Below are 72089 nucleotides of genomic sequence, written 5' to 3' on the forward strand. Positions count from 1 at the left end.
ACCAAGAATATTGTTTGTGCAAACTTTGAAATGGATTGAAGCAGTGCTGGTGGGAAAATTGGTTGTTAAGATTACTATGCGACCCCAAATGGCCAATTTAACATGGGTTCAAAAAGATAAGCCAATCAAAATCTTTTTGAAAAATTGGAAACTGTTTACGGACTTTTTGAATAATAAAAAATCTAGCAATGTAATTATCTGTGGCTATGGTTATTATCTCATGCTTCCCATAGTCCATATTCCTATTATATGTGTTATGCTGCTCTGGACAGGTTTTGGGTTTTTGAGCGGAACTCCTCCTTGCCTCATCATCTTTGGGGGTTTTACGTCTTTGGCTCCTTTAACAAGTATGATTTCCTCTGTTTTTCTGTCTCTGTGTTTGTTCCCTTTCTTGCCTGTGTCTCACTTGGAATATCTCATCATAGGGTTTTCTAGGTGAGGGGGTTACACAAGGAGGGTCACCTTTACCTCCCTGTGCACAGTACTAAAGAAGTGCTAGCCATTATGTCACTGTTGTTCTCTCAACATCAGTGCTACCCAACATTATTGCTGCCGCCTAGTAGCTGTTTGCCTCTCTGTGTAATCCCTCCCCCCTTGTTTAATTTTTTCTCTCCCCCTTTCCTCCTCCCATCTGTTACCCTTCCCTTCTCATGTGCTCCCTCCCTCCTTCATATACAGTGGGCCCATGGTATCCATTGAGGATTGGTACCAGAACCCCCCCCCCCAACGTGGATACCAAAATCTGTGGATGCTCATCCCATTAAACACCATGACATAGTAAAATGGTGTCGCCTATATAAAATAGCAAAATCAATGTATGCTTTTTGGAATTTATATATTTTTTAAAAAAATTTCAAGCTGTGGATACTTTAATTCATGGTCACACTGCCATTAGGGACAGTGGGAAAAACCTCCGTTGTTCCCAATGGCAGTGTGTGCACATGGCTGTGCCACCATTATGGACAGCCATTGTTGTCCCCAGTGGCGGTGTGTGCATGTGGCTGTGCTGCCAGTAGGGAGAAGGGGACCTGACCTGAAGTCTCATTGTCTCTAATGGTGGCATGGCCACATGCATGCACCAACTTTGGGGACAACAGAGGCTCCCTTGAGGTCCCGTTGGCCCTAATGACGGTGCACCTGCATGCATGTGCTGCCATTGGGGACAATGGGATTTGAAGTCCCATGGATTGTGTTATCTGGAACGAAGGGTTTGGAATGGATACTGAGGTCCCATTGTATATGCATAGCTTCAACCATTTATTTGCAGTCTAGACTTTAAAACTGGTTTTGAGAACATATAATCTTAGTTATAGAATCCAGTAGATTAAGAGTGTGCTCAGTGGAAGCAGCCATCAGTGGGCAGAATCAGAATATGCATTAGATAAAGGCTTTAAAAAAACAGTGCAGACATTAGCAACTCCTGGCAAAATGCTATTAGTGGACATTGATGCTCCAGTTATGCTGGTAATGAGAAACTCTATTTTAATGAAAACTTTAGAAACATCTAGTTATTATTTCTTTTCAGATTCAATTCTTGTTGAATGTGTTGTTCTCATTCTTGAATACAGTGTATAGATTGGTGTACTTCTTGTTGTTGTTTTTAAAGGGAAAAAAAAACCTGAAACAGAATGAGGCAAAAATGAGGGTTTATAAGAAACATAAAGAGGTTCATTCTTCATTGTGAGTCTCCCAGGAGAGCTCTCATGCAAATAATGTGTAAAATTATGTCAGTAAGCTGCTAGGAAATTCAGGTGCTGTGAATGTAAAAGCAAAGGGAGCATCAGAAATTTAAAGCACCAGGTAGCCATAATCAGCTGACTCGACTGTAATCCCTTGAGAAGCCTGACGTTCTGTGAAGAATGTTGTTCAGATGCAAGTCTCTGCTATCCCTCCTGAGGGCAAGCAATTGTAGAGCTCTTTGAGTAGAGACTTAAAATAGTTTTTCTATACTGATGTTTGGCTAGCACTGACTAAACTTTGAGAGAGGTATTTGGATATAACAGTGCAATGACCATAGAAGGGCTTGAGCATGTATTTAAAGCCAGAAAAGGAGTACAAAGAAAAATGGTTGCCTTTAAACCCTGAAAGCACATCCCTCCACTATCTTTCTCCTCCTGAATTAACATTGTGAACATTTTCACTAGAATTCAGTTATCTCTTTATCAGCCTAGATGACTTGACTTCTTCACAGTTTTCCCAAAACGAGGATAAATGTTGTTTCCTAATGGCCTGATGAAGTAGAAAATGAGTAGACATTTTTCTTGACAGTTCATGCATCAGTCTTGCTGTCTACAAAGGATACAGGTCTAGGTGGTCTAAGGAGACACAGTGGCTTACTGGTTAAGACGCTAATTCTGACATAAGGTTGGAAGGTTTGCAGTTCGAGGCCCAAGTGAAGAGGTGAGCTCCTGTCACTAGTCCCAGCTTCTGCCAGCCTAGCAGTTTGAAAGCATGCAAATGCAAGTAGATAAATAGGGACCACTTCAGTGGGCAGGTAACAGTGTTTGGTGCAGTCATGCTGGCCAATCGGCTTAGTAACGGAGATGAACACTGCCCCCTACAGTCGCTTATGACTAGACATTCATGTCAAAGGGAAACCTTTACCTTTTTACTAGGTGGTCAAAGCAGAAGGAGATATTTTTCAGTCCTCCCAGCAGGCCACACCATTCAATTTTTACCCATAGCTCGCTCAGAATTTGAAACTGGGAGTCACTTCTAGTTGTGACTTCCCAGTTCCTTGTGCTGATCTGAGGCTTGAGAAGAAGGGCTGAGCAGGAGGTTTGATCTACTGCTGACCATTGAGGTATTTTTGTCATTTGGGGGCCATTTTTCACTTGATTCTTTGGCAGGGAGCTGCAAGGGCTTGAAGATGAAGAGCACTGGGAAGTACAAAATATGGTTGGCATTGCAATTTCCCCACTTTTCCAAAATGTTGGCATATTCTAGCTTCCTAAATCCAGGCAGGTCCACCAGACCTTTGAAACATTGCTATTTTGGATTTCATCTCCGAGAATATTGTGAACAACATAGCCCTCCTACAAGCATATGGGGTGCACAGAAAAGGCAAAGTACTTTGGTGAGTGGATGGAGGAAGGAAGGGAGAGAGGGAGATCTCTTATATGCTAGATTTCTGAGAGAGAGAAAATGATATCTTTCACATTAGCACTCTCATCCAAAAAATGCTTCCTTAGAAGTATCTCCTATTAATATTAATAGAGTTAAATTTCAAGTTAGGGCTACAGCCTTATTTTATTTTCTGGGTCATTAATCAATTGCAGCTCTTACTAGGAAGTGTCTTCCTTTCCAACTGATCATAGTGGGGCCTACTGGTTTGAGGGAGGGTGAATCATGTCTTGTTCTGGTGCTACCTGTACCTGATAATGTCCCTGGTACATCCAGAGTTCTTCTGGCTTTCAGTCAGTTAGACTTAATAGTGTTAACCTATTTCTTAAAATATCTTTAAATTCTACAAGGATGTTCTTCAGGTTGTATTTTGGAACAATTGTTGTTTTAGTGTTCTTCTTAACTTTAATCTAATTTTTGATATTAGCAGTTCATGGTCTGTGACACAATCTGTTCCTCATCTTGTTTTTGCAGAGTGAATGGAGCTCCTCCATATTAGGCTTTCAATTATGTAAACTATTTGATCTCTGTATTGATCATCAGGTGACGTTCATGTATAAAGTCACCTTTTGGGTGCTTGAAGAATGTGTTTGAGTCCAACAAACTGTTGTCCTTGCAAAATTCAATCAGTAATTTTTCTACGTCATTTCTTGATCCTAGGTCAATTTTTCTTACAATCTCAGATTTCCTACTTTCACAAACCTATCTCCTGTGATTAAGAAAGAGTCTTGTTTTAGTGTGTTACCAGTTTTCTCCTAGACTCCAATGTATAATATTTAAATTTCTTCTTCTTCTTCCTATCTAGTTGGAGCACAAATCTATGGATTATATCTAGAGATAGCTGTGTTGGCCATATAGCAAATCCAATAACATCCAGACAATAATAACTTTTTTGGGCCAACGAATAGTCACAGTGGCTTCTTCATCAGGCAAACAGGAGAAAAAAATTGAAGATATTAGTCATAGGCCTAATGAAAATTGGCCATGCAAATCCAATACAGAAAATACAAAACAGAAAATGCAGGCCCATGGCTAAAATCTCCTGTTTGCCTGATGAAGAAGCCAGTGTTACTTTGAAAGCTTGCAACATGTAAATGTGTATTTTGGTTGTTCCAATAAAGGTATCATTGGCAGTTTACAGACCGCCCCTTTGGGGTGGCCTGTACCCGTCCCTTTCCCCGACGGATCGGGGCCTCAGCTGCCACAGCGGCAGCCCTGAGGCCTCCATCCGCCGCTTTTTCAGACCACGGGGAAGCGGCAACAGCGGCGGGGAAAAGGAGAAAGGGGTCACTCGGCCCCTTTCTCCTTTGTGTCGCTGGCGCAGCCGTGTAAAGGCTGTGCCAGTGACACAAACCCAGGAAGGAGCTCCAAAATGGAGCTCCTTCTGGTGCTGTGGAAAGGGCGCCACAGGCACCCTTCCACGGTGCCAGGACGTCATGTCTGCGCTGCTCCATTTGGAGGTGGCACGGCCGTGATGTCGTAATGGTGGTGCCCATGTGGACAAGGCGCCGCCATTTTGTACGTACTCTGTATGTACTAGGGATGGGGGCATCTGAAAGAGATGCCCCCAGGCAACCTTAGTACGTACAGAGTACGTACAAAACGGCCCATTTGTAAAGGGCCATTGTTTGAATGTTATTGGGTTTGCTATATGGCCAACACAGCTACCTCTAGATGTTTTTTGGATTTCAAGATACCACATTTTAGTCATCACAGGGGAATCTTAAACAGAGAGCCAGTGCACTGCAACCTTGCCATCTGAGGCTTTTGCCTCCAACAAAGGTAAAGCAATTTTTTCTAATATTGGGACTGATTGGCATGCTTTACCTTTACCCATCCTCAAGTTTTCCTGAGGCAAAACATGAAGACTTATTGAGAAATTCAGTGTTCTCTACCTACATAGGAGACTGTGACATCACAAAGGAAGGAGACATGCTGGATTCCAAGGAAATATCTTCTTTGAATTGCAAATGGACATTAAATTTCCTTCACTTTGAAAATCTACCAGTGACTACATGGTCAAAGGGGGAGGTGGCAGCCATCAGATAGGCCTTCCTACCATCTGAACTAAGACCAGAAACATGGAGACTTATGACTAACATCTTCATCCCCCCCTCCTGTTTACCTGATGAAGAAGCCCGTGTGACTTCAAAAGCTGACAAAATGTAATTGTTGTTGGCCCAATAAAGGTACTATGGATTGTGGTTATACTCATAGGTTTTTCCATGAAGTCTTATTGATATGATTCAGTCAGCCTTTGCATTACATCCCTTGACTGCTATTTCTACATCTCTTCTTATTATTAATGCTAATAATGGCATCCCAGTTCTTTTTAGCTTTTCATTTCCTGAGCAAAACGCTGTATATTTACCTGATTCAAAATGTTGCATTCCTGTTCACTTTAGTTTGCTCATCCCATGTAGCCACAGTGCTACTCATAGTTGTTGGCTGCTGTACTCCAGTAGCTTGCTGAGTGGTGTATGACCTAGGAGTCTCAACTTCTGGCACTTTCTCTTTTTTCATTTTGGATTGTCTCATCATAGGATTTTCATGGTGAAAGACATTCAGAAGGGGTTTACCATGCCTCCTTCTGTGCAGTACTAACAAGTGTTAGATATGGTGCCACCACTGATGTCTCTGAGAGATCCTCCACCAGTATCACCTGACACTACTGCTGCTGCTCAATGCAAGTTAGAGGCAATTTTCTGGGTTTGCTTGGACAAAAGAAGCCTGATAGTCACATTTCATGATCCAGGCTAGTTCTGCAGCTGCTTGCCAAGATTGTCCAATCCAGCTCACACCCTGCAGGCACATATCTTGTCCTAAAGCAAAACAAAACAACCTTTCTGGATAATTTCAACATATTTCTTTCATTCACACTTATTTTTTTTTCATGAATATAAAATTAAATCACAGCTCACAGTCCAGAGACCATCTTTACATTCTAATAAATTCACACCCAATTTAATCCCAGCATGTTCTTAGGGCATCTTTGAAAGAAATAAGGAATTTGTCACTTGTTCTTTCTTGCTTTAAGACAAAATATATTGCTTTTTTGTTATCCTTTGTCAGGAAAATACCATAGGCAGTGATGTCTGTGTGTGCGTGTTCATTTCACACAGTATTTCTTAGCCTTACATGAAATAATAGTGGGGGGGGGGGGGGGGGGAGATAGAATCTGGAAGATTGTATTTCCCAAAGAAAACAGTAAAATTTACACATGTGCAAACGCACGCACGCATGCATACACACATCTGTAAACTGATTGGTCTATAATTAATCTCTCTACTATCTCCATCAATAAGAATGTATCAGAAATTATAGAAGTATGGCTCAAGCCATTGCATTTAACAGTTGTGTTAGCAGTCCCCCAATAAATTGATATTTTTGAGATGCTAAAGCTCTGTTAGAAAAATGTTCATGAAGCTGAAACTTGTTGCACATGTACTATATATCTTGGCACAGCAGATGTTTTCTATTAATTTTAAATGAGGAAAATAGCCATTCGTACCTTTTAAATTTATAGCGTAGACAGGAAAGAACAGGTTAATTGTCTTAAGTTCCTTTGGGAATACCCAGTGTAATTAAAAACAAACAAATAAAACTCCAGAGTATTATCTGTTGGCAAACTTACCCTTTTCTAGACTTTTTAAAAAAGATCTCTTACTAAGTGCTTATTTATAGGAGGCAAAAACTTTAATATCCAGCTACCAGCTGTGCTCACTGTACTGTGTCTAAAAGCTGTTAATCAGTTTCATTGGCTACTGTCCCATATTATCAAATATTCATAGGATGACGTTTCCCCACCCATAGATTAGATTCTGGTTTTCCTCCTCTTTGTACTTCAGCATCAGTTTTTAGTTTTTTCTGCTAAGGGTCCAATTTGGTTTTGATATGCACTGAGGAGTTAAAGGGTCATTGATTATACAAGAGTCAATGTAATGTTTCATTCCAAGAGGAAATGGATTGGGTTCATTAGGTGTGCAACGCATGTAGGTAATGAACATAATAGATTGAATCATTCTGAATCACAAACCTGATCAAATAGGAGGGAATATACAGATGCAGTGCTCTGGCCATAAGTCCTTAAGGGCTTTAATGGTCCACAGCAACACTCTGAACTGGGCCTAGAAATAGATCTGAAGCAACTGTAGCTAATGGAGCACAGACACTGCAAGGTCATCAACTAGTCTCAGTGATCAACCTAAGTGTATTTATTTTGGATTAATTCAAATATAGATGCATGAAATTGTCAGCTACGCTTTTATTAATTGATTAAGGCAACTGTACCTCTGTGTCATCTGGATTGATTTACATTTTGTTGGCCTTTATTCTGACTATTACACTGTTCAGACACTGATTGAATACATCACCTGGATTAGACAAAACTTTGAGACAGAAGATGTCACCTGTGCATTGATGACACTTCAGCCCACATCTCCAGCTAACCCCCTAAATGGTTTCATGCACAGGGAACAAACATGAATGCTGAAGAAGCCAAGACATTATTTCAGTAGAAAAAAATGGCAATCCACTATCACAATCTTTTGGAAGCAGTTGCACAGGTAGGAACCATAGTGCTTATAACTTCTAACAATGCTGAGTAAAAAGACACTGAGACTGCATCCACACTGCAGTCCAGTCTGACACCACTTTAATTGCCATGGCTCAATACAATGGAATCCTGGGAATTATAGTTTGGTGAAACTCTTAGACTCTTCTGTCAGAGAGGAGTTTTGGTGCCACTACAGATCCCAGAATATTATAGCCTTGAGCTTGAGATAAAGTGGTGTCAAACTGGATTATTTCTGCAGTGTGAATGCAGTCTGAAAGATCCAAGAGAACTAACAGTCATGCTCCCCATCTCCTTACATCTAGAGATGTAAATCTTTGACTATTTCATTCGTATGCCTAGTAACCACCCCACCATCACTAAAAGTTACAAGGAACTGTAATAGAGTGTGGTATATACTAACCAACTATTGGTCACATGGAATAAGTAGTGATGTCAGATCTTTCTCTCTGAATCAGGAATGCTAGTAAAAGTGATCCCTGCTCCAGCCTTCTTTCCCCACTTCTCTTGACAACAGTGGTTTCAATCTTGCCAGAACATTTACAGGAACTTATTAGATATATCCATATATCTTATTACTTTGCATTTCCATGGAGCCTATATTGTATACTGAGACACTGTATCTGTGCAATATATTTTTTGTGAGAAGGTGACACTGACAGTACCCTTTTAGAGAAGATCATGGGATCAGAACAGTAGGAAAAATTTTCCCATACGTGCTGAAGAGACAATGCTTTGCATTCATGCAAACACGAGGAATGCTTGTCTTTCGGATTAAATGGGAGAATTTCCTACTAGTTAGACATGAATTGCAAAGTTAATCTGGCTCTTCCCATCTGATGAAGAAAACAAGTTAACTATTAGAAATACACAAGATGATTAGTTAACCATACTGACATGCTGTAGTTTTTCTACCTGTTTGTTTTCTGCCTATAAAAGAAAGAGACTTGTATGGTTCCAGGGTCAATTGAATTGGCCAGGTGTCAATTAAATTGTCCATACAAGATGGCTGGCTTTGTCTGATTTCTTTACACAGAGCAGCCACACTAGCAACAATCAGGTTTTAACCCATTCTCAGAGATGATAGAGAAGGCATGCTATTTTACCCTCTCTAAATAGGGTTGAGAATTTTTTTAAAAAATTGAAATATGGTTAAAAAAATGTTACTTAAGTGTCCAGAAATCCTGAAGAGGAAAAAACCAACCTGGACTGATGATATTTTTATTTGCAGTTTGGGACTTATTCTATGCAAAATTCACACATGGTAGTTCTGCACAGAAAAACAGCATTTTCTACTGAGGAAATGCTGTTTTCTGCCCCCAGAATGTAAATTTTGTGCAAAACAAGCCACACATTGAAGATTTTAGCAATTTTCTTCTTCTAACAGCAAGAAGAAACTTCTTAAAATTGTGTGTTGCTTCCTTCAAGGAGAAAATTAGTGAAAAATTGCATTCTAGTTAGTTTTATGGAGTCTATTGAGACAAACCTGATACCAACAACATTAATAGGTGTAAGATTAGGAAGATTATGCTTTCCTTCAACTGTGCTTTCTTCCAGGAAACCTCAATCTAACTGAACAGTCTTGTCAATTCAGTCTCTTTTCTTTAAGGTAATGCAATCTGTATGGTGGCCATTTGCAGATTACATATATTGTATTGTTAGAAAACCCAGAAGCCAGCAGCCTCATGTTTCTTGATATAGCCCAGTGTTTGTTTAATGTAAGGCTATATAGAACAGCATGACATCCAATATTTGTCAGATGAAAAGGAAAAAGAAAAACCTCATCACATCAGACTCCCAAGCAAACAGTGAGGAGTCTGGCTGACATTCTCATATTTTTGGAAAACTTAATAAGAACAATTCATTGGATTCCATCCTTCTGGGAGCACCATAAACTGCATTGTCTTTGTTATGAGGGGGGGGGGGTGAACCCCCCAAATATATGACCAAAAATGGGCTCCAATAGTGCACATAATAATTCTTAATATGTACTGGATGAGTGGAGGCACTGCATTAGTATGAACATGACCAGCTATTCCCAACCAACATCTTAGTATAGTGCCACTTTACAAATTTATTTCATTTTAAATAATTTCATACAATTACTAGATGTATTGGCTGAGATCCTTCATAAGAGGCTATGATGTGTAACTTCACAACTGTGGAGCTACAGTACTGACATTACAAGCTGTGAATTGCAATGAGGCAGATCTTGGAGTCACACAAGATGTGCTGTTCCATAGTGGGGCATGTTCTACATCAAGACACATTGTGCATTGGGATTATTGTGCATTGGGGCATGCTGTACATCAGGCCATTGTCCAACAGCCATGTTGTTGACTTTGTGCAAAGGTCCTCGTGGTGTAGCTACAGAGCATTCCAGATGTGCAAAAAGTACGTACTAGGTACGTACTAGAGTTAGGAAAGGCGATGTGCATAAGGTATATATGAAGCATAAATAAATTTCATGTTTAAACTTGGGCCCATATCCAAGATTTCTCATTATATATATATGCAAATAGTCCAGAATCCAAAAAACTCTGAAATCCAAAACACTACTGTGTCCCAAGTATTTTGGATAAGGGCAACGTAACCCGTAGTTACAAATTCAAGGCATGTGATAAGCTGGTACACATGCTGAGGCAATATATAACCATAGTAATTAAAGTAAGAACTAAAGAATAGATGTGGTGGGAGGATATGGAGATGATTAATCAGTAACCAGAACCTCGCCAGCCTGTTTACTTGGGAAGCATAAAGTCCCCACTGAGTGCTACTTATTATAAAGGCCCCTCCATTAATCTTGCAATCTATGTTCAGATACTTAAACCTCACCTTATTGCCCTGGAACTTTCCCATAAAACAGCATGGACAAATTTGCACAAAGTATGGACAGATGTGCACCCTCTCCTAAATTCTCTGCCAAGGGGGATTTATTTAGACACCTTCTTCTGTCTGTGCCAAAGGCTCTTCAGCTTCTCTTGCCACTAATCAAAATGAGCAGCTGCTGCTTTTATAGCTAATCTAATATATCAAATATGGCTTTACTGGCAGAAAGCTGACTGGATTAGGAATAACGTTATCTGTCATCTCCTCAAATTACTGTAATGGTGACTGTGTGATAAGTTTGGGAAACAGTACTTATCTAAAGGCTTATATACTCCTTAAAAAAACATGATGGTAGGCTGTTTGGATGGTGGGGGTTGTATGTGTGTAATAAAGAACTCAGATGCTTGGCTTGTAACATGGAATAAGGATTTCAGGATGTGAAATGCCCCAGTGTTCAAAGCTAGTCATACTATTTCAGTATACCTCTTTTCTCAGTCACTCTATGTCTCATAGAAGCCATGCAGCCACACTGAAAGGGGACGTGGTACCAACAGGAGATGATGCATTTATTCAACACTCTTTCTAGTGTTCTTTCCTCTTTGGAGGAAGTGTTTTATCAATGCTTAGTGTTCTTGGGTTATGTGATAATTCTAGTAGTGTCTCATCTCCTTCTCCCTCTCTTCCACAGCTTTGGAAGTCAAAAAGTGATTTGAAACAAGTATAAACAAAGTGAGATGTACGAAGATTTCAACTGAGACAGAATGGTGCTTTGATGATGGTGGGACTAGAAAACTAGGAAAGACAGAGAAAGAAAGAGAGAGCACAGTTCAGGTCAGTATGTTAAAAGTTGAACAAAGCCCTGACATAACATAGGACTTTATCGCACAGAGAAAATCAGGGGTTTAAAATGTGAAAATCATGTGAAAATTGCATAATTACGACTAACATTTTCACACAATGTCGTAATTAAAGTGCCATTATCCTGGGAATAAACAGGCAAAAGACAGCAACAAATCATTCACAGGAAAATCCCGTGAATGATTTGTTGCTGTTGGTTGTCTGTTTATTCCCGGGATAATGGTTCTTTAATGGTGATGTGTGTGAAAATGTTAACCTGGTTGCTTGATTTTTATACGATTTTAGCTGTTTAAACCTCCAATTTTTCCTGTGTGATTAAGTCCTTAGAAAGAGTCACAATACTGCAGGTTTCTGGCCTTATGACACATCATTTATGACATGGTAATGATCTCATATTACATAAGGTATCCAGGAGTTGACTTTGAGTTTCTCTGATAGGTATCTTAGGGGCTGTACAGACTGGCTTGAATGCTGGTGTGGGGGCATGGCATTTGGATGCTTACGTCCTGATGCCACCCCCATGACGGCATCATGCCACCTGCCCAACTGCACAGCGAGTAGCATCAAGGGGGTCCTTTGGCATGGCTTTTATAAGATGTATGCTGAAAGGGGTGCTGAAAAGTGCCTCCATGGCAGCAACAACGCCTTTTTGTCGGCTCTAAAAGAAGCAGCATTTTGTCATTTCTTTTAGAACTAGCATAGTGCTGGATTGGGGCTGCAGCATGTGGTTGCCATGGCCCCGATCTGGTACTCAAAGCGGTGGTGGCAAGCCACTCCTTTGGGGCCATGTGTTTTGCCCCTTAGTTTATCTTAGCAGTCCAATCTCTTCTAGTGGCATGCACACCAAGAAATACTTTCTTCTGAATTGTTGATTAGCATCCTGTATTTGCTTTAGAGTTATTCATAAAGGACCTGCAGTTATGACTGAGCAGTGAGGTGGTCAAATGTGCTGACCACACCAAATTATTTTGTTGTGTGTCTTCAAATAATTTCCAACTCATGCTGACCCTCAGGCAAATCTTTTGTGGGGTTTTCTTGACAATATTTGTTGAGTTTGCCTTTGCTTTCCTCTGAGAGAAAGTTACTCATTCAAGTTAGCCAATGGGTTTCCATGGTCTTCTGGAGTCCAGCCCTCAAACTACTACACCACGTTTGCTCTCACCCAATTATTTAGGGTAGTTAAAACATAAATAAAATCAGATTGCAAAGAGTTCTTAAAGAATATCTCCAAACTGATAGAACAAGCATTACAACGGCAAATGAAATTCACTGTAAGCAATGTAAAGTAATGTGTATTGGGGCAACCCCACCCTACACACCAAAATGTAGTTTTACATATAACCTGATGACATCTGAACTTCCAATAACTGACCAAGTATGGAATCTTCCATAGACTTTTCCATGATAATATTGAAACAATGGCTCTGATGAAACAGGCTAAAACTATGCTGGGCATAATTAGAAAAGGGGACCGAAGGTAAAACTATAACTTCTATTATATCTCTGTTATGTGACCACATTTGTGGAGAAAGTGGCTACAGAAAAGTTTTTCTCTTTCTCCATCTAAAGCTTCCACAAATGTTTTAGAATCTTCTGTGTTCTACAGAAGTTAAATGGTGGAAGAGTCAGGACAGATTAAAGAAATTACTTTTTCACACAGTACACAGTTAAATTTTGGCATTTACTGCCTACAAGGAGTAGTGACACTTGCCAACTCAGCTTTGAAAGGGACTGGATAAATTTAGAGGATGTGATTATCAGTGACTACTGGTCAGGAGTTATATATCGTACCATATAATCTCCAGTATCAGAGATAGTATTCCTCTGTGTATTGGTTGCTGGGAAGCATGGGATAGTGCTGTTACACTCATTGCTGGGATAGTGCTGTTACACTCATGTCTCATTTTGTGTGTTTCCCATAGGCAACTGGATGACTACTATGTGAACAGAATGCTGACAGATAAGCCATTGATCTAATGCAGCATGGCTCTTCTTAAATTTATGTATTTCAGCATCCATCCTTCTTATACTTCTTTTTATTCCAAAATTTCATTCATTCAAAATTGCTGTTACCACAAAAGAATCTGGAAATCTTTCCAATTTCCCCTTTGACAGTATCACTCTAACAGAAGAATAACCATGGGAACATCTGAAGATCATGGATTCTGTCAGGCTCAAAGGTCAGATTTGATAATGTTTGTCAATGATTCTGTGTCTTTCTCTCTTTCTTGCTGAAATTCTCTCTTCTGTTTAATAGTACTGGAGAAGAGAGTTTGAAAAACTCTTCCCAAGCCTGATGGAAAAGGGAGAACAGTTCATTATAAAAATCTACACTGCTGAAGTAGCGACATCTGCCAGTGTAGAGTGCTGTATTATCCATGATTACACATCTGACCCTCAGGAACCAGAAAATTAATAGTGCTGGTGAAGCTGATTCTGTGTTACCATTCTAAATTGTATCAAAACAAATAACATCCAATATGGTGTGCAAGTTGCCTTGGCTGACTGCAGCTCTTTAATTATACCAAGGTTGCTTGCGGACTTTATTTCTGGGGGTCCCAAGACCATTCAGTTTAGCAAATAATCTATCACCAGCATGCTCTAGTTAGCTCTGATTTGTTGTTATTTGAACGATCCAGGAAGAAGAAGTCCAGGCATAGATTGGCTTTCATTATAAGAGAAAAGGTACACTGGTGCCAAGGTACTCTTGGCACAAAAAAGGATATCATCTAGAAAGGTCATTAGCAGCCTGCATGTCAGATTCAAAACAATCCTACACTCTTTCAGCTGTAGACTGCTGCCTTGCACTCAAGCTTGTCATTGGTGTAAGACTTCCCCCTATGTCTTTGGATTCTTTTCTTTGTAGTCCTACTAATTTCTAGTTGCTGATTTATGTTGCTATTAACCCTATGAATAGGAATCCCACAGTGATGACATTTTTATATTCTGTGTAATTGAATGAAAATGGAGGTTTTCTCATGTTTCACTGAGACTTCATATTTGTGCTGTTCACACTCCATATAGGAATCCTAATTTGAAATGGTGTTTTATGTGCTGGATGACATCCAGAAACATTCAGAGGTAATCACAAGCTTTGATATGATGACGCTGGAGTGGATTCAAAGGAGTTAGCAAAGGCAGTCACAGGACTAATGGAGTGATTCTTGGAGAGGGAGGCTATAGGAAGTGGGTACATATAGCTCAGAAATTAAGAAGCAGGAGAAATACTGTGGCAATTTTTCACTAGTTAAAAATCTCAGAAAAGAGAGTTCAAACATGTATTTGCCCAATTATCATAGAACAGAATGAGCAATTGACAGGGATGGGGTGGACATTGCAGGATCTTGAGCAGAATGCATTTCCCAATGCCATACTCCAATCTCCAGAATTAAAGAAATGAAATAAAATAAAATAAAAGCTGTAAATAACTTTAGTACATTTTTGAACCCCAGGGCTTTTTTGGGTCCTGGACAGACATTTACCCAGTTTACTTCCTTGTTCAATGAAGGGCTTTCCTTCACCTAAATCAGCTCAGGGGGACCAAAATGTACCAAAATGGGGGAGGGCTATTTTGAGTATTTTTTTTTAATGGAGGGGGATATGGAGGAGCCTGGAGGCCCTGGGAGCTACATGTGGTCTGTAGGTTACACTTTCCCAACTTAAGACCTAAGATAAAAGAGGCCGCCCAACTCAGCTGGCCGGCCCGGTTGCTGCGTGGGGGGAGCCACGGCTTGCCGGCTGCAGTCCCTGGCTTGGGCGAGCCCCAGAATGTTGTGCGGGGGCTTCCTGAGCTGGGATTGGCTGGTGGCCGGGCGCGGGGAGGCACTTCCGCCTGGCGCATGGGGACTACATATCCAGCGGGCCCTGTGGGTTGAGGTGCCTCCCAATTGGGCGGCATCATGTGGCGAGATTGGCCAAGAGGCTGGGAGGTGGGTCCTCCACCCCTTCCTGGCTCCCCATTGGTGTACGGGCCTATTTTAGGCCTCGTGTCATGCTGGGTGGCGCCATTCTGGGCTCAGCTCGCCCCACCCACCCTCCCTCTTTTGGGAGCAGGTTGCTGTCACAACTTCAGGGGTGGTTGCATAGGTCTAGGGTCTGTTGGGCGTGGTTTCCAGGGCTGCGTAGCACTGGATCGGGAGTCCAAAGGGGACACCGGGGTGCTGAGAGCATTGTGGTGTTACCATTGCGAGGGCAACAGTGCTGCAGCGTCTCCTGGTGACAAGGGACAGAGATGAGAACAATCGCATGCGCAGTGATGCAATCGATGACATCATCGTTTACTGGTGGCTAGATGTGCGATTAACTGGAGTGTCCCTTTGTCATCCCGAAGCTTGGCCGTGACAAGGCACTTGGGATCATCCATCAACCAGGGTTGATGGATGACAGATCCAGACCTCATGCTTCATAGCCAACCCTATGTTATGGTTGTTTATAGTTGTTCTTTAATAAAGTTATGGCCTTTTCTTCCAAATTGCTGTGTCTGTGCTTATTTCCGCAGCGGCTTTCCTCCAAGGCAACCTATATAGCCTTCAGTCTCAGGTCTACTTGGCTGGAGATACATCCCAATGAGTTCAGTGGGTCTTCCTTCCCAATGAACGTATATGGTGCTGCAAGACTGACATTCTATACACACTTATTTGTGAGTAATTACAGTTGGCCCCTTGTATCCACTGATTCTTTGTCCATGGATTCAGCCATCAATGGCTTGAAAATAATTTTAAAAATTACAAATGTAAAAAAGCAAACCTTGATTTTGCCATTGTACATAAGGAACACCATTTTGCTATGGCATTGTATTTAATAGGACTTGTACATCCATAGAATTTGATATCCAGCAGGGATGAGGTGTGTTCTGGAACCCAATTTCAGTGGATATCAAGAGCCCATTATGTCATTAAACTCACTGGACTTATTTCTGAGCAGACATGCCTGTTATTAGATGTTAAGTAATGCTGCTCAATGTTAGATTTAGAACTTGTATTTACATGGGGATTCATGAATGAGCCTTATCACATGTAAAAAGTGAGACACAATGAGAGAAAAGCAGCTTTCTGCTTACCTCTACCTCAAAGCACTCCTGTTTTCATCCCGAGGGAGACGGTCATAAAAGTGTGCCTTTTGTTGTGCTGGAAAAATTCATTTGGCAAAAGATATGCTTTTATTATTGTCTCTCTCTGGAAGGAGAACAGAAGTGCTATGGCATCATGTGGAAAGGTAAACTCATTTCTCTCTCTCTGTGTCTCAGCTTGCTTTTGACAAGTGATAGGACTTGCAGGCTGCTGCCACACTGCAAAATTAATGCAGTTTGGTGCCACTTTAACCATCATAGCTCCATCCAATGGAATCCTGGGATCTGTAGTTTCTTGTGGCACCAAAGCTCTCTGACAAAGAAAGCTACATATCTCACAAAACTACAAATCCCAGAATTCCATAGCACTGAGCCATGGCAATTAAAGTAGTGTCAAACTGTGTTAATTCTGCAGTGCTGATACAGCCTCAGTGTTGGGGACACACAGTGCTAGGTAGCTCTCTAGTAGAGATATAAAGACTGTCTGCATTTTTCTCATTTTCAATGAAAAACGGAACCTTGACCTATTTTTGCATATTTTGAGCATTTGGGGATTGTCTTGTGAAAAAATCCTTTCTGCAAAATGCATTATATTCAGTATAAAATATGTTTTCAGTTATATGTGTGTCAAATGCAATATGCTTTTGTACAAAAGATTTTTTCCTAGAAAGTCCCAACATCCCAAAAGTCATGCTGAAAGAGATAACCACTCATAATCTCACTCAACAGAGAGGGGAAAATGCACATTTTCTTTTCCTGTGAGTATGCGACATACAAAAATTTACATCCTTGCATCCTATCATGGTCTCACCATCAATTATATATTCCTGGATTGCCTAGCTGGTTTGGAATTTGGTGGCACTAATCTATAACAGTCCTGTTTCTTCTTGTCTGAGTGTTCTTAGAAGATGGTGCCTCAGTATTGTTGCTCAGGCCTTCGGTCTGTGTAGTTTCTGTAGAGCTCTGTTTTGTTCTCCATGTTCATACATACATGAAGCCACTGGGGAGGTCATCCAGACTTCAATGGTAGTGTCTTATCAAGATGCTGATGATAGTCAGCCTCATGTCTTTTTTTAAAGAAATGTAATGCAAGGAATGCTATGAAAGTCATAAACTTTTCCCTAGATACATTAAGAAAATAGAAGTGGAGGAAGAGAATGAAATTTCAGTTGAGACAATATAATGGTACTGTTGACTAGTGTGCAATCTAACCTGGAACAGAGGATGCAACAGTGCTCCCTCTTAAACATCAGGGACTCAGCTTTGGGTTTTATGGTATATAGCTCATGAGTCCATGGTATATAATGATGGCTTAATCACTTAGGACAGTGTTTCTCATGGCATCTGATATGGGGAGGAAAGAGATTGCTAGGGACCAGCACCATATTTGTGTCCATGGGCTACAGCTCAACATTACTTTAGGATGTAATGGGTGTTCACTAATTTATTTCAGGATGAATACCACTTGCCTATCTAGCACAACGTGGTGGAAAGCAATAGTGAATTATTTAAACCCAGAGCTTTCTTTAAAGGGGATTGTGCCACAGTTAAAGCATGGTCCTACTGTTAGACAGAATAAAACAGCTTTTTCAGGCAACTCATTTTGGATGTTATAAAAAGTGTGAGCAAAGTGCTACTTATTTAATTTATCACAATCAAATCACTCAAATACTGCCAGAGAGAAGACTTCAGATGCCAAAAGAAACTGGCTTGGTATGAGCACCATTCACCTTGATTTGAATGGGAAATGAGGGTGCATTAGCTACTCCACTTTAAGCAGCAAAATGTCTTACTCATTACACCTTTATGTGATAGAGCTAGCTGGGAATTGGTGGCATGGAATGGGAATAGATTCAGAGCTTGAATCTCGACTTATTTCAATTCTTCACATGCACAAAATGAGCTTTGATTGTTGCAGATACAATAATTTTGTGGAATTTAATAAAAACCATGCCATGTTTTCTTGGAGGGGGGCACTTGCTGAGCATCAGAGAGAGGCAACAGTAGTCCTTTGATCCTCCAACTTCACTCACCTTTGGTTGACTTTGCTGTTAGTTTAACTTTATTTTGCTTAGGCTACTTTACAAAATGAGTTCTTCTAAGTTTTATGCATGTGCTTAGGTCCACCTCATCCCATCTTAAATTAGTTGTCACACTTTTGCTTTAAAAATTAAGTTCTGACTCCCTTTCCTTTTTCATCATTACTGTGCAATTCAGTGCATGACTAGAAACCATGGTTCAGACTAGACACACTTACTAAGACTGTATAATTCTGTATATGTAAGGTGAAGTATATGTTGGTTTAAAAATCCAATTTAATCTCTCTTTTGAGTGCTTGTGAATGTGCATTTAATTCTACTGGAAAGGATGTACTATACAATCTCTTCATCAAAGCAGTAAACACCTACTCTGTTGTTGCATATTTATGGTGAAGAAAGATAACTCTTATTTTATTGCTCACTTGATTCACATTTTTAATTGAGAAAGAAGTATATTATTGTCCTTTATAAATAGCAGCTTCATTTCCCCCTAAGTTAACTATTTATCATTATCAAGCAACTATTCCTGTTCTTTTTACCATTAGTTTAACAAAAACACGAGTTATCCCTGCAATAGTGGTTGGTGGCCAGTATCATAGCCACTGAGAGGGAGAATGTCTTTCTTTTACTCCTAATAAGACCAAAGTACACTTTGGTGGGGCTGAGCAGGCTCAGAATAATTGCAGTGAAAATGGAAGCAAACCTCTGTCCACTTCCAGTTGAATATTTGCTCTTCCTGAAGAGAGAGAGATTGGTAAATTGTCAGAGTATTCTCCCTCCTTCCCTCCCAGTCAATATCTACCACTGCTACTTGTGTGTCTGGTACCCTACTGATTTCACTCTTAGTTGGTGTAATTCTTCAAATGTAGAAGTTAGGAATCATCTTGTGCTGCAAGAAGGCATTCCAATACTAGGGAGACAGTGCCAGGACAAAAGAAGCATGAATTGCAGTCAATGACTTTTAAGAATTGTGGTTTTAGAAACAGAGAAAGCTTTACAACTGTATAGCACAAAACTATTGAAGTTACCTGTCTGAAATTTAATTGGATTAATCCCCTCCTTAGGTTTTACCAGTCCTCCAAATTTTATAGAGATGCATGAAAAAGACTTTTAAAAAAAGAGGTTACAGTCATTTTGGTTTCCTGATGTAAATCAATGAGGGCAGATGGCTGAATTGAATTTCCAAATCTTGATTTGAGGAAGGTATCACATCACACTGGGTCTGAATCAATCCAGACTGAATGAGGCCTAGAATTTAATCACAGAAACTGTCCTCAACTGAATCAGATGATCCAAACACCTAGTCTATACTGACTGACTGGAGTTTTTCAGCCAAGGGTCTTTCCCAATCCTACCTGGAAAGCTTTGTACTGAAAGCATGTCCCTTATCTCTGAGCTACTGCTTAGATCCCAGTCACTGGAATTGCAATAAGATTGCTGAGTCTAACCTGAAATTCTTGATTTATACTGATGTGGCAATGTCTATACTCAATGCTGCTTTGGTCAGTTCCCTTCTTCACTGCTTTGTTACATGTGAACTTTGCTGGATATAGGCCCCTTGGTGTTACATATGAGTAAAGTATGAACCAGGTGACAAATACTAAGGAGATGTCTGAAGTCTTGAAAAAGGAATTGGGAAGTATCCATTAATATAAATTTGACCACCTTGGTATAAATTATTAGAACATTGTGGTGTACAATTCAATTGAACATTGTTGGATGTTCTTGAGAAAAGGAGCAATTTCTTTTCTAAACATTTATTTGGGATTTTGTGTTTTTTCCTGAAAAAGTATTTCATTTCTTTAATGTGATATTCGGGGCTTTTAATTTTAATAAACATTTATTACAATTGTGTTGCATGATTTACAAGTTCCAGCAGTTTAATATCCTTTCCCCCAAATATCTACCATATTAATAAAACAAGCAGAGTTTAAATTTGTTGTAATTTTGGCAGCTATTTAAAATTCTGTGTTTTGACACCTGCTTCTAGGAAATAGCATAATGATAATCCCAACAGTGGAAAGCAGCTTTCTGTTGAAGTGATTGTGACTTAACAGATTTCAAATTAATTAAACTATGAAAACACCAGACTACATTTTATATTCTTCAATCTTCACATTGTAATTTTTGGAAAATGTTAATCGCAAAGTAGCAGAGAATCAGCCCAGTATACTTTTAAAAAATATTTTACTGTATTTCTCTTCAAACACCCTGGTAAACTCAAAAGGAGTGATTAGCTCAAAGGTGGGTTTTTCTTCAAGCTTACTGAAAGGTAATATATAATTATCAAGGGTGATTGTGAAGTATTAATATACTTAAGATTATTATAAAGCAAAAACATACGAATCAACGAAATTCCACAATACCCAAATACACTGAACTACCAAATATATGTTCAAACGAAGTGAAACATTTATTTTATAGAGCTGTCATTCATCCTTATTTGCAAATACGATAAATTTGTTGGGACAACTTTTAATACAGCAATTTTCCCCCATCTGTACATGATAGTTGGCTAAAACTTGGGGACCATTATTTACCATTCTTCAAACATTTTTCAGTAAATGTCTAGTGGTGAGTCTGGAGACGAAGCTTGCCTGCAGGTGCCTTCTTACAAAGAGAGAAGAGCCGAGAGTTCTTGCAGACGCAGATCACAGAGGATTGCCGAGAGGCAATCAGTCAACCAGCCTCAGGTGGCACGAGGGAGAGTTTCCCTTACTTAAGTGGGAGAGAGACTAATGCTGGTTGCTAGAGTTTATTGCATGATCCCTCGGCGTGATTGCTGCTAGCTCCTAGTATCTAGATTCTCTGTTACCTTGACCTCGGACCGGACTTCGTTATCTCTTGGCTGTTTTGACCCTGGACTGTTTGACTACGCTGTTTCCCGGTATCCTGACTTCGGCTTGACTTTCGGAACGTTGGAATCTCTGGAATCCTGACTTCGGCTCGTATTCTTGACCTGCCCTTGGACTGCTTCTTTGCTGGGTCTGCTTTACTTCCACTGAACTAAAGGCTCTGTAATCAGCTACGGTCAGTGTTGCTGGCAGCTTTCCCGGACACTAAATGGCTTGGGTCCAGGGTACTTGGAGGACCGTCTCTCCCCATATAATCCGCCCCGCACACTCAGAACATCTGGGACAAATTTGTTGGAGGTCCCTAAATTCCTTCTGGCGAGGACCTCACAGAGGGCTTTTACTATTGTCGCCCCCTCATTGTGGAATAAGCTTCCTGTAGAGCTCCGTTCCTCTGCATCATTAGTTTCTTTTAAGAAACAATTAAAAACGCATCTATTCCAGCTGGCTTTTTCACTTTAGTTAATACTGTTTCTTCTCTGCTCCTTGTCTCTTTGTTTTTTTTTTGACCCCAGACTAGTGCAAACATTGTTTTTTATTGCCCCTGGTGAATGCGATTTGTATAGATTCCCGTTCATACCCCTTGTAATGATGTTTTTAAATTTTTATATTGTGATGTTTTTAACTGTATTTTATTATTCATCATCTTGTAAGCCGCCTTGATCATGCATTTGGAAAGGCTGGGTAAAAATAAAAATTATTATTATTATTATTATTATTATTATTATTATTATTATATATTAGGATAAATTGCATTAAAATGCATAGAGGTATGCGTAAACATGAACAAAAATGAGTCACAAACTGATATGGAAACAGGCCAGAATGAATTTAGACTTCTTAAAATCTTACAGCTAAAGAAAGCAATGAAGATTTCTCCATTCCTATCCAACATACCCTTTTCTGCTACAGAAACCAACTTGAAACAGGGTGGGGGGGGGGATGATGTGCTTCAGAAAATAGCTAGGTGGATGAGCATCTAACTATTTACCCACTTTCAACACTTTTCCTGTTCCTATAATCATCCTCTTTTGAAATAGATTTTCCCAGCAGAAAAAAGTGTCATTTGGCTTACTTATACATGCATTTGTGTAGCGACTATAGTCAGGAGCACAGCTTGCATCAACTAATCTATAAACTTTACACAAGGCTTTTTTTTTAAAAGAAGGCATTCATTATAATTTGCAAAAACTTTTTGAATTCAGCTTCCAAATTTCTGATGCTTATAATCATAGATTATTATACACAGAGAGAGATTAATACACACTCACTCATTCACTCCCACACACAGGTGGGTCTGGTAATAACATTATAAAGGTTTCTGCTGGATATAAGTACATTGCAAATGCACCCTCTCCCAACAGGGAAGGAATGGCCCTTTATTGCTATAGAAGCCATGCTTGGAATTAAAATTCATATAAGGATACAGTGGTAAAGGAAGAGTGGCTGTAATATTCATTGTTCTGTATCTACCTAACTACTGCTAGATCACTTGTGATGAAACATAGCATTCTCATGTTAAGGAAAAAGATGACTGAAAAGATATTCAGAATTGGTTTAATTCTAGGAAACAGATGAATTCATGCAGAAATTGGAAGTAACATGTTGAAGCAGAAATTGGAAGTAACATGTTGAAGCAGTACTGAAAAATTATCCCTTAACATTTTGAAACTACTGTATTACAAACATGGCTTTGGGAAGTGGCAAACACCTTATTACTTCCAAAATTATGTTTGATGAATCATTTGGGGGTATTTTTTTTAAAAAAGGTTCATCTTTAAGGGTCATTTAAAAGGGTCATACATATTTTAAACTTGTAAAAAAAACCACTTGTGTTAACATACTCACATGTTGCTCTTTAGACATAAATGTGTTCAAAGTCTAAAACAATGTTCCAAATTTGGAACTTTGCACCATCCTGATATTGTGAAATTGCCAAAACAAAAGAATTTCTGGAATGCTAATTTTCAACCATTGCTTGGTAGTCTCTATAGGATTACTGTAATGTGTTATACATGAGCATACCTTTGAAAATGAATCAGAACTTGACCTGGACTACAAAAAGGCCACAAGCTTGTTAACAGGAGCTGATCATACCATGCCCTTACTTTGTGATTGGCATGGACTTACACTCTATTTCTGGATCCTATTCAATATCATGTTAAATGTGAAATTATCTTCTCCCTTATATTTCTCCCTGGACCCTAAAATCATTTTTAGAGACCTTATTACAATTGGCCTTGCCAAATGAGATGATTCAGGTGGCTCCTAAGCCCTTTCAGACATGGCAGTATTCATCAACCTCAGTGCAAGTTGCCATATTACACCTGAAACTCATTGCAATAAGAAATGCACATTGTTTTGAGAATTCACATATTTGTGAGGCTTAGGGACATTTTGGAGCAATAAAAGATGCATAGTCAACCTTTATTAGGCATAGAAAAACAACATGCATTTACAATAAAAATTTATATAAGGATGCATAGTGTCACATGTAAATGCCCACAATTCACAGTTGAGGAAAAAAAATATAAGCGAAGTCCTTTAAACAATGGGAGGAAATACATACATGAATCTCTCACTAATAGGTCACCATCAGTGAAAGTTCATTTGGTGGCAATTAAAAACAACAAAACTCAGGCTTCTGTGTGGTGGTGGTGTGCCTTCAAGTTGTTTCTGACTTACAGTGACTCTTAAGGCAAACCTATAATGAGGTCTTCTTTGCAAGATTTATTCACAGGAGGTTTGCCTTTGCCTTCCTCTGCGGCTGGGAGAGTGTGATTTGTCCTAGGTCACCCGGTGGGTTTCCATGGCTGAGTGGGGAATTCAGCACCTCAACCACTATGCCTTTCCAGCTCTCTTCTGTGTGTATACAGGTCTAACGTAAGATTATCAAATAAATGATTTTATTTTAGGTTGTCCAGCAATCGTATGATATAGGATGCTAGAAAAATGCTTTGAAATTAATAAATAGAATTTTAAAAAGAGGGGTGCAAGGATATTCTCCACAGATCCTTTTATGTTTTTTTCCTCCAATGTTTGCCCTCGCTGGCTTCTGCTGACCATTTGAGACCAGAGAGAAGGTTTGGAAATGCCTGCTTACTCAGCAGTATATTTTCACTTCCATGAATGACTGTTGTTTCAACTTAAATTCAAGTGAGTTGGCTTTCTGAGTCTATAACTCTTGTATATGGGTAGTTGTTCATCATCCTGTCATCTGATTATACTGGACCACTATATTTTATTATATAGTGGTTTGGTGCATGATTATTTGTTGGAATTGTTTACAACTCAAACAGCAATATTTTGCCAGTTTCTAGTATTAGAGTGCTACAGTGCTTTTTGAAAAACATGAAATAACAGCCAAAGGTCACCACAGTTACTTTTTGAGCATCCATAGTGAAAGATGATTTAGCATTCTTGTTATTATTATTACTGCATTTGAGAAGACTAGAGGTTTGTAAAATGATTACCTATAAGCATAAAATATGTCCATATAAATGAGGAAGATGGCTAGTGCTTCGTTTTTGCCAGAATGGTTTTGATTCACTTTTTTCTCTCTGAATATGTAAATCAGCTAGTCTAAAAGACATGTCTGAAGCATGGAGAGTTTTCATAGGTTATTATTAAAAGTACCAAGGAAGAGGAATACTTTTATATCTATGTATAATGCATTGCTTTAAGGAAACTATTTTAAACAAAAGACCCTTACATTAAGAAATAGAAAGAAAAACACACAGAGAGAGATAGCTGCAGGACTTACCCATGGCTTGCAGAGTGAGGGCCTGTGCCATTGCTTTCTCCTTCTCACAGGCCCCTGTGCCATTCAAGAGTGGGGCCTGGGGTGCTGGCACCCAATTGGTTGAGTACAGGCCGGATCTGATTAAAGACTACACTGGGCAGTCTTCAATCAGTATTTATTCCCCACATGGCTGTCCAACCCGGCCAGTCATTCTTAGGAGCCTTCCCTCCCATTTTTTTTCTGTGTATTTGATCGCTATTGTCATGACTGTTTGGGATGGAGCATGGGATTGGGATCCAGGTAGGGTGTCAGTATCCTGGAAAGAGTACAGATAGGGGACTCTTAGGGGGCTTGTGGTATGTGTGCCAGAGATGGCCTGCCCCCATCAAAGGGATGGATCCATTTCTGGAGCCCCCCCCCCCACTCAAGTGGAGGCACCAGGAGGGTCTCACCTGGGCAGGCATGATCTGGTGCTCCACTTCCATTCTTTGGTGCAGGGTGGAACTTTGGTTCATCGAGCAGTATGCAGGCTGCTCGATGCCTGGATCCTATTCCATGCACGTGCCAACTACTGCAGCTGTATTCAATAAATAGTTGTGGCCTTTTGCTTCCAAGGTTTATGGTTATCTGGTATTTTTTCTGGCATCACAACCTTGCCCCTGGGCAAGCAAAGAGAGAGAGAGAAGCTATAGTTTTACCTAGTTGTGATTTTGCCTTCTCAAAAAATAAAGAGAGAATTAAGGAATATAAAATTAAAATGTATTAAAAATTAATCAAAGGTTAATTAAAGATTAATCAAGGAGAGAGGCCCCAGGAAGCATTCTCATTTTCTTCCTTACTACATATAATGAGTGCCTGAAGGAAGAACGAGGAACCATAATATGGATGAATTAAAATCTCTTGATTAGAACTGTATTTCATACTTCTGGTCATGGAATTCAGCCTTTTACAAATACCTTGTGGATTAAGAAAGGCTCATGTGGTGGATAATTTATTTGTATCCTAACAGGCAAGTAATGGTTTTTGGTAATTGATATGTTGATTCGTCATCATCCAGACTTTGATTTAATAGATTGTTTATATTTCAAGTTTTCCACTATTGTGCCACAAATTCATCTTCTACCTAGAATTAAATAGTAGAGTTCTCAAGTCATCTTCCTCTTAAGCATAACATAGAATGGTAGTCACTGGACAAGCTGCTTTGTTAAACAGCTACTATGTAGTGATTACCTAAACAACCATTTTTGTGTCTTTATATGCTTTTGTGGTGTGTGACACTGGTTGATCATCTGTCCGACACTACAGTAGTGACACTATAGCTAACACATCATAGTACTATGTGGAGGAAGGCAAAGGTGAACCTCCTTGAGAAAAGTTTTTACTCAAAAGAATCCCAGGATGAGACAATCCAAAACAAAACAAGAGACAGGGACAGGACACAAATAGAGGGGCAGGGGAAAAAAATTAAATAAGACAGGAAGCCACCCAGAAGACACATTTAAAAATGAAAAGAAAGTCTGAAGATGTGCTACACGTGTTATAAGTACATATAATGCAAGAAGCCTGAGTCAAGGGAAATGTAATAAAATGTAATAAAAAAGGAAATGGAATGTATAAACACAGCAGTACTAGGAGTGAGCAAGCTAAAATGGACAGGAATGGGATATTTTGAGTCTGATAACTACACAGTGTTTTACTCAGTAAATGATAAAGGGAGAAAGAATAGAGTAGTGGCAAAAGTGAGGAAAGATAGCAAACTTAGTCAAAGAATCTAGCACAAATGTGGACTGAATCATGTCAACAAGGCTTCAGGGAAATCCAATATGCACAATCATTATCCAAGGGATAGCATGTGCTTTATTGACTACAGCAAAGCCTTTGACTCCATATACCATGAAAAGCTATGAAATGTTCTCATAGAAATGGGAGTGCCACTACATCCAATAGTCCTGATACTTAATCTGTATTCAGAACAAGACGCTGCCATCAGAACTGAATATAGAGAAAAGGAATGGTTCCAAATTGGCAAAGGAGTCAGTCAAGGCTGTATACTATCACCCTATCTATTCAGCCTATATGCAGAAAATATCGTACAGAGAGCAGTCTTAGACCTAGAGGCAGATGAGCGAAGACAGGAGGAAGGAACCTGAACAATTTGAGATATGAAGTGACACAATATTGTTAGCAGAAACCAACAAAAACCTGGAACAATTACTGAAGAAGGTCAAGAGGAAAGTGCCAAGGTTGAATTAATGCTTAACATTAAGAAAACAAGGATGATGACCACAGAAGATCTACAAAAATTAATTATAGGCCTGAAATGCCCAGGCCAAATAAGGAAGCTTTGGGGGTGTGGTGTTGAAACATTGCACACCGCCAAAATGTCTGGAAGTTGCTTTGGCACTGTGATCCATCCTTTGAACTAGATAAAATATGAATGGATTAAATCGAACTCCTGGTGGCACCCGTTTAGGACTGTGGTGGCAGCCCACTTTGGGCATGGCCCATGCAGTCCCTGATCCTGGCCCAATCATAGCCAGAGCAGCCAGAGGGCACTCCTTCCAGGTCAAGTGCTTCAGCCCCTAGAAAATACGGAAGTTGAAATAATGAAAGAATCCCTATATTTTAGCTCAAATATGGAATGAAGACTCCAATCAAGAAATTAAAAGCATTAATAAAAATTTATATTAAAAAAAGAAATTAGAAGACGATTAGGAATGGGAATGGGAATGGCAGCTATGAAAGAAATAGACAGGAGCCTAAAGTGTAAAGATATATAGTCAGCCCTTAATATCCATGGGGGTTCCACTTTGGACTCCCTGTGGATGAAAAAAAAACCACAGGACCTCTAGTCCCATGGTATTTAATGGCGACATGCGTGTGCAGGGCTGTTCTGCTGCAATGGTGCTTGCTGCCCATGGATGCTTAAATCCACAGATGGTATACCCGTGGTTGGGGATGGCAGGCTGTAAGTGAAGATTTCCAAGCTATTTCATTCCCCATTACCATGTATGGATGTGAGAACTGGACAGTGAAGAAAGCCGATAGAAGGAAACCCAATTCATTTGAGATGTAGTGCTGGAGAAGAGTGCTGAGAATACCGTGAACAGTCAAGAAAACAACCAAATGGATTCTAGACCAGATTAAGCCAAACTCTCCCTGGAAGCCAGGATGATTAAACTGAGATTGTCGTACTTGGGGCACACTGTGAGAAGGCATGAATCATTAGGAAAGACAATGAAAAGAAAGAGAGGCAGACCACATACCAGATGGTTGTACTCAACCAGAGAGGCCACAACCACAAGACTACAGGACTTGAGCAAAGCAGTGGCGGACATGGCATCTTGGAAGTGTCTCATCCACAGGGTCACCATGAGTTGAGATTAATTCGAGGGCGGTTAACAAATGACACTACACACACACACATTAAAAATATGATTTCTGAAATGGCTGCCTCAGATGTAATCCAATAAAAATTAGGAATGCAGTGCATTCAAGTATACAGTGAAACAATTTAGTAATTAGAAAGAGGGAATGTGCAAATATATATAATTATATAGATATATATATATATAATATATAATTTTTCAAACTATCTCACTTTCTTTTAAATACTTTATTGTCCATTGTATACTTATAATGCCGACAGTGCTAAGGTTTAAATTGGATTACACCCAAGGCAGCCATTTCAGAAATCATATTTTTAAATTCATTCCCTTTATCCCTAAAGATTATTCAGACCTCATGAGGTTTAACTTAATTCCTCTGAAATAAATAGAAACAATCCAGCAAAAATTGTGCCTTAAGTCCCATTGATTTCAATGAAGAGATTTAGGCTACATAAAGCTTCATTTAAATCAATGTGGCTTATTTTTAGTAGTTTGGGTGCCACAATAAACTACAATCCCCTGGATTTCCTAGCACTGAGACAGGGCAGTTAAAGCTCTCTCAAACTGGACTATTTTTGCAGTGCATTGTGGACCATTGACTAGTAAAAAATGCAGTACATAATAGAATGTTTTGCATTTCATTCTTGCAAGTTATAACAAATACAGTAATTTTCTCCAGGACTGGGGAGCAGTGATGATTTTGGGGTTACTCCATGTCCTACTGTGGAGTAAGATACTTTTCTTAATGTTACTCCTACTCCTACTCCTGTAAAAAACTTCTTACTCCTTACTCCAACTCCTCAGCCCTGGTTTTCTTGCTGTTGTGAGAGAATAGGAATGTTCCCTTGAAATATTCTAACTCATATTAGAAAGTGAATTTCTAACTAAGTTAAACAATGAAACTGAGAACATTTAAAAGCTGAGCTTAGAGTCTTCCAACTTCAATTGCAAAAACTAATATTATAACAGATGAGTGAGAAATGCTTTTTGACTGATGGGAAAAAATGAGACATATGGGAGTTTCAAAATTAGCCATCAAAATGAAAATAAGTAGTAAGCAAACAAAAATATACTGCAGGCACATGTAACACCCCATCCCATCCTATGGCTTTACTTTTGCTATTCCATTAGGAATGGGCAACATGCTATGAAGAAAGGGAGAGAAAAGGGAGCCCTTAACTCTTCCACTAGCAATAATATTCTCCCCCAAATCTTCCACCACTCTTATGGGGTTCCAGGCCTGCATTCATAGGTTAAATACAAATCTAACACAGCCCAACTATAGTCTGGAAGTAATGTGTTACAACTAATGATGTTACTTGTAATGTGTTACCTTTTGGCGCAGATGAGCTTGCCAACATTCCCTTTCAAAGTCGATAACTTTTTCAGTGCAGTGCGTCGTGTGTGTGTGCATCACCTGTCCAACCTATGGCAACCCCATTATTTTCCTAAGGTTTCCTTAGGCAAGGAATCCTGAGAGGTAGGTGGTTTTGCCAATTCCTTCTCTTGAAATATAGCCTACAGCACCTAGTATTTATTGGCGGTCTCCCATCCAAGTACTAACCAGGTCTGACCCAGCTTGGCCTCCAAGATCAGATGATAATTGGTCCCTTTACAGTATTTAGGACCTCCTCAGTGCAATGAATAACATGAATTAGTTACACCTAAAATGCTGTTGACTAGGGAGTCATTTAAAGGGATTTAGAGCCAAAATCAACATGACACTTAAAATAATAAATAACAGAGAAAGCAAGGAGTTACTTTTAAAAAACTTCAAGCATCAAGCAAAATAAAAGTAGAGGAGTATGTTTCAGGAGGAAATGTCTGCATCGATGAAGTAGACTTAATTCTATGAAAGCTTATGCTACCAACTCCTTTCTCTCATTAGTCTCAAAGGTGCAAGGAAAATCCCTTTGTTTGAAGGTGTTAGGTGCTTGAAAAAACTTGTTCCAGTGTCTTTTGGAACAGTTTCCTTTTAATGCTAGACATCTTAAATTAATATGTGCATGCTTAGAAATGTACTGCAAATGTACAATTCTCTAATCCAAGCAGAACAGGAGGAATTTAGGAGCAAGGTGTATCATTTTACAAAGCATTTATTCAAATGCAAAAGAAAATAATCCAGACTCATGTTGACTCTGAAATAAAGCTTTTACCATAGATATTTTAACACGCTTCCATGATGAGTACTCATTAAGCCTAATTCTGAGCTGACATAATCCTTCATCCTTTGAATAAATATGAGTGTTCGTTTCATTCCAACTTTTAATTTTATTTTTTACACTTCATTCCAAGCTTTACATTGTCATGACTTACATGAATTGTTATGGTCCATCATGGAATGCTAAACAAAACAAAATACCACAGATTTACATAATTTTTTCTCATAATTTTCTCTCATAATTAATAATTGTCCAGTAATCTTAAACTGTATCTAACAACTGATTCAGATAATGTAGAATAAAAACGTAGAACAGATAACACTTATTTTTGCTCCTGAAAACACCAAACACCATGAAAACAAAGTCCTGCTATTGGTGCTGGGAATTGCCACTGAATGCAACCCAGGATAACAAAAAATGACACTTGATTATGTAAAATTAATTTCTGAGAATGATAACAAATACAGTCAGAGCCATCATTTACTTTGCTTCAAGACCTCCATCAGTCCTAGGTTTAGGACTTGTCACAGATTCAAGTGTTGAGAAATTAACAAATAACCAATGTAATAGGAATCTGCTTACTCCTCTTTGGCACCAAAGGCTGCCAGGATGTCTGAAATGATAATTTCTCAATATAAAGCTGTAGTCTATAATAGGAGAAAGTTGTACTTTTCCTACAAAAGATGTGGTTGTTTCCCTCTTCATTTGTCTTCCTGTTTTCTGTCTTTCTGTTTGTCACAAGCGTACTTTTGAGCATCTCTCTCTCATCAGCTTAATTTAGAACACATTTTTCTATCTCTTCACATTGCTTCAGACTTATAGCTGTGCTTTTTTGGTCTTGCTAGACATTGTTTCTGCATAATTTCTCCTCTTTTGAAGATTAACACCAAGATACCTTGGACAGCAGAAAAGAATATATTTCTAGGCTGACTCACAGGGCACTTGTGGGTGGCTGATTTTAGCTTTTGAAAAACTTCACAGTTGTTTTTTTATTGAACAGTCACACAAAGATTTCGGTGTGGAGTCTGGGTGTATATACAGTAATAAACTACTAGTAAGATTTTCAGGAGATAATGTCAGCCGAGAATATCTTTGAAAGTCAAGAGAGGGTGGATACCTAATTGAATGTTTTGCTAATGAATGTTTCTTCTAAATTCTTCCAGAACTGAAAGATGGTCTCCAAATCCTTGGAGAGATAGCATGCTTAAAGTAAATGAATCCAAAAGACAAGTTTGGATCTAAAGGTTTGGTGGAAAGTACTTAATGAGGAAGAGTGCTAATCATCTGGACATATATATGACAGGCGGCCACTCAGACTAATAGCTGTGTTTCCCTTTTGTTCCTGCTTGGTTTGTTTAGTGTTGTGGGTGGATTTTAATCACTACAGTACATTTGATCTTCCACCATGCTTGCTTTTGTAATGATCATCCATTGTTCAATTAACCACACATTAGTCTGCAAGCCTTTACTGTCTTCACTGTTGCATCCATATTAGTAGAACCTGCTATTGCTACTGCATGGGCCAAGTAAACCTTATAAGACAGTGAAAGTTAATACACTGGGCTCAGACAGGATTAAATGTGTGAAAGTAATATAGCAGAAGTGGTGGGAATGACACTTACATGAACCAGACTTTTGATTCTGTTTGTTTTAAAGTTGCTGTACTGCCTTTTCATCTGAAGTGGTACTCAGAGAGGTTGATAACATCAATAAAACACCAGCAGAAATCAATTAAGGCACAATGTAACCAAAACAAATAACACAAGTATATAACATGGCAGCTGTAAAGTTTTAAAACCTACTTGGCTGTTCATACAAGAGCCCAGGGCCACAATCTAAGAAATGGAGCTGAAATGGGGGGGAGCAGAAAAACAACTGTATGTGTTGCCAAGTATGTAAACTCAAATTTCTATGTTCTATGAAGACTGAAACAGCCGCCTTGATTGCAATTATTTGGATAAAGAGAGGATACAAAAAAAGTGTTTGATCTACTCATTAAAACATATACTTCAGTATTGTGGGCTAAACTGGACAAGAATTACCCACTCCCTTTCCTACTAATATTCTACACCTCCTCCCACCTGTCCAGTACCTCCCCTTTAATCCCATTGGAAGAGGCACTCATGATAAAATCCCAGAAGAAAGAGATATAACAGTGTGATAGAGCTGGCCACAAAATCTTGTTCTAGGCCTAGGAAATAGAGCCCATGTCATATCTCATTCTGTGGAATCTGAGGAATCCAATGCAGAGGAATCAGATCCTCTGGGTCCACATAACAGAATTTGGACAGCTAGTGGCACTTGCAGCTAAAGAGGACTTTCAGCAAGATGGACTCCCACCTCAGCCAGATCTGATAGAAATGGAGAAGACACCTGGATTACTTGCAGTGTATTGACAGGAAAAGCAGCAGGAATGAGTCGATACCTCTTACATTGAGAAATTGAGAAATGCTGATTAATCAATCATTTGTCATCTTAAGATCAAGCACCTATAAATCTCCCAGCAGCTGCTAGGCATTCTTGTTGTAGAAAACAAATCCTTCCATCTGGTTCACAGTGCTCTTAGTGTCCATGAGCTCATTTAAGCGCTTAAGTTTTAACATCTGATTGACTTTCTTGTTGGCTTTGGTTATTGTGACTGCTGGCTTCTCATGCTAGAACATCTGAGAACCTCCACTGCCCTTCATCTTCAATTAACTCCCTAGGTTAACTGTGTATCACATGGACTTGGCTGCCTCACCTGTAACTGCTTCCCCTTCCTATAGCCTATGTTTCTTGACATGTGATGCCTCTACTCATATTGCAGTTGCTAGGAGGAAGGGGTATTTACTACATTTCTCTTCTAAGACTTCATGGCCTGGCACATTATCATGCAGTTCAGTAGCCAAGAGATCGAAAAGGAGAACTCTTGCTGTTCCACCACAAGAGTGTTGCTGCTGCCACCAGGAAATGGAGTTCAATGGGAAAGTTTTAGGAAGATGAAGAGGTGAGTAGAAGGAAAGGGGCTGAATGAATGAATGAATGGGAAGAAAGGTCCTTGGGGTACATGGGGTGTGTGTGCTTCTTTTCCAAATTGAACATGACTCGGAATTAAGCTGCACAGTTTCCTTTTTGAGAGGGAAGTAGGTCACATTATTTCAAGTCAGTTTATTCACAAAATGGATGGAGAAAAGGAAGTCACCTATATCTAGCTTCAAGCTGGTGTCTAGAATTACAGGAAGTTTCAGATTAATGGACCTCTTAAAACAGGAGAAGGCAACATAGCAGTGAAGTTGGAGCTGGACAGAGGTCAGGCAGAGATCCAGCCTGGTGTCAAGTATAATATTAAGCTTTTGGCAAAGGAGGGCACTACTCAGTATTGAGAGCTGTGAAGAAGCATTTTGAAGAGATGCTATTCAGAGCAATATATGACATATAGACATTTCCACAACAGACTTCTATTTCATCTGTACAACAAAGAAGACCCCAGCTCTCATCTGCTTTACCAATCCCAGATCTCTCCCAATTTTTATCCATTCTTTCCAAGTTTCCGGAAACTTCAGTTAGTTCAAAACATGGCAGCCAGACTGGTCTCTGGTAAATCCAGAAGAGACCATATAACACCGATCTTAAGATCACTTCACTGGCTGCCCATTAGTTTCCGGGCCCAGTATAAGGTGTTGGTTATCACCTTTAAAGTCCTAAATGGCTTGGGTCCAACCTATCTTCGGGACCGCCTCCGTCCATATAGTCCTCCCCACACACTTAGATCCTCAGGGAGGAATTTGCTAAAGCCTTATAAAACAAGGCTGTCCTTGACCTCCCAAAAGACTTTCTCAGCTGTCACACCCAGATTGTGGAATGGCCTGCCGAATGAGATCCGTCATATTACCACCCTAAACTGCTTTAACAAAGCTATAAAGATGGATCTCTTCTGACAGGCCTTTCCCGAATAGTTTCTCTGGCCATCAGAAGAACTCTAAGATCTCCGACCGCACTTTAGTCATGGTCTATAGTTTTCTATATATATTTCTAAATTTATTTTATTTTTATGTATTTTTTAAAACTCTTATATCGTTTATTGTATTTTAAGAGTGGGATTGAGGGTTTTGGAATACATGGTTTTTAAAAAAAATCTTTGTAAGTTGCCCCGATTGCATCTTGTAGAGGGGCAGGATATAAGTAAATTTTATTGTTGTTGTTGTTGTTGTTATTATTATTATTATTATTATTATTATGTTGGCAACATTTGCATCTGGAAATTTGGGGGTGAATTTGAAAATGATGGTGACAAATACAGCAAATATCCTGTTCGAGGAAGTCATCAAATAGATTTTTCATCAAGCACAATCTGGGACTGAACTTCATTTGTAAAGTATAATACATGAGTGCTACAAGAAGAAGAGCCAGCTTAGTGCAGTGGTTAGATGTTGGACTATGATTCTGGAAACCAGGGTTTGAACTCCGCTCAGCCACAAAAATCCATTGGGTGCTGTTAAGCAAGTCACATTCTCTCAGCCTCAGAGTATAGCAAGAAACTCTCAAGATAGGTACAACTCAGGTCACCATAAGTCAGAAATGACTTGAAGGCACACAACAACAAGAGAAACAACAACAACAACTGCAAGCAGCAAATCTATACAAGAAACAAAATTATTCAACATACCCTAAGGTATATAGGAATTTAGACTATTACAGATCAAAACTAGCACCTTAAAACATGCTTCAAAGTTAACTAGGCTCTAGAATAAACATAATGCACTTCACATGTCCTGAGCAAAACAGAGGGCTTAGCTGACAATGGCATTCTGCACAGGCTACGGTTTCCACACTATCCTCAAGGACTTTTCTCATGTAAAAGCATATCACAATGATTAGTTTGGGTTACAATGATGTGAATGATGGTGGCAATTTTATTCTCTGCTACAATGCCATAGGTGGGTAGGTGAGTAGATCAGAGGTCCCTAATGGAAAGTGCTCTTGCTCAGTCTGAAACTAGTTTATATTTGTTCTGTTTAGATATATTATGAGGGGTATTACAAAAGTTCACATATATTGTTAAGATGTACAGGTCAACAGAGGAAGGTCTTCTATTTTGCCTCCACTGTAGAATCTAACTCTGGAATTATAGCATAGGGATGGTACTATTTCTGTGGCTGAAGATGCCATTTGTACATTTTTTTATCATGGTTTTTGATGGTTTTCCATAGCTCCATAGGGCCCTCAGTGTATTATCACTAGCAGGAGTATATAGTAAATACCTCCCAAAAGAATGGCTTGAATTGTTATAAAGTTTATTGGATGAAGAAGATTAAAAAAAACCAAACCCTTTCCCCTGTTATAATGGGTGCATGGAAAAAACTATAAAGCAATCTGGTGCTCCAACTACTTTTTACTGAGAGCACAAACTTTAAAAAGGCAGCCAGGGGAAAAAATAGTTCTGGCTCAGTGAGATTTTTTTAAAAAATCATGGACACATGTAAGCACATGATGGCTCACCACTGGATGATTTTAACATGTAGTGGTACTTATAAGCATAGAAAGTAATATAATAACTTACCTACATACTCATCCCCTGTCATCTTGAGGAATAAGAAACACCACAATCTTAGAAATAAACTCTCCTTAATTCCTTTGCAATGTAAGATGGATAATTCTAATTTTTAGGGTATTTGAATTTTGTCTGTTTATACTAAAAGGAAATGACTTTAGAGTCTTCTAATGCAATTCTCAATTCAGAAAGTTCATTACTCTTTGCTGCAAATAATACTTTCAAATAAAATCAATGGAAAAACCCCAATAAGTAGTCCACATCTCATTTGAAAATAAAGCCTATCCACTATGTATTTGTTCTTAAAAGAGGTTGCAGAACATAATACCCTTGCTCTTTGGTTGTACATTTGTCTGGCAAAATTTTGGAAAGCAATTATGTGAATGCTTGTACTGGTATGACAGACACCCTTCATATTTGTAGGGATACTGCAAACCCTATTCCACCACTTTTTAATTTGGAAAGAAATATTACAATAGAGGTGGATCTGTCAGAAACATCAGCAAAAGGTCTGAGCTCCATTGCTGAAATATCTGCCAACAATCTAGTAGCAACATACATGCAGAGAGAAATAAACTTGTTGTTAATCAGAGGAGATTGAAATGCAAAAGTAGGAAACAGAGCAGATTTAAAGATTGTAGGGATATTTGGCTTAATCAAGAAATGAGTCAGGAGAGTGACCAACTGAATTTTGTGAGGCCAACAGTTTGTTCATTGCAAACACATTCTAGAAGCAACCAAAGAGGTGACTTTATACATGGACATCACCTGATGGCCAATGTAAAAATCAAACAGACTGAATAATGAGAAGCAGATAGATGGAGAAACTCCATTCTCTCTGCAAAAATAAGACTGTAGCCTAGGCCACGAACTGCTAATATAGAAAATTAGAGTGAAATTGAAGAAGAACACTAAATTAATCAATGTGCCAAAATATGACCTGAAGAACATCTGTGTAGAATGTAAAGATAATATAAACAATAGCCATCAGGTATGGTGACAGGGCTGAAAACAACAGCTGTCAAGGTAAGGAGCATGGGGGCATGTGGTACGAACAGCCTGGTTTTGCTGCTGAGTTTCTAGGAAACTCCACAGAAAAACAAGAATGAACTACCCTGTGGTTAGACCAGACCTGCATTTGGACAAGAGGCTGGGACCCAGTCCTGCCCCTGAGGTTTTTGCCTTCATCATCTGAACTAGACAACATGAGGTCAATGGAAACTCAAGGCCTTTTGGCCTGTGCGGACAACCCAAGAATTAGAAAAGTTAAATAAATGAATCCTAGAGCAAATTAAGCCTGAAGTCTCCCTAGAAGCCAAGATGACTAAATGGAGATTGTCATACTTTGGACATATCATGAGAAGACATGACTCACTAGAAAAGACAATGATGCCTAGCGTGGTAGAAGACAGTAGGAAAAGAGGAACACTGCAATGCATATGGGTAGACACAACCAGGGAAGTCACAGCCTTGAGTTTGCAGGACCTGAGGATGACTTCAAGATTTCTCATTCATAGGGTTGCCATAAGTTGAAGTCAACATGATGGCAACATGATAGCAACAACAGGAGAATGGAACAAATCTGAGACTGCATTATTTTTACACCACAGACATGTCTTGCCCTTGGACAGTCAAATCAGCTAAAAAAGGTAGCCAGGGAAGGGGGGCAAACTGGGCCACTGCTTGAAACCCCACAACACCCTCTAAAAGAAAATGCTACCTGCCTCCTTTAATATCAGTGCACTTTGTTTTTAACTCAGAAGCACGGTAGGCAAGCAAGTTCCTTTCCATAAAAACAAAGACTATCTAGGGGCATGCCTCCTTAAGCTCATCCTGTCCACTTTTTTAGTAGATTATTCATTGGCCAGGAATCATGTCAATTATTTCTTTTCCTGCCCACACATACCCTGATAAATAGTCCATATCAGGACTCAGCAGCCATTGTGTTTTGTTTTGGTACACCTGTGGGAATTGTATTCTCCTGCCACAGATCTTATTACACAGCAACTTCCACCAGCCTTTGCCAGCATAACCAATAGTAGGAAATGCTGGGATCTGCAGTCCCACAACATCTGGAACTAAGCCCATTTCTCATTCTTGCTTTAGTAAGAAAGGAAAAAAGACATGAATAATAACACAGACCTGTGATTAAAAAAAAACTATTATAGCTGTTTTCAATGCATTTTGGGGTGCTGAATTTTTTTTTAATGCAACAAAAATATTGCACCACACACAGTTCTCTCACACAAATTTGATTTTTTTAATTAATTCAGTTTGTTACACAGCTTTAAGTACAGACACTACTGTTCCATTGTGATTTCTTTCTCTGTTTTTGAACTGATTTTTGTATTTTATAATAGCAAATGAAAGTGTTCTGAAAACCTATTAGAAGACTTTAACCCCTTTCTTTCTCTTTGCAGGATAATGCTGGCAGGACAATTTTATTCAGAGACATATTTCAACATAGAAACATCAAAGCAAGTCATGAAAAAAAAAAAAACGATGGAGCAAAGTGGAGGCCATTTTGGGATTTTAGTATGCCAAATTCCTATAAAACCAGCATACATTTTGAATGACCCTGAATTTTACAATTCTGTGTAATATCATAGGTATTTTCACAATGTAATGTCAGTAGAGCAATAAAATTATTGTCTTACATCCTTTACACTCTACATCCTATTGGTATGTAAGAGTAGAGGGTTTTAGGGAAGAGGTCAAGGGACCAGATTTCTCTCTTTCTTTTGTCTGTATGCTCTTTACTGTCTCATCATTTTACCTATTTGATGTACAGTTGGTGAGGCATGGTATATATTGAAGTACACATAGCAGCTATGTTTAAAATTAGATAAGGAGCCTTACAAAAATTAGGAACGTCCCATAGCATAGATAGTCAGCATGGTGTAGCAATAGTAATAGAAATAGCTTCATTTATACACTGCTTCATAATGCACTAAGCAGTCTCCAAGTGGTTTACAACTGGTAGTTAATTAACTAGGTCTCTGGAGATCAGGGTTGAATCCCAGTTTCATCACAGATGTCCAGTAGGTAATTCTGGGCAAGTTACACTCTCCCAGCTTCAGAAAACAGCAATGACAAACCCCCTCTGAAGAAACATGTCAATAAAACCCTATTATAGGTTCACCTTAGGGTCATCATAAGTCAGAAATGACTTAAAGGCACACAATAGCAACAATAAATGGACAGTTGACTTTACAATGTGCCGTGTTCAAATAATGAAGAAAACGAATAAAACATGTAAAATTATTTCAGTTGACTGTTTCTGAAAAAGGTGAAATAAGGTCAGTTGCAGCATCTGTTGCCCCTGACCTATACATACGATTGCTTTTCCTTTCAACTTCCTTTTTAGATAATGAAGTTGAAGTGACTGAAAATAAAGTTGTCATATTCCAGATAATTTTTGTTTATAAATGGCTTATTTGTATGTATAATTAATGCTTATGCCTTCGGAAAGCATATTTAGACTTGCAGTTTTATTTTCAGTGAAATACTTTGTCAAACTGTCCATTATTATTAAAGAAAATGTAAACATGGATATTCTGTAAGGTCATTTTGAAGTAACTGAAGTGGCCAAAAATGAACAAGCCAAAGCAGATTAGACAGTTCCTATCAATGTGATCCAGGGCTGCCAAAAGACAGGCATGATTCTGGCAAACGCATATTTAAATAAGTTAAGCAATCAAGACTGAGACATGCCATGGGCCAAGCATTCCGTCTTCCCAGTTGTCATTCAAATGTATAAATTCAGAGGAATAAACAGGATAAATTGCTTCATTTCCCTCCCTTTCCAGTGTCTGATGGATGGCTAAGCCTGAGAAACCAGAGTTATGCATGCATAAGTTGCACTGAGAATAGCAGAATATAAGAATGCAAGAATGTATAAGAGCCAGGATTGTGTAGTGGTTCAAGCATTGGACTATAATTCTGTAGATCAGGGTTCAAATCCCCAGTTGGCCATGGGAACCCACTGGGTTCCTCTGAAGCTGAGAGAACATCACAATCTCTCAGCCTCAGAGGAAAGCAAGGGCAAATCTCATCTGACAAAACTTGCCAAGAAAACTTTTTTGTTTGTTTTTAAAAAATCAATTTCCAATGTTTTTGCAGGGAATGGGGTTTTTGAGGCTTCACCTCAGAACCCTGGAAAGTCTGGAAGTCACTTCAACCATCAATTAACTGGTCTTTATCAGTCATATGCCCTCAGACTCAGGGAAGGTAATGGCAAACCTCCTCTGAACAAACATTGTCAAGAAAACACCATGATAGGTTCTCCTTAGTGTTGCCCTAAGTTGAAAATAACTTGGAAGTCATATAACAACAGCATAAGACTTCAGTCATCATGGGATTATAGTAAATTTTAGGGGATAAATTTGTATGAATTCTGTGCTAAAGGAAGTTTGGGGTGTAGCCCCAGAGCCACTACACATTTTATGTAGTTCCTGTCACTATGTATGTTTGTGGAGTCCTTACAATTTTCATTTCAGGAACTGCACCAGCAGCTAAATGTTGGAGTACAAACTGGATGAATGAGTGAAGAAATGGGTAAATGTGAGACCCTATTGATTGGGCAAATCTGGTACACAGGGTTGAGTCAGATTTTTGCCCTTCCAATGATGTAAGGTGTTGCCATAGTACAGATACTCCTCAAGACATGTATAGAGGAAACTGAAGATGAGACTCCTTGGCCCCAGTCTTACTCCACCTCCTGCACGCTTTAAACCATATGTATATGTTACTATATGCAGGCAGACTCTACATGATCAATTTTTTCATTATTAAAGGCATCTGTTCCCTGGTTCCTGACTGTATGGGGAGAACACACACATGGTGTGTAAAATAGACATTCTTCTGTTCATGCAAAGAATATAACTAGTCCGTGGGAAAACTCCACTTCCCCTTGTTGCGTGACTCGCCAAATGTATGAGCAAAATGTGCTTGAATGCTGCAACTTTGAGGGGACATCTTGGAGTAAGAATGGAAAGAATAGGCAACAATAATCAAAGAATTGTCCAGTAGCACTAGCACTAAAGCCTTCCTTTTAATGCTGGAGGGATGAGTGCACTCTCAATTCTAGCAGGATTAAGGGGTTCTTTGGATTCCGTAAAGAAGACCTGAACAAATGTTTAAGCACCTGCATTTTCAAGAAACAAGCACTAATATGGAATCTTGTTCTCAAATGTAAAATCCCCTTTCTTCTCATTTTCATGATGAGATTTTGAAAAAGAACAGCATTTTTCTTCCCTCTTGTAATTTATTGTTTTCTCACCTGGAACTTTAGTTGGGTTATTACAGCTCTGATGGTGAGCCCCTTTTAACCCATGGCTACATGTTCCCTAACAATATCACCCTTAAATTGGTATCCTTGGTGGTACTCTAGATATTTGAGCTGGGAGTCACTTGATGGATTCCTAGCAACTTCATTTCCATTCAGAGAAGGTACAGTGGGTCCTTTGTATCCATTGGGGGTTGGTTCCAGGATCCCTTGTTCTCTTGTTGCCAGGCTGCACCCATGATGTTACTTGGCCATATCTGTCCTGGCTTTCATCCATGAGATGTGGCATGGCACGGTTCCCCCAGGTGCTGTAATGTTATAGATTATTGATTATAGATTATTTTAAATCCAGAATTATAACCAGAAATCAGCAGGGAGACCAGGAGCTCAATTGGAAAGGAAACATTTTTATTTTTAGCTGCGGCTGTTGTCCCCAGACGGAAATACATCCAAATTTCTGGGGCTTGTATTCTAAAATGAACCAAGTTTTTATAGCATTTTGAACAAAGAAAACTACAAATCACATTTTCATTGGTTACATTGAATTAAACACCCTTGTATCTTCATTGGATGTTCAAATATTACAGCTAACACACGTCTCTATCTCTTGTGTTACCCAACAATCAAACCCTTATCTATATGTTTTGTTTCACTGTCCTCAAACTGTTTATGCAGTACTTCCTTTTATTTGGGTTTGAATCTTAGGTTAGGAGCCATTTCCAAATTGTTTACATTCCAAAACAGAGAAATTCACATGACCCAGAATATCAACCTTTGCTCTTAGTGCATGTCAACACTATAATCTTCATCTCCTGAGCATTAGTAAAATTCTGAATTTTAACCAATCTACCACAGTACTTCCTCCTTCAACTGGCATTCAGAGGTACACTGCTTTCTGAAACAGAAGACTAAACTAGTAACCACTAATTAATGATGAATTAGTCTAATTTTTTAAAGCTATCCATTAGTTGCCAACATCTCATGTCAACAAATCCCACAAGCTAACTACAGTATAAAGATGTATGGTCTTTTGCCTGTCTTGAATCTCCTGCCAAGCAATTTCTTACATGCATATGCATTTTCTCATGTGGAGTCACACTTTAATTGAAGCCCAGAATTTATTTTTAATCCAAGACTTGGCACAGCTACATGAAGAGAACTTCTGAGCATTAGGGACTCCCCCATCCCCAGAACTACTAACTGTAGCAAGCAGTGGTTGTCAAAAGTAATGGATTTTGGGGAATGAGACTTCCAGTTCAAAGGACGTAACTTTCATGAAGTATTGAACTTCCACGTATTTTCTCCGTATATGCCTCATTTTGTACCAGTTACTCATTCTTCTATTTTTTGAGTAACATGAAGGGGAAAGAACACTGTTGAACAGTGGCTTTCAAGGCAGTGAGGTGGTGAATACAAGGTGCTGAACTTATTGTGGGGACACTGATACAAAAACGAATCAGGTACAAAAATAGTGAAGTTGATACTGACCCATGGATAAACATACACTCATTTTACTGTAATATGATTACTGTTTTTGACCCTGTGGTTCTTTAAGCATGCTTTCCCCTAAAAACAGGTGAGATTTCAACCCCTACAGTTCATAAACTGATTGTTTGCTTAAAGTGGATATTGATGGATCACTGATTTTTCACTATTGAAAATATGACCAGTGAGTCCCATATGGTAACTGGTTGGCATTGTTTTAATTTAATAACGATAGACTGATATCGGAAAGGCTATTTTGTGACTTTTCTTCAGAAAAAAAAGACGAAGAAATTATGACAGTGACTGACATCCCGTTAATAAGTTATGTCATCATAAACTGACAATCATGTAAAGCTGAACGGTGCCATTGTGCAATGTTTGTGTTCTCAGGAAGCAAGCAGAGATGTAGTTACACCATCAGGACCATTGTACAGGCAAAGCCAGCAGCATTGTTCTGCCACAACAGTCTTGACCCACAACATGCCCCATTGTGCAAGGTGTCCTGATGCACAAGGTATCCTGATGGATAATGTGTCACAATTCACAATGTGTCCTCTTGTGTGATGGAAGCCTCCATTGTGCAATGGGACATTGTCTGTGATGTCCCATTGTGCATTGTGACAATTAATTAGCATTAGTATGGTATCCCCAATAGAGCTCTTTTATCTTAAAGTTACACATTGTAGTTGCTGATACAGTGTCTCAGCCCAGGAATTTTTCTGAATAAATGTTTCAGTTCTGCTTTCCATGAAATCAATACCAATTCAGACTTCCATTCCAGTGGAGTCAAGCTTCCCTACTTAGCTAATGCAGCTATGTCAAAAAATAAATAAATACTGAAATGTAGTCAAAATGGTCCCCGCACACAAATATTTATTTCCACAAGTTCCAGAAAGCCACAGACTGGGGGGAAATCAATCTTTTTCACTTTTGGTTGTACTGCCTAGCCTTTGGTTATACAGAAATGTGAAATCAAGAATAAATGAACAATACAAGTGATTTTGCTATAGCATATTTGAATGCTATTGTAAGAAAAATGCCATATTTATAGCATCTCTTTTTACACTAACATTCAGGTATGTTATTGCAAAATCACTGGTGCAATATTTGTGACATTACCTATTCATTAACATTTGCATTGGGCAGCACTTCATTTATTCCAATATAGTTCAAGTAGAAAAATACTTTCCCTAAACGATAAGAACGTAATTATAGAGCAAATTATCAATTTTTGCCAATACTAGTGATTTGCCTTAGCTGATAAAGAGTGAGAAAGACTTATAATTTTTCAAATGTTACAATTTTCAACAATCTGTCTTCTGTGCAAAGAACAAGGCTCAAAAATGCTAATTTCAACCCACAGGGATATTTGCTCAATACATATTCAAAGTTGATTTAAGAGTGCTGCATGAATGAAAAATAGTCTTCGTGTGGTGTTGACCTAGATCACTGAAAATATAATGTAAAATTGTTTTATTATGTATTTCATTATACAAAAAGCTTGGTATTCCAAGCCCAATCCTCCCCTTTGGCAGTTCCTATTTTTGTTACATGTATGTTCAGAATAAAGCATGTGTTCTTTCTGTCTCTCTCCCAACACTTACCTTAACAATAAATGCACACTAACATATGCTACACTAACATATGTTTCAAACCAGCAAAACAGAAGTAAATTTTATACTGTAACCCTATACACCCCTCCCATAAAACTCAATGCTGCTTAGTGCTGAGTAGACAAGTACAGGATTCCACTGGGCAAAAGGATTAATACTATTTATTTATTATAACATTATGTTGTTGTTGTATGCCTTCAAATTGCTTCCAACTTATTGCAACCCTAAGGCAAACCTACTATGGAGTTTTCAGAGTCTTACTCACCTAAGCTCACACAGTGTGTTTCTATTGTCGAAAAGGGAATTGAGCCACTACACCACACTGGCTCGCATGATAAAATTTACCTTAAACAGCTACTACTTGCTTCCATGTAGAACCCCCACCCTCCCAAATCTGCTCTCGACAGCCTTTCAGTTACCTGGAACAGGGAAAGAGATTAGATGAGGGTGTTTTTTGTACTAGAGGCCAGGGGCTTATAGCATTCAGAAGAGTTTATTATCAACTAAAAAGCAGCTACACTGTAACTTCCAAGAAATGGGGAAAGTGAAGAGTTGGTTTGAAACTAATATGACAACAGTAACTAACTACTTTTGGGACACTGGAACTAAAGCTGTAACCAATTACTTGTTAAAATAAATTTTCAAGCTCTGCTATCCCATTAAGCACAGCACTTCTTAAGACAGGAAAACTCTCCCTCTGAGAAGATTATTTTTGTTATATGTGCAATAGTGAGGCCTTTTGTATTAATATATATAGTGTACCATGAAGCCGTTGTCTTTGTTCATACCTATGCTAATGAATTGGGATTTGTGACTATAGTTCAATTTAGCATTTTCTCTTTTTAGCCTTACTTTGTAAGTTCCTTATTCAAAGGCCACAACTGGTAAATCCCTTAATGTGTGTCCAGGAAGGTTGAAATGTTCTGCAACTAGTTTTGGGGTATTTCCATTTTTAGTGTCAGATGTGTCCATTTATTTTCTTGCATGAAGACTGTCCAGTGGGGCATGGCTGGTATTGTTGTTTTGTGCATTCAAGTCATTTCTGACTTATGGTGACCCTAAGGCAACCCTATTCCAAGGTTTCCTTGGCATGTTTCTTCAAAGGTTGTGTGTTGCCACTGCCATCCTCTGAGGCTGAGAGTGTGATGTGCCCAAAGCCACCCAATGAGTTTCCAAATTCCATGGATGAGCTGGGATTCAAACCCTGATCTCCAGAGTCATAGTCTAATATTCAAACCACACTGCATTGCCAGCATATGATTGTATATATCACATTGGAAGAAGACCAAGTAAATGTCTCTATGGACTTTATCACATGGGGACCTATGTGCTTGTATCCTGAAAATGGTTAAAGTGTTAGCATCCTGGAAAAGCACACAAATGTGCAATTGATTATCATACAGAGAACACAACAATGCATTAAAATCACATTGCTATTGTGAGAAAGTGCATTTGTTATTCAGACAGATGCGAAAAACTCCCGTTGATGGCTTGGAAATAAGTGTTTTGTGCATGCACACAGAAGCAGTAGTTGTGTCACTAGAAGTCACCCAGAGAAATAAATAATTTTACTTACACAATTTTCTTTATAAAGTGTCCCTGCCTCTCCTCAGTGAATGGTTAATGGGAAAGGCTTGAGGAGGAGACATATTCACACACAGAGAGTCGAGGGAGAGAAGCAAGCTGTTTCTCTGTGTCTATGTTGTGCCCCTTTAAGAACAAGGCTGCTTCCCTCTCAACACAACAAAGGAACCATGGGAACAGGTAGAACCCCAGAGATGGTTATCAGACTGCAGCAGTTGTGCAAAGAAAGTGAATTCATAAATGAAATGGAAATGAAACACAGTACGTAATATATTTCATATGTTACCATCCATGTTATCAATCCTATTGTAAGTGAGTAGTTGTTTAAGATTTGGAGGCTGTCTGTAGGCAAATAAAGACCTCCCTTCCAGAACTTGTGAGAAGGCTGTGTTACTCTCCAGAATTAGTTCTAGCTCACTGATGATTCATTTGAGTGGTCTCAGCTGGGAACTATAAGTGATCACTGGGGGTGTTTTGTCATTTTGCGATTTTGGCCTGTCTTGTAGCTTTATAAATAAAGGTTAATAATAATAATAATAATAATAATAATAATAATAATAATAAATGGTTCGTGGATTCTAATCTTGTTTTCTCCATTTTGTTTCTTCACCTCCTTAAAACTGTGCTGGCCTTTGCTAGGAGTGGTTTGGTGGCTACTTACACCTCTGTCATACAGTACATTTCTATGAATAATGTTAATAGGAAATGCCTATTTGCTTATCTCCTTAACAGACTGAAGTGACTTAATGTTGCGTGCATTAAGTCAGAAAAATTACATGCCTTGTCTGGGGAGACTAGATTTACTCCTAAAATGATAATGAAACTAGGTTGTCAGTTCTGTTTTATTCCTCCTAAGCTGTCATCTGTTTTCTTATGATTTGGAAGGTAACATTTAATTTCTAAGCAAAGCTACCACTAATAACTGGTGTTGATGGAATATATCATCCCACCCTTGTATATCCACATTTATAGTTTTAAACAGATTGGTACTATAGTGGCAAAGACACATGGTTTGAAAATTAGGATAAAGCGTTTGTGGTTCAACCCAGTTTGAAAAGCAGTTTACAATTTTTCTATATTTTAGGCCCAATACCAGTTCTATCATGGAGGTGGGTATGGCAATTATCTCCGATGATACTGCTGGGGGCAGCAAATTTGCCACCCATTCCCCACTCCAGAAGGCTACACCACAATAGACAGCTCTCTACAGCTGTCTATTTTTCCAATTCCTGACTCCAAGGAGCCAAAGTACTACAGGAAGAATGATCAGATGTGCTACAGCTAGGCTGATTTTTCTGGTCACCTCTCCCCTGATTGCTTAGCTCTGATGTCTCCATAGATCTAAGCACTGATTGAAGTCACTTCTAAAGTCAATAGTCCTCTTTATGTGAAGCCAGTTTCTGGTAGGGGCCATGCAGTGTGTGGTCTCCTCCTCTTCTTCCTATAGCAGTGTGTGTCAGGTACTATACAGAGTGCCAATGTTGCCAACAACTCATTGCCATCAACACCACTGCTTATCAATGCTGTGACCTTCTTCTCCTTCCTTTTTCCTGAGTGGTAGGGATTCTATACTGGTACTGGGGACTGCATAACCCAACATTTATGTGATGGTGTTTATTCTGTTGTTGTATTGCTATGATATCGGTTTAATTATATTGTAAAACTACAGGTTGAATCCACCCTGTCTGGAATTCTGAAATCTAATATACTCCAAAATTATTCCTGGCTAAGATAGTGACTGGCTTTTTGGTGGGTCAGTGTCATATGTCTTAATACAAAGATTAAAAGACAAACTAAATGTGACGTTTAAAACACAGAATGAAATCACAAGTTAAAAATTAAAAACATTAATGCAGCATTAAAACAGAAAGAAATGAAAACAGTACACACCTCATTAAAAGCTCTGAATTCTGCAACATATGGTCATAGAATCATAGAGTTGGAAGAGACCACAAGGGCCATCCAGTCCAAACCCCTGCCATGCAGGAACTCACAATCAAAGCATCCCCGACAGATGGCCATCCAGCCTCTGCTAAGATCTCCAAGGAGAGAAATTCCATCTCTCTCTGAGGGAGTTTGTTCCACTGTCGAACAGCCCTTACTGTCAGGAAGTTCCTCCTAATGTTGAGGTGGAATCAATTTTCCTGCAGCTTGCATCCATTGTTCCAGATCCTGTTCTCTGGAGCAGCTGAAAACAAGCTTGCTCCCTCCTCAATATGGCATCCCTTCAAATGTTTAAACAGGACTATCATATCACCTCTTAACTTTCTCTTCTCCATGATAAACACCCCCAGCTCCCTAAGTCGTTCCTCATAGGGCATGGTTTCCAGACCCTTCACCATTTTAGTCACCCTCCTTTGGACACGCTCCAGTTTCTCAGCTCAACATCCTTTTTGAATTGTGGTGCCCAGAACTGGATATAATATTCCAAGTGGGGCCTGGCCAAAGCAGAATATAGTGGCACTATTACTTCCCTTGATCTAGACACTAAACTTTTATTGATGCAGCCTAAAATTGCATAATAACAACACATTTGATCAGTTTGCCCTTGCGCAATCATATTATACTGTTTCTACCAAATCTGAAATGAAATCAAGCAGAAAGAAATATTATCTATATTTTTGTTTTTGTTGTTGTTACTTATCCTGCCATTAAACCGAGGTGCACAAAGTTCCTTGTTATCTCCATACAGAAATATACTATTCAGTAGTTGTGAAATCTAACAATGTCAATTGTTAATTTTATGTTAATAGTATTCTTTCTCCCTTTCCAATCCCATTTTGAATCCTACTTGTCACTTCAAGCTTGGGATAAGAAAACAAGAGCACTAGTTAAATTGATGGCAAACTTATAGTATGGGCATAATTCTCTCTGATCTCTAGAGTATGTCAAATTCTGAAAGTTTGGCATGTTATTGATCTACGCACATGTGCACACAGAAGCATACACAGGCACACACACTAATTATGCACAAACTAACAAAGCTTGAAAATTTTGTCACCTTAAATATATAGGCCTACTTGATGGATAGTCAAGCCCCATTAAATATAATTACAGGATAAAAAAGTGCCCCTCATATATAAAAAACAAAATCAAGGTATGCTTTTTGGAATTTAAATATTTTTGGAACATTTTCATACCATGGATAGTTGAATCTGTGTATAAAGAATCCATGGATATGGAGGACTAGCTGTAACTACAAACAAATCCATCTGGTAAACTGGCAGGGTGTGTGTGTGTGTGTATGTATGTATGTATTGGCTGGAAGTGGGTACTGACAGACCAGGATGAACCAGTATTTGCAAGGGTAGAAGAAACTGATGGCCGATGGGAGAGGAATGTTTTGGAGGGATGCAATGGTGCACCACCAGAGAGCATGTTGCATTGGCTCCCCTTCAAGCATAGCAAGAAGCCTGAAAGGAGGTCCAGAGCAATGAGTCATGCAAAGATAAAAACACTGACCTTCTCTTCTAAGGGCATGTAATTCTTATATTTCTTTATTACAAAGCATTAAATAATCTAGTCACATTCCAGGCACTGTCATGAAGAATTACTCATCCTCAGCAGAGCCAAGACTAGGACAATGAATCACACAGAGATGCACTGGGCAGTTTCCCTTTGGGTATATAGGAAATATTACAGATGGAATATACCATGTGTGGCTCAATCTAGCCCACCTTGGTATGAGAATCTATTGAGTAAAGGAACAGGAAGCAGCAAAGTGCCAGAGAGGCAGGCATCTCACAGATGACTCTCTGTGCAATGAGAATAGCATAGAGTGGAAACTACCTAATGAGGCAGCTCTTTGAACTGGTGGGCCCTAAAAGTAGTCATTGTTTTAGTATAACAGTACTTCTGCTACCCATCTTGATTGCATTTGAATAGACATCTATAGGAGCCAGAATGCTGTAGTGGTTTGAACATTGGACTACAACTCTGGAGATCAGGATTCGAATCCCTTCTCAACCATGGAAATCTACTGGGTTATCTTGAGTAAGTCACATTTTCTCAGCCTCAAAAGAAGGCAAAGCCAAACCCTCTCTGAGCAAAACATGTTAAAACTTCATGACAGCTTTTACGACCCTCTCTTAGGATCACTATATGTTGGAAACGACTTGAAGGCACACAACAACAATGAACATCTATGGGGTGAGATGCACTTGCCTAGATATATGGATTTTAATTCTTTTTTTCATTGGTGCTGCACCTTTTCCTGGCAGACCTCTTAGCTATTAACAATTAAGAAAACACAAATGCAAAAGATTCCCATACCTGCACCCCTTTGCCAGGAAAAGCTGTGCCTCTTAAAAAAATTAAATTTCCACCTGACTTTCAGCTGTTAAAGGGCATAGGACCTCTACTAGCAAGAGAGCATAATCCTGTTCTTGAAAGGGTAAAGAATATGTCACACACACACACACACACACACACCCCAAAATGCAGGAGCAAGGCTGTTAAAGTCATTGCAAAATGTGTTTTGCAAAAGTGCTCCAGGATATTAATGGAAAAATCTGTGACTAATTAGTCATCAAGAAGGGGAACAGAAGAAAGAAAAGGGGTGAGTGAGTGGGCGTGAAATGAAGTCAAAGGCCTAACTACAAAGGCATGCCTGCTCTACTGTCATAGACAAACTACAGAAAACTTCCTTTGTCTGTGTGTTGGGTAGGGGAGATGCAAAGAATACATGCAAATTTTCTTGTTCTCAGCAAGAAATGATGTCTCATTGAGATGTTCAATATCTCTATGTGCCAACCACTGCAAGATCTTTCATAAGTCAGCCCTCCCCTCTTTGAAGGCTTCTTCAACCTTCCTACTCTCCTTTTTACCCCTTTCCTCTTCTTCAGTGGTTCTGCTCACAAGTTTAAGAGGTTTGGTAAGGTTGGAGCTTGTTTAAAAATTAAAAAAGTAAAACTATCATAATTTATTTTCTACTCACCCTTTTTATGTCTTCATTCTTTAAAACAAACAAACAAACTACTCAGAAGTAGGTCTTAGTTACAATTACTTCTAAACAGGATAGGTTTGCTCCACTCACTTCTAATAAGCCAGTTTTTCCCAGATGGTTCAAGAGAGCAATATTTAGATCTCTGAGGTATGTTACTTCCTTTGCACACTTCACCCAGACTTTTATTTAGAGTCAGTATTTCATTAACTTCACAATACGAGATAATTAAACATCTAAATGCTCTAACTGAAATGAGTATTTATTTGTTAGATATGTGATCTTGAACAATCTGGGGAAAACTGGCTTATTAGAAGTGAGTGGAGCAAACCTATTCTGTTTAGTATTAACTGAATTTACTGAATCATTAACTGAATTTGGAAAACGTGGCTCCTGCTTGGAAAACATATGTTCCACCAATGATCTGTGCTTCTTGATTTGCAGTGAAGAGAACTCAGTTGCGCAGAAAATGTGATATATTAGGCTCAGAGACTCTCAAACCATTTCTGATTAGGAGTTCTGAATGCTTAGTTCAGTAACTGATCTTTGTAGCTATCTACTTTTTGCCATTCTTGCAGTGGAGCAGTGCCCCTAACTGAAATAAATCACTCCTTATCAGACTTTAATAAACAATGTACTTGAGGAGTGAATGAATTGCACATATTGATAGAGCTGGAAAGGAAAATGAGCTGTAGATGAGTGACAAGCTGAACAGTAGCTTTGCAAGTTGAGATCCCATGTTTTCAGACAGCCTTTCCCAACATGAAAGTTCCCAGATATGTTGGATCCCCACAATTTCCAAGCCATAATCTTATTATGGTCTTTGTTGGAAAATCCATGTTGTGGATCTAGGTTGGAAAAATTCAGAAAGAGTGTGGAGCTTAAGAAGCATAGACGATAGAAGCACTTACAAAACTTTAGTCCAGCTTATATTCAAGCAAGTTGTTCTCTTGATATTTTCCATGGTGCTGTAACTACCATGTTAGTTCCTTTGCTTTTCGATATGGGCAGCTACTCAACAGAGATCAGCAGAGATACATCTTTTTGTTGCAAAAAGGGATATGTATTGGCTTCCAGGACTTCCAATTGATACTTATGACTAGTTTTCTGTCATTACATTGGCTTTAGGGGACAATAGCCCTTTTTTTTTTAACTATATGAAAGAAATCAACGTATAGATACAGATAGACAGTCTTATTCATTCTAGCCCATCCCTCATTTATGGTCCCTCTTTCATGAAAATTCTTGCGTTCCAGACAGAAGAATGGTGGTTGTTGCTGCTGTTTTTTTTAAACTACCAAGCATTTATCAGCCTATGATCCTGTAGAAATCATTGTATAGCATAAGAATGATGGTGAACCTTTTAGAGACTGAGTGCCCAAACTCAAAGGTGTTCCTGCATTGGATGTTACCTGGTGCCAAGGGGCAGGACTTCCTGGGGGGCAGAACTTCCACCTTCCTGGTGCCAAGGGGTGGGACTTCCCTGGAGACAGAAGAAGCCCTGGATGGGTGGGGAGAAGAAGAGGAACAGGCATGCACCTGTTCCTCTTTCTCACCCACCCTCCATCTCTCCGTGTACCCTCAGAAATGGCTTCACGTGCCAGAGAGGGCATGCATGCCAGAGGTTTACCACCATGGGCATAAGATGAGATCAAATATGGATATGATCCAGTAATACTTATTAGATGGCTTGTTCGTATAAGTCACAGGCTTTCCATGTGGTTAGAGGGAGCCACTATGTATGGTGGCGTTCAGCAGCACAGTCTTAAAAAAGCCACCTAATGAGAATACAGGTAATGAATCACCATCTTTTCACATGGGTCTTTCTCCCTCTACAGCTCTTAAGCACAAACTAGCACACATTGTTCCACAGGACTATTTTTCTTTCAAGCAAAGGGTTGTGATACAGCAGGGATTTCAATTTGGTGCAAAGATGAGGGTTATTATGTGCCTGACATTAATTTCTCATGGTTACATTTGTCTACAAAAGGCAGTTCTCAGATTGCTTGCAGCAATCAAGATCCTGGTTGTATGCCAGCAGTTCAGCAGATAAGCACTTTTTAAAATAATTATTTTCCAATAGTGTTATTGAAACTGGGAACTACAGGTCAACAGCCTTTTCAGTTTTCATCTTAATTTAGTATATGTTCCAAACATACATAATAGTTGCAAATATAAGTTGAACAGTATTACCTTTCTTTTCTGCATTCAACATGACATCCAACATGCTCTGGTCTTCTATTATTCCTATGTGTTTAGAATTTGCTATAATGTGCCCATAAAACTCTGGATTGTTTTCATTTTTTTTACAAGTAATTTGTTTGTTATACACTACATTATTGAAAAAGAATTCATCATAATTCCACATTATGTTGTTTGGAAAGAAGTGTATTTTGTAACTCAACACATTTCTTATTGCTTTTTCTGACTGTTCTTTGAAAAAAAGTTTTGTGATTAGTGGGATAATCCTAATATAACCTGAATATTTCTTGTCAAGTGTCAGTAAAATGCCTAAAATTGCTCTTTAAATATATTATATATAGCTAGAAATATTTACCAATTAACTTTCTTCATATTTATTATGTTGCTTTTGAAATATATTTTTGTGTATATTATGTTAGCTGTAACTTACTTCCAAGCTCTGAGTAAATCCCATCCCTATTGATTGAGGAGCTGAATCAAAGATGCACATGCACAAACTTTGACTTTAGTATTTATAGGGAATGCTATAGGAAGCCCCAATACCCTAAAGGCATCAGATCTTGGAAGCTAAGCAGGTCAGCTTTGGTTAGTATTTGGATGTGAGACCAGTAATGAATACCAGGACCTGTAGGCTATAGTCCAGAGGAAGGAACTGGCAAAATCACCTCTGAGTATTCCTTTGTGAAAACCCTATGAAATTCATGGGGTCACCCTAAGTCAGCAGGTGACCTGAAGGCATGTGCACACACATAAGAGACCATAGTATTTATAGTGGGAAAAATTGCCTTATAGTTTCTTCTCACTGCAATGGATTTGCACCATTCAATTCTCCTGGCTAAATTATCTTTAGCAGGGTAGACAACACCTGGAAAGCTGGTCTCTTAGTCTCTATGCATACGCAATGGGCTTCAGAGGTGGCATTTTTGCATTGGTACGAAGGGGTCAAGGGATCCCTTTTTTCATTCTTCAGCCCCAAAGTTTGCCCTGCACTCCCCTTTTTACCAGTCATGCATCACTGCATTAAAAACTTATTGGCAAAGGAGGAAACCAAGTCCCTTTTTGCTTGTCCTGCAGGTTGGTGCTAACAAGTTTTTGGTGCTTTTTCCTCTGCTGGAGCCAATTCCAGACTATGTGGCTGGGAACCAAGACTTGGAGTTGAAAGTGTGTACTGCCTCTGATGTTTCCACTGTGTCTGCGGCAGGGAATGTGTTTGAAATGAAGAGGGTCTTGAGAGTCTTGCTTCCTGTTCCATTTGTTTCCCCTTCTCTGGCTTCTCCTTTCCAGCAGCTCAGAGCTGGGGTGAACACAATGCAGATTCCATTGGATACTAGCTGGACCTGACTTACATTTCCTTAGCTGTGATCCAGATTGGTCCAAATCATTTTGCTGTCTGAAGCAGAACAGGAAATGCACCCACTGTTCACTGAATTCAAGATTCATAGTACTCTGAGCATGCCAACTTCTTTTGGCCTTTGAGACAGAAAAATCTCAAAAGTCTTCTCTCCCATTCGTTTGCAGTAAAAAATAAATCATAATAGATGAAATAACTAGGACTTTGCTGCCTTTTTATATGACATCCAAAACCAGTGGCCAGAAACAATTGCCTTATTTCTGTCTAACCATAGGGCTGTCCTTCAACTCTGAAGCAATTCCTTTTAAATAATGCTCTGGGTTGAAAGAATTCACCATTGTTTCCCAGTGCATTGTTCTAGAAAGGCAAGTGGTCCTGACTTCTGTGAATGGAACTGGAGAGTGCCTACTCCATTCTAAAGAAATGCAGCCTGTCGAGTTCTGTTTTAATTTTTGAAGTCTCATGATGTATAATCACACACCTTGCTCTGGGTAATTAGGCTTTTCACAATATACTTTGATGCCACAGTACATTTTATGCCTCTTGCAAACAGCATTCTAGCTTTGTTGCTTAAAGCCATTTTCCAATTAATATAAATTATTTGGATGTTGGATTATAAGCACAGCTAATGGGAAATGCACAGTTGAATTCACTAGTATATGCTAGCATAAATGTTAACACATTTACTTCCTTGCCTGCTGTTTCCCTTTGTAAGAACTATGAACGAGAAAGAAGATTGTTATACCTATCAAAATGCAGAATAAAGGTGGTAAACTTTATTTCAGGAAGTATACATGAGTAATGTCTGATAGCACAAAAGAATGAAAAAGCAATAAATATGAAAATGTTGGCATGAACTTAATTAGCACACATTTCCCAGGGTTACAAACCAGATGATTGTAAGTGGCTTAGGTTTTATTCTGGTAAATGTGAAATAAATGTAGACATTCATTTCTACATTGCTCCTGTGTTACTCCTTTCCCACCCTTATAACTGGAGAAAGCGTGCATTTGGATTTAACCAGTACCAGAAAGAAACATTCCAAATGTTTTAATTTGATCAGTATAAATGAATCAATTTGGAACTGTTTGTCATCTTGTTGCAGAGTTGCCACCATTGCTATCTATTTACTTATCACATTTATAATGTATTGCTCTTTTTGTATAGAACTCACAGCAGCAGACGATGGGTTCATGTGCAATTGACATTCCAAGTAACAACCTTACTGAAACTTTGATTATATTAGAGCATGTAGCTGGACTTGATGACTGGGGAATTTGGGGGTTTGCCATTCATAGGGTCACCACAAGTCGAAGTAGACTTGAAGATAAACATCGAAACAACAACAAAAACAGCAGCTGGATCATGTAGTCGCAGACCATCCTAGATAATTTTTTTTGCAAAATGAAAGGGCAGGACAAATGTTGTAGGAATTCCTGGAAGGAGAGACAGAAGTCACAGATGTCCCAGTGAGAAATGAAATTGTTTCCTCTACTTTCTTTTAGATTGTGCAGAAAGAGGGCATAGCAAAGGAGTGCCTGCATAGAACAGTCATAGTTTGGGAAGCATTTTTCTTGATGATGAGATGTTGGTTGCAGATTGAAATGAAGAGGAAGCTTATCACATCTTATAAAAATAGTGACCCATATCCTCCAATACCACTTAAATGCAGAGACTCTTACACACAGAGTCTTGTGGGGGTTGGAGACAAGGAGAGCAGTAAGTGATTATCTCTTTTCTGGTTTGCTGCTTTCCTGCTTCAGATCACATAACCACCGCAACATTTTCTTCCATTTTTCATGTTCATTGGTGACTAGTGGCTTTCGTGCAAGAGCAGCAGTGCATATAGAATCATAGAAGCATAGAATCATAGAGTTGGAAGAAACTGCAAGGGCCATCCAATCCAACCCCCTGCCACGCAGGAACTCTCAATCAAAGCATCCCCGACAGATGGCCATCCAGCCTCTGTATAAAGACCTCTAGGGAAGGAGACTCTACTACACTCCCAGGGAGTGTGTTCCACTGTCGAACAGCCTTTACTATTTGAGTTTGAGTTGGATTTTCTAAGGAGCTATCCAAATGGTTGATCCCGCTGTCAAAACAAGTTCAGTACTGTACCTCAGAAGTTCTTTTAAAGTTTGGACTGAAATCTGAAGTAGGAATACAAATAATGTTTGAAAACATTTTTCCTGAATACTGGGAAACCCTGACAGGGAAAATCCTGGTCTGACCAAACTCCTTTGCAGTTTGGGACATATTCTTTGCAAAATTCACATTTGTTTTTATTTGCACTTTTATGCTCCCTGTAACCAGCCCCTGTCAAAATCTGGTTGAAGTCCTTTGGATCTGCTGAAGTTTCCAAACACTCCAACACACGTCAGTCCTTACAGTGATTGTGTTCAAACAAGATGTCCCTTTGATATAAATCACCATATCAAGATTAGATATTTCCAGGAACTGGCATTTTTTACATGCTAGCATTAATTATACAAATCTATTTCTGAGCACACTAGAGATCTAAGGTCAGGGCTCAATCTAGGAGAACACTCAAACTGTAAATCTGTGTCTTCAGAAAGAATGTAACCCCATCTAGCAAATACAAAGTATCTGTTCCCTGACCTGACTTACTGACCAGAAGCACCTCTGTTTTGTCTGCATAAATGTTCATTTTGTTCATTCTCATTACTGATATCACACATTGGGTTAGAGCTAAAATAGTTCCCTCAGATTTGGGTGGAAAAGTAAAAAGCATTGGATGTCATCAGCATATTGTGTTACTGATTAACCTGCTAGCATGAAATAGGACTCCTATCAAAGAGGAGAGAAATATCTAGGATGTGCTAGATTTTCTTCTTCTAACTTCCTTTATAGCAGTCTGCCACAAATGTTAGTATGAAGGTCTAATTTTCACCATTTGACAGACGAAGGAGGGCCCATTAATTATCCCAGTGCTCAAAAAAATTATGTACTTACTTCTTCCCCTCCATTACTGCATCAGTAATAGATTAATTAATAATATATCTGTATAAATTTAGATAAATCTCAGTATCATGCTATACTGCTATGACACTATTATTCCATTTAACTGCTATTGTTGCCTCTTGTGGAATCCTGGGATTTGCAGTTTATAAAGGGGCATTTAGGATTCTCACCCAGAGAGCTCTTAGGCCTCACTAAACTACAAATCCCAGTGTTTCACAGGAGGCTGCCATGGCAGTTAAAGTGGAATGATAGAGCTATAAAAGTGTAGTGTGATTTTGCCTTGATGCTTCATGTTTTTTTGATAGTTTGATACTTGGGATGTGATAATCAGTCTGCTTTGTTTTCAGTGAGTGCTTCCAAATCCACACGCTTTTTCTTCCTGTACTTGATTTGTATCCGGGTGTGAGGTTTTGTGTTTTCATTTGAAATTCATGGAATTTTCAGTGCGTTCACACACATCCCATTTGAGCATTGATTTGTGTTGTGCGCCTAATATACACAAGTTATACAAATTGACGAAAGCATGTTTCTGAATAATTTATCAGGTGGTGTTTGCATTTTAAAGCATACATGCTTTTGTCTGCACGATTTCATGGAAATGGGCTATGAATCTCACAAACATGCCAGTGCTCCAGGTGGGCTGTAGAATTTTTTCCCCACAATATGTTGTGTGGCTTGAAAATGTTACTTTGTTTGAGACTATCAAATCCAGCAAGTCCCCCCCCCCTCCGGCATCCCTATAAGATTCAGTGCCTAGAACTGGAACAGACCATTGAAGGGGATTCTCTCCCCCCACACACACAAACACACACACTTTGTGTATGTGTAAATACCCTGTAGTTTTTATTACCTATAAACTGTCATAATGATCAGGCTTCAGGGGAAAAACATTATCCATTATTTAGCAACATTTCTATTTACATAAAAGTTATTCAATTCATAACCACAGATTATTTTAGAAAATGTTATTTACCCTATTTCATCTGAGTTAAGAAAATGAAGTATTCAATTATTTAAGAATTGTACCGGTGATTTCCTTTAATGGGGTCTTCTGACAAAGCAATATAATAAAGAAAAGATTTAGCCATAAAGAAATCATTCTCTCATTCCCCCTCCCCCCCATGTTTAAGAAGATTATACTGATTTTACAGGTTGTAGGAGACTGATTCTTTGAATTTGTGGTTTCTGCACATACCAGTGATTACATGTGCCTGTTTTGATTTTGTGCTCTTCATTGTTTGTGCCATTTAACAGATTAACATGAAGTTACAAGTAGAGAATTAGAAGGGTCCAAAATTTGTGGCAGTCTCTTGGAGAGAAGTTATTCTACCTCGCATATGTGATTTCTTTATACCTGCTTATTCAGGAACCAAATTTGCTGTAAAAGATGTAGTGTCCAGGAATACCTAGATTACTGCACTCTTATAGTGCTACTATTCCACTTTAACTGCTCTGGCTGCCTCTTGTTGTATTCTGGAATTTGCCGTATATCTGCTATGTTAACTGAGATATACCCCTAAATGTATCTATTTTCTGTTGTTGTTGTTGTTGTTGTTGTTGTTGTTGTTGTGCACCTTCAATTCATTTCTGATTTATGGTGACCCTAACGCAAATCTATCATAGAGTTTTCTTGGCAAGATCTGTTCAGAAGAGGTTTGCCATTGCCAGAGACTGAGGCATGTGACTTTCTCAAGTTCACTCAGTGGGTTTCATGGCTAAGCTGAGAATCGAACCCCGGTCTCCAGAATCATAGTCCAGCACTCATGTCCATATGGCTCACCATTCTGTTTATTCTCTAGACAAAAGTAAATAGTTTTATATAACAAACGCATCAACAAAAGCTGACTAATGAAGAAGTTTTTACAAATTACTAATTTTGTAGGACTATTATGTACCACAGTCTGGCAAAGTGGCCTTGTAAATGAACTAAAGGAGACTGCAACAGCAGAGATTATGCTTTCCCTATGGCTTTATTGTCAACATGCATTTCCCCAGCCATTTGCTATGTGAGCAGAGGATGCCCTTTCTTCACAGCATTACCCAGTGCTGTCACACTGACTTCACTAGAGCATGGTCTGTATATGTGGGAGCCTGGTGCAAACTGCACAGCAATTGGAATAAACATTATAATAAACTTTATCTTGCAGAAGAAAAGCTTTCCCCATGAATTGAGTTAGTTCTTCCAGCTCTATAGTCTGACAAGTTCTTAAACCTGCAGCTCTTGCTGGCTTTTACATGGTAGCAACCATACTAAGGCCATTTTCCTCTGTGAGCTGATTTGAGTTCAAGTCCTGTTGTCTTCAGTGGGTTGAATGTTAATGTGTTTTCGAAGTGAATTCATCTCTTCACTGATTTAGTGTCTCTGTTTTGGGCTTCTAATTTTTCAACATTTCTGCCTAAATATTATGAAGCTGTGTTTTATCATGCCAGACCACTGGTCCACCTACCATGATTCTGAGCTAGTCAAAACATGAGTTTTGAACAGCAAGTCCCAACATCCTCTAATTGACACAGCAAGAGTGAGGAATGCTGGGCATTATAGATCAAAAACATTTGGTAAATCATATGATTCATATTCTTGCTCTGCTCTCTTCAGGTACATGTATTTCTCTGCCCTTTGACTTGAGATCCCTTTAGTTAGTGTTGCCATGCTAAGGACTGCACCTGAGGCTTATGCATAGAAACAACATGTCCATTGAACTATGACCCCTATGTATGAATATGGTAATATTAGTTGGTGGAATTTAGTCCAAGACTGTGATGCAAATAATAACTATCATCCCTTAAATGAGCCCTTTTGGCATATTATATATTCCTTACAGTGCAATCCTAGACACATTTACTCAGAGTTTAATCTAGCTGTGTCCAGTGTATTCTTTAGGGATGTAGCCTTTGTTATGTACTGTTTCCTTTGCCTTTACACTTTAGTATAGATAGCAAAGAAAGCCAGCAAGGTGTAGTGATTTGAACATTGGACTACAATTCTGGAGATCTGGATTTGATTCCCTGTTCAGTCACAGAAACCCACTGGTGATTTTGGGCAAGTCACACTCTCATCCCCATGATAGGGTCACCGTAGGATCACCATAAGTGAGAAACAGCTTGAAGGCACACAACAACAGCAAATAGATATCAATATACTATTAAGTTTTTTTGGGGGTGCACCTTATTGGGTATTCTCTTTATAATACTAAATATATCTTGTGTCTACAATACTCCTCTGTTAAGAGTAGGCGTTTGTTTCTCTAAAGTTCTGCCTTGGGTGAAGCTTTTTGTAAAACCTGTCGGACAGAGTCAATTAGTAAGATAGGCCAGACCAGAATATCTGTCTTCCCATCTCATTTCTCTTTCTTCTCCACTAATTCTGTCCACTCTCTAAAAAAATGTGTGTGTGTGTGTGTTGCCTGTTGACTTATAGTGACCCCAGGAATTTCATAGGGTTTTCTTATGCAAGGAATACTCAAATGTGGCTTTGCCAGTCCCTTTCTCTGAAATATAGTCTATAGCACCTGGTATTCATTGCTGGTCTCCCATCCAAGTACTAACCAAATCTGACCCTGTTTAGCTTCCAAGATCAGATGAGATCTCGTGACTTTAGAGGATTGCCATTTTATAATTAATGGTTTCTAATCTGTTCTGTTATCCCAATGGGTCTGGAATTTTAAAAAATTAAACTGATGGTTGTCTTTGGCTGACTGGCTTTGATGTCAGAGAGGAGTTGGCATTGTTTTCTTTCCATGGGCAGATGAATGTTTCCAGGAGGCAGAGACATTGGAGACTTTAGGTGATGAAGCCTGAATATTCATATCTGGACATGAAAGCACATGAGTATCTGATGTGAAACAATTGTCCTTTATCTTTAAGAGGATGGTTTGGCATTTTGAATCACAATGCAAAGGTGGAGTTTGCTAAAGCAAAGCTCTTAGCAACAAAATAGGGACAACACATTCTAAAAACATGAGAAGGATTCTGTCTCAGAGTATGATAGGGGCAGGGATGACCTTTTGGACATTCTTGCCTCTTTTTTTTTTAAAGGTGGAAGTAGCTTAATCTTCATTGCAGGAAAGCTGACTTAGCCATAGAGCCATAAGATGACTTTAGACAGTTCATGGTGTACATATACTTCCTATCCGTAAAAAAAAAAAAGGTTCTATTAGTTTGGGGTTATTTTGGGGTGGGGGTGGCCATACGTACAATACTTTAAAATATACATTGTGAACTTTAAGGATTATATCAATACAAGTCATCATCTAGATTTTATAGAATGTCTTTGTTATTGATCAGGAAGTACTAGGAGAAGGTCACAAATACACTTTCTCCTCCATTGTAAGTCCCCCTTAATGGAAAATTGATCAAGTTGATATTTTCTCTGGAAAGTGATCTTACATTTTAAAAACAGGGTTTGCTGTGCTATAATTTGTTTCTCCCCCTTCCTCACTAATCGGAGGGTTTTGTAGCCCAGAAAAAGATTTGCCATGCAGCTGCAGCAAATACCACCCAGAGACTAATGGAGTGTCAAAGAGTTTAATTAGATACTAAGGTAGGAGTTATAGGCATCATTATGGACAGTAGCAGAGCCTGCAACTTGGAAAATCCTCGTATAGTTAAAGTGTTGCTTAAATATTGAACTAGCACTTCTGCGTTGCCTCTGCTACAGGAGGCAGAGAGATCAGATCATAGCATTCATGAAATCAGAAATGCATCACTCCTAGATACAAAATAAGAAAGGCCATGACCTTTGCATAGTTATTTTGTTGATTATGAACCAGATTTCAGGTTCCAATCCCTGATGCACTTCTGAAGCCCCTTGGAAATAATTGCTTATGAGCCAAAACTATGAGGACTTTTTCACATGGAGGAGGCAAGCATCATTAAATAGTGATTAAATTGTGCTAATAGTGTGATCAGGGTAAAGATGTATTTATAGCCCGCCCAATCACAAGGAATCTGGGCGGGTTACAGCAATAAAAATACAGAGAATACAATAAATAAAATACAATAAATAAATAAAATACAATAAAAGAGAGCGATGTGAGTTACAGAATTCACAGTTAGACCTGATGGAATTGGGCCTGTCTTTTTCTCTCCCTCACAGGTCTGATGATGACAGTAGGTACGGAGGGAGGGTTCTTCTTCTTCAGGCAAGAGTTTTATTTTAATTAATTTTAATTTAATTCTTCTCATTAAATTTAAGAGAAAATTTGGTGGACAGAGCAACGTAAGTCACAGTGTGATTATTACACACCCATGCACTTCTTCCATTCATGTCCCGTGCTTAAACAGTAATGGATGCATAACTGGGTACTAACATGTCTATTACTATTTAAACACGGGACATGAATGGGAGAAGCGTGCAGGGGTATGATAATCACACACCCCCCCGATTGTGCTATTAGCATAATTTAATTGCAATTTAATGATGCTTACCTCCTGTATGAAAAAGTCCTGAGTGTAAATGCAACAAACCTGAGTTAGAATGGGGCTATTGGCTTGTGGATCAGAAACTGCAGTACAAGATTCTGGTGCTTTTAAAGCATTTCTTCTTCATTGCTGTACACAATATTTGATCAGTGAAAATTTGCACATCTTTTACTCAGAGGATTGTGTTCTGGGATATTTTCTTAAGCAAAATCAAATATCTTAAAATCCAATTTCAGATTTCAAATAGGTTACTCTACAGAGCTGTTGAATTTGAGCTGAATTTAAATAGGTTTAATGTCATGGATAGGTTTGATGTCAGAGATTTAAGCTATGGTGATGGGGAGTGTTCAGATGCATACCACACCAGCACCTCCACTGTTACTGCCTTGCCTATCACCACCACCGCCACCATTTGAATTGTAGGCCCCCACCATGAACCATAAGAGTGGAAATGGGGCACCTTGCTTTACTCACATACCCAGACACCCCCTTCTGACACCACAAGGCACAACTGCAGCCTGTGAGAAAAGTGGTGTTGCAGGTAAGAGGGCTTATGGCCATCTGGTCTATTAGCTGTTACAGCAGAATCTCTGGGTAACTCCATTATGAATGGATGTTCATTTTAGACCAGGCTAAGGACCAGTTGGGCTCTGGTTGAGCCAGATCTGTCAGAATGGCATCCACTCTGTCCACGCCTATCCCAGAGCTGTTAGCCTGTATTATCTAAACAGGATGATGGGAACATGGGCTCTTTGGCCCATGCACAAGCCCCTTAGTTGTGCGTATATCCAGTTAGCATTGAACAAAGATTTTGATGGCATTTGGCTACAGCCAGTGGGTTTGGAATCTAGCTCAGTTTCAGCAAGCAGACTGAAAAAAACATATAGAGATGAATAATAGCTTTCCAGTTTCTTGAATGCTGTGATCCAACCTCTGTACTTCCTTTACCAGAGATAACACAACAGTTAACATACAGCAACAAACTCAGTTCATAAAACAGCCAAAAAGTTCATGTTCTATATTCCTTCATATATTCATGATTTTTTACACTTCAGTTAATCACAGGTACAGCAACCTTAAAAAATGTCTAAGAGAAGTATCTGTATTAAGAAAGGGATGTAGCCATGATGTTGCTATCTGTAGTGTTATCTGTAGTGTTATCAAGGAGCATTAGTCAATGGTGGCTAGAGGTTTCCATATCAGTAGAGCAGTAAATCCATGCTGGGTTTTAGCCTGAATTGTTAATGATCTATCCAATGTGCTGAACTTATCAGCTGAGGGTCTATGGTTCAGCTGCTTGGGATAGCACCTAAAGTTTGAACTAAAATCTGGACTGATTCACTGCCCCATTTACATGGACATTTCCATCATCCACTATTATTAATTCTGTATGATCCCATTCTACCCTTCACCAACAATAATGCTAATGTCACAAGCTTATCCCTCCCCACTCCCAAAAGAAACATTTGTTCATTCTTCTTAAAAGAAAGAACAAACTAAGATGCTTATTGTAAAGTGCTTGCATAGTTATATGCCCATGAGGCTCTTCAGGTGCTGAAAGATTTTAAACAGCAATAGTTTCCTAAATAGTGGATTATTCAACAGGCATGTTATTAACTCGGTGAGCAAACTGAATGCAGGATTTATTCTGTGCAGACCAAATTTGATAATGTTGTATAGGTTGTTGTTGTTGTGTATGTTCAAATCATTTCTGACTTATGGCAACCTTATCACAGAGTTTTGTGGCAAGATTGGTTCAGAAGGGGTTTGCCATTACCTTTCTCTGAGGTAGACAGAGTGTATTTGCCCAAGTTCGCCCAATCTGTGGACTAGCCGGGATTTGAACTCAGATCTCCCAGTGTCCTAGGCCAACACTCAAACCACTGCACCATGCTAGCTCTTGTTTTACCCTTACTCCAGTGATATACTTTTGAACTGAGAGAAAGCTACACATCTTTGACTCATTGTTTTAATATTAAGAAAATATCCATAACACAGCAGGAAGTCTCTAGCATATTTCATTCCCTATACAATGGTTTACTCTGACAAAGTTCATATGCTGGGATATTTAAACATGGACTCCACTTCCAACCAGACAGCACCATGTGATAATAGTATGATGATGAAAGCTGGATAGTGAAGAAAACTGATAGGAAGAAAATTTATTTGAAATGTAGTGGTGGAGAACAGTTGTACGATATCATGGAGTGATAAAATGACAAATAAATAGGTATTAGAATAAATCAAGCCTGAACTCACTCTAGAAGCGAAGATGACTATAATGAGACTGTTATACATTGGATATATCATAAGAAGACCTGACTCACTAGAAAAGACAATAATGATTGCTAAAGTAGAAGGCAGCAGGAAAAGAGGAAGACCACATTCCAGACGGATAGATTCAATCAAGGAAGCCACAGTCCTGAGTATGCAAGACCTGAGTAGAGCTGTTGGTGACAAGGTGACTTTTAGGTCTCTCATTGATAGGGTTGCCATAAGTCGGAGTTGACTTGATGGCAGGTAACAACAAAATAAGAGTATTTATCAGGACAATATCCATTGGCCATGCTGGCGGCCATTAAAAACTCTTTTTTAAAATGAGAGGCAGAGATTCTGAAACCATTAACTGCTTTATAAGTGACTTGATCCAAACAATCATGCACAGTGCTAGTAGTTAATAATGCCATGATTTCATTTATAGAAACGGGGGAGGGGGGATAATTTGTATGAAGTCTTGTTACTAAACATGGAGGTGATATTTTATTAATTGCTATTAATCCTTAAATTTTTGTCTACATTTGCTTTTAAATATTTCATTGAGACGCAACAGTCTGTGTGTCTGTACACATTCACAGGAAAAAAAAAACCCTTTAAGGACCTGGTTCCCTATTCTGCTGTTAGAAAATTGGAAATATTTCCATGTGATTAATGTAACTAAACAACACATGTTGTGCAGCATCAAGCTGGAGAATAAACAATTTACATTAAGATTTGAATAATGAATTAATCTGACAAAATCGATGTTTGTGGACATTCTGGGAAGAAACCAAGGAGATTAAATTAATCCTATAAATTTTTCATGGTGAAATATATTTGGCTCTGTGACATTGAATATTTACTGGGCTTTTGAATAGCAGGACCAAAATATTGACCTAGACAGACATGCCTGGGAAGCTCATAAACCGCATCTATTTAAGAAAGTATTTAACAAGGGGGAATGGAAACATTAGGGAAAAATACTTTCTAAAAACATAAACTGAATCCAAGATGTCATTTGAATCTCAGCTGGTTGTTTGTCTGATGCACATTTCTGGTTTCACAGAATCTTGAAAATATATAGTGAAAACTACTTTTGCTATAAAATGATGTTCATGAAGAAAAGGAAACTACAAAGATGTTGGGGTGAGGAATGTGGTAGGGCTGGAATTCATGACTGCAGTTGCATATTCATATACACAAGCCTTAAATATTCAGTAGTATAGGAAATATCCAGGAACTGTAAAAGTGTCTAAGCCTGATTGACCAGACATCAGCTGCTGTAAGCATGAGGAGTCTGTTCTGTTGATTGGGACACCACAGGCTGATGTTTCCATCTCTGTTTCAAGGAGGAATTGTGATAGAAATCTTACTTCTGACTGTCACATCCATGAGCAGGAAAGAAGGACATTATTCTGCTGTTTCCTGATCAACAGGAGAACAGACCCCTGTAGCTTGCAGTGGCTGATGCTCATTAAATTAGGATGATATGTGTGTGCGTGTGTCAGGCTAGGAGATGCTACTTAATTAAATATAATTTGAATTGATCTCGATTTATGGCAACACTGTGAACGAGAGACCTCCAAGTAACCCTGTGATCAACAACCCTACTTTTGTCTTGCAAACTCAGGGCTGTGGCTTCTTTGATTGAGTCTACATGTGCAATGAGCCAGCAGGATTTAGTGTTTTGAGAATTGGACTAGGACTCCACGGTACCGGTGTTCAAATCACGACTCAGCCCTGAGAATCCACTGGGCCACTTTAGGTAAGTTGCATTCTATCTGCCCAAGAGAAAGACCATAGCAAACCGTCTCTGAGGAACTCTTGCTAGGAGAACCCTATAACACAATAACTATAAGTCAGAGTTGGCTTGAAGACACACAACAACAGCAACTCCCTGACATCAATTCTCTCTTTCTGTGGTGTTACTTCACCCTAATTGCTTACAGTGCCCCAATCTAGAATAGCTCAAATAGTATAGAAGCATCATAAGAAGTGATGTGGACATACTATAAGAAATGGTATGGAAGCACCAGGTTATATCTTCTATGTCAGTGGGACAATGAATGCACTTTAGAGTTTAGTCTAGGTTTCAGTGGAGGTGCTAAACTCTGCTGCCTAAATAAGTCTAGTGCCTGTTAAAGCAATATCAAACTTGGAGTGGATTTACTGTCCCCTTGACATAGCAGAGACCAGCCACCATTGGTAAGGGCCATTCTACCAATAAAAAGAAACTAAGCTGTGCCTCACAGTTCTTTTAAAACCATTAGGGCTTTGTGACTAAATTTTCCTGGACAAGATGAAGTAAGTTGTGGTAGGTCAGGCTACTGCTATGACCCTTAGAATGTGGTACAGATTAATGATGGGTGGCATTGTTTGTTACTCCTCATTCCTTCACGATTCCTCACAAAGCAGCTTCTCAGAAAGCTCACACAGCTGATGCAGCAATGTTAATAACTACATTAATACAGAATACAGAGTAAAGTCACTGTTGTAGGTAATGGGTACTGTTCTCACATTTTAGCCCTTTATTTATATCCCACCATTCTCCCAACATGGGATCAAAGGCACCATACACCATTTAGTACAATGTATACAGCACAATTTAAAAACTGTTAATGCAAAACTAAGAACACAAATTTAATTTATATTTAAAAATCACACGTTAAAAACCACTAAAAACAGCAGTAAAAACAAGTTAAAAACAGCAGATTTTTTTTGCAGTTGCTGTGTGCCTTCTAGTTGTTTCTGACTTATGGCAATCTTTAGGTGATCCTATAATGGGATTTTCTTGGCAAGTTTCTTCAGAGGGAGTTTGCCATTCCCATCTTTTGAGGCTGAGAGAATGTGACTTGCCCAATGTCACCAAGTGAGTTTACATGGCTGAACTGGGATTCAAACCCTACTCTTCGGAGTCACAGTCCAGCACTCAACCCACTACACCCCACTGGGTCTGCACTTCATTCCAAAGACACCTAAAACATAATAAAATAATAACACTAACTTCCCTGCTCAGTACATTAACAGCTTTATGTGGTGGTGCATTGGTACTCACGTTGTTAGTGCCAATATTATTGGACACTAATACAGATTAGATAGAAAACATTAAAATACAATAGTGGATTCACTCTCATGTATCATATGCATTAGAAACAAGGCATGCTTATACTTATGTTGAAATGGTTCTAAGAGAGATGGAAGAGAGTACTCCACTCTTAGATGAAATTGTTATTAGTCTATGGTGATTAATAATGCATGAGCTGTGTTATGTGTATTACTCCCAAAGACACAGAACTGTTAAGTATGGAATCCACGCTTGTAAAGATTTGGCACATCTTGAAAATGATCAAAGACAAGGATCAAGGTTAAGGAAATGTTTTATTACTGGCTACTCTTCCTGAAAAAACAAATGCAAAAGCAAAATTAAGTGAGATGAGTGCCCTCAAAGCACTTTCTCTACATCCTTCAGAGCCAACATTTTCCCTTCACTGCCATATGCATTTAGGGGCTTTATCTGTGTGCATGTGCATATTTAATGGTGAACACACTCTGCCTGGCTTCAATTGTATGATGTGTTCACTTATCTCCAAGCCATTTTGAATGTAATTAGTCTTTTAAAATTCATTTTGCTCAGTGAGCCTTCATGATCTCTCTCTCACTTTCCACAATTTTCTTTTCTCCAAAATTTGCTCTTGCAGTGATGGCAGCTAGCAGAAGGAACAAAGAGTGGAAGGCCACTTCCCTTTCCCCTGTTCAATCTATCAATAACCTATGGAAAATGTAGTTTTCCAGAGGGCTATTGCTATGTCAGTCCATATACTGTAGATGTCATCTACATTTTCCAGAGGCTATTTAAAATCATCCATTACATACTAGCATAGAAGTTGCTGGTAGAAGCACCACACATTAAAATGGCAGTGGGAAGGAGATTTGAGGAGAAAAATAAGAGGTAAGAATATTAGGGATTGCCAAATGGTGATGGGGAGGCAATAATTATTATAATTATTATGTTCTGTTAAAAATTCTAACCAAACTATAATGCCACTGCATGACCTTGGGCAACTCACACTCTCTCAGCCTTAGAGGAAGGCAAAGGCAAGCCTGCTCTGAATAAAACCCTCTAATAGAGTCATCATAAGTCAGAGTTGACTTGAAGACACATAACAGCATTGTAAGCTTGAGGGTTTGTAGTTTGGAGCCTAAAGTTATCTCAGCAACAACTCAAGCGTAATATGTATATTCTCGTGTACATACAGACTCTATCAAGCACATGGAGAGTTTGATGCCTGTAATTTGAGTCATCCAATGTATTACATATACCATGTTTCAGTCTATTTGTGTGCACAGTTATCCTCATCTGAAATCTCAGTATGAGCTGCAAACCATTTCCCCCCTCTATAGGACTAGGTCCAGGTTTTGAGAGACTGCAGTATGATTCCTTTCTATTTCACTTGATTCTTTGATTGTACTAATGACTTTGAGTGACTGAAATGGTAAAAGGTCTGGAAACTTTGAGGGGTGACTTAGGGACCTGGGTAAATTTTGTCTGGAGTAGAGAAGGTTACGAGGTGACATGGTAGCCATATTGAAATATTTGAAAGTATGTTATATTGAAGAGGGAATAAGATTGTTTCCTGATGCTCCAGAGATTAGGATACAGAACAGTGGATTCAAGCGACAGGAAAAGATATTCCACATGAACATTAGGAAGAACGTTCTGATGGTAAGAGTGGTTTGACAGTGGAATATGTTGCCTCAGAGTGTGGTGTAGTCTCCTTTGTTTTTAAACAGATGGCCATCTGTCAAGAGTGCTTTGATTATAGGAGGGGTTGGACTGAATGGCCCTTGTGGTCTCTTCCAACTTTATGATTCTATGAACCCCACAAAGTAGCATTTTGAATATCTGCACATTTTCCTGTCTCAGTAAGATGATGTTTGATGGCTTAGCTAACAATTTTAATGGTTTCTTTTAATGGATGAATATGGACAAATTAGTTTATTGCTTGGAAAATCATTCTAATGCCTTCAGCTGTGCCACGGACAACAAACACATTTTCACAGCAGATAGCACTGATTAAAATCTAATGACAGTCTTGCATTGTATTATGTGAGTATTCGGACCACACACACAACAACTACCAATTTAAGACTTCACATATATACATTTGATGTTTTCTTATTTTATATTCTGACTTGTCATGGAGAAACAAATAGAACTTAGAAGATCTCAAAGGTGAAAGAACCAGCATGATGAATGTACATGTCTGCATGAGAACAGTGAGTATTAAAAGAATGATTGCTATAACAGGCCATTTGTTGTGAAGGATAATGGCTATGTTGGGTTAGCTATTGATAATCCACATTTCTGGATCCCTGGAATCAAACCTCTTCAATGTGCTGCTTCTTGAAGTATCAGGTTTGGATCAGATTTTCTCCATATCTCTCTCCTATTCCCTTTGCATTGATTAAAATAAAAATAGATGAATTCACAAAGGATTAAAAATTTAGAGTTTGTAGACAAAGTGCAACATACTCTGTTTATATAAAATAAGTCTTTTTTTTTTTTTGAGGGGCAATATCTCCTACCAGAGGATAAAAACCAGTGAAGAGCTCTTTCATGAACTGCTAAAATCCTTACAAACAGGTGCTGGAACCCTGGATCATATTTTAATTAATATAACCTTACGTATACTTAGTAAATAGCAGAGGTAGCTTTGTAAAACCCCTGTCAGTGAATTGCAAATATATATTGGCATACCAGCAAGAGTGGCCATTGTGTGTCGGGGCTGCATAAAGTGCATGGGGGCACAATGTGCATTGATTGACAATGCTCATTGGGTAATTTGATGGTTGTGGTACATAGTAACCTAAGAGCAGCCCTCTACAGAATACGAACATTACAAAACTTACCAATTCTAATTTTCGCAGATGTACATTTACTTATAAAGAATTAACTCCCATACAGGGTTCTGGCCAGGTGAAGTTGAGGTTCCCTTCCTCAATCATATTTTATTAAATGTATGCTGAAAACATTGTGTAGTGGCTTGAGTATTGGACTGCAACTCTGGAGACCGGGGTTTAATTCCCTGTTTGGCCATGAAACCTACTGGGTCCCTCATTGGATATCCCCACACAAGGCCTTTTACAAAAGAATAAATATAATGAAAGATAATTGGATCACTCAAGGAGATATGATTTCTTTTGAAGGTAAGGAATATAAAGTCAGAACACAAGAAGAATTAAACAATAATAGTATTCCATGTCATTGGTTACTTCATAGACAAATGAAAGAAAAAGTAAAAATAGAAATAAAAAAAACCCATGGGATTAAAATGGAAAAGGCAGAATTGGAAAAAGGGTTATTGGGTGAAGACATTTTCTGAAATTTATTAAAATATCAAAAAGACCTTGAAAGGCAAAGCTCCTTCACCCATATCTCCTCAAGATTTATAAATAAATTACCTAAATAAATAAATATAAATTAAAAAAAATTAAAAAGTGGGGAATGTAGGAATAGCTGAAAGTCTCTGACTCCTGATATAAAACAATGAAATAGACAAATTAATTGACAGTTGAAGTGACTTTCAATTTCCAATGTTCTGCAATGAAGCCTCTCATTCTTGAAACCCCCACTCCCTGCAAAACTCTAGGAATTTCTTTCTTTCTTTCTTTCTTTCTTTCTTTCTTTTTAAACTCTCTTCTCCTGAGCTTGGAGAAGTTACTCTTTGGACCACAACTCCAACAGTCTTCCAAACAGTATGTTCTAAAAACTACAGCTAATGCACATTGTGGATGTTTAGT

At 38.8% G+C, this 72089-nt stretch overlaps 1 long non-coding RNA gene across 1 annotated transcript; it reads right to left on the reverse strand.

The window, feature by feature from the left end:
• Window positions 1-1340: 1340 nt before the first annotated feature.
• Window positions 1341-51235, reverse strand: LOC121924929. Its single transcript, XR_006102767.1, has 4 exons — window positions 51071-51235; window positions 25537-25743; window positions 5495-5945; window positions 1341-1618 (listed from the first exon to the last, which is right to left on the reverse strand). It is a non-coding gene; the product is annotated as an uncharacterized LOC121924929 (long non-coding RNA).
• Between the last annotated feature and the right edge of the window lie 20854 nt (window positions 51236-72089).

This window comes from Sceloporus undulatus, chromosome 3 (assembly GCF_019175285.1).
Source record: "Sceloporus undulatus isolate JIND9_A2432 ecotype Alabama chromosome 3, SceUnd_v1.1, whole genome shotgun sequence".
Classification (NCBI taxonomy): Eukaryota; Metazoa; Chordata; class Lepidosauria; order Squamata; family Phrynosomatidae; genus Sceloporus; species Sceloporus undulatus.